At 35.7% G+C, this 72,089-nt stretch overlaps 4 protein-coding genes and 1 pseudogene across 4 annotated transcripts in view; 2 read left to right on the top strand and 3 right to left on the bottom strand.

Moving 5' to 3' along the window:
* Positions 1–6,900: 6,900 nt before the first annotated feature.
* Positions 6,901–7,839, bottom strand: LOC123238746 (olfactory receptor 51F1-like). Its single transcript, XM_044665950.1, has one exon. The coding sequence runs from the start codon at positions 7,837–7,839 to the stop codon at positions 6,901–6,903; it is 939 nt and encodes a 312-aa protein (XP_044521885.1).
* Positions 7,840–35,360: 27,521 nt separating this feature from the next.
* On the top strand, positions 35,361–39,065 carry LOC123238745 (olfactory receptor 51F1-like). The gene is made up of 2 exons (XM_044665949.1): positions 35,361–36,264; positions 39,025–39,065. Exons 1-2 carry the CDS (start codon positions 35,361–35,363, stop codon positions 39,063–39,065), a joined length of 945 nt encoding a protein of 314 aa, XP_044521884.1.
* A 6,303-nt stretch (positions 39,066–45,368) lies between these two features.
* Positions 45,369–46,313, bottom strand: LOC123238744 (olfactory receptor 51F1-like). Its single transcript, XM_044665948.1, has one exon. It carries the CDS (start codon positions 46,311–46,313, stop codon positions 45,369–45,371), a length of 945 nt encoding a protein of 314 aa, XP_044521883.1.
* Positions 46,314–47,890: 1,577 nt separating this feature from the next.
* Positions 47,891–48,312, top strand: LOC123238742 (annotated as a pseudogene).
* A 23,047-nt stretch (positions 48,313–71,359) lies between these two features.
* Positions 71,360–72,089, bottom strand: part of LOC123241177 (olfactory receptor 51F2-like) — a 2,245-nt gene continuing 1,515 nt past the window's right edge. The window contains exon 2 of the mRNA XM_044668881.1: positions 71,360–71,447. Coding sequence (XP_044524816.1) covers positions 71,360–71,447 — 88 coding nt within the window. The remainder of the gene's footprint in view (positions 71,448–72,089) is intronic.

Raw genomic sequence — 72,089 nt, 5'->3', positions numbered from 1 at the left:
TTAAGAATTGTTCTACCCCAAAGGACAGAGCTGTTTGCTTTGAGAGGCACAGCTAATTTCTTTAGGAAAGCAGTAAGTCAACCAATTAAAAAATAATTCTTAAGTACTTTACATGTTAGTTCCAAGGGGATATGGAAGAGAACTTAGTGAAGAGAGAGTGGACTTTGAGTGCTAGAACTTTTGATTTATCATTTTGCCACACATCCACACATATGTATATGTACTTTACTAATATTCTATTCTCAGCCTACTTTTTTAATGTATTGTCTGTGTATCCGTGGGTAAATGCAACACAGACTTATGAGGAAAATATTATTAGTAATTACTATTCTTAAATTCCACATTAGTAAATGTGTTTACTAAAAGGCCATTAATCTACTGTTCAGGTGTTCATGGAAAGGAAACAAGTAGCAGTGCAGTAATTTAAAATGTGAGATACATAGTCACCAAGAAAATATACATAGACCTCAATATGGCAGTCACCTTCTGGGGACTTGCCCTTCAAGTGTGGGTGCAATTCAGCGGAACAACATTGAGGAAATGTTATACCATTTTCCTCTATTAAATTTCCTCTCTTCTCCATTTTCCTCTATCCTCTATTCTCATGAATTTGCTTTTTCTCATAAACTAGTAAATCTAAATGAGGTTTAGTCCCTTAAAGTCCAACCACCTAATATAATATTTAGAAGCAAATTCAATTTGTTAATACACAATCGGGGTCAGAAGAACCTTTATTTAAAAATCCAATCAAGCAGACATGATCATTTTAAGAACAAGCTACATTGTGCCTAGTGAAAAGTAATGTTTTTAAGGTAATACATGACATCGCATATTTAAATGAATTTTTTTAAAACCCTTACCTTCCGTCTTGGAGTCAATTGACTCCAAGGCAGAAGAGTGGTAAGGGTAGGCAGTGGGGGTCAAGTGAATTGCCCAGGGTCACACAGCTGGGAAGTGTCTGAGGTCAGATTTGAACCTAGGACCTCCCGTCTCTAGGCTTGGCTTTCAATCCACTGAGCTACCCAGCTGCCACCTAAATGAATTTTTCCAGAACTCATCTTCCTTTATTTCTTTGAAGTTTGACATCTCCATTGTAGACATTCTCTCTTCCTCTGGTTTTTGTGATTCTGTACCATTCTCTTTCTTTCTCCTATCTTTCTTTTGACCATTACTTTTCTGCCTTTGTTACTCATACATGCTCTACAATATTTTGGTCTGGTATAGCATAGTGAAAAGAAAATCACAGGAACCTAGAGCCACAGATTTATAGTTAAGAGAGAGATTGGAATCCAGCAGATCTAACTCCCTTGTTTTACAGTTGCAGAAACTGAGACCTGAAAAGTTTACTTGTCCTGGGTCATGCCAGCCTGATAACTTATCTAATGTTTCTTAAGTATTTAGTGTGCAAACTGTTTTTTTAAACCCTTTTGTTTTAGAATTGATAATAAAAATCGATTCCAAGGCAAAAGAGTGGTAAGGGATAGACTACTGGATTTAAGTAACTTATCCAGGGTCATAGAGCTGGGAAATGTTTGTCGAGTTTGGTTTTGAATCCATGTCCTCTGATGCCATATATACTGTTCTTCCCAGTGTATTCACTGTTTTGGGTACTCTATTCTGTCTCCATTGACAATATTAAAATCTCTCATAAGTGCAATGATTATTGATCAATTCGTGAATTGATCAATAACCTAATCTGATGACTCCCAATCTGCATATCCAATATTCATCTCTTGCCTGATCTCCAGTCTCATACCACTTATTGCCAACTAGTCCTGAGATTCTGCTATGTTTCTCAAACTTAATAATTAAAAAAGAAAATTAATTTCTTAAGAAAAAGTCTCTATTATTTACTCTCTGTGTAACCTATAGTAATTATTTAACTTTTCAGACTCAATTGCTTTTAAAAAAAATACAATGGAGGACTAGATTATCTCTAAGCTACTCCTTACTCTCTAAACAAGGAAGTACTAAGAACTGAAAATTGACTGCTGGGCCTCAAGGTAGGAAGACCTGAATTTAAATCTAGGCTTAGATGCTTACTAGTTTTACGACCATAGTTAAGTTACCTAACTTGCCTGATTCATTTTCCTCATCTGTAAAATTTAAAACAAAATAACACTTGGTGCTCATGATTGCTATGATATTAAAATTAGATAATATTTGTAAAAAGAATTATAAACTAGAAACTTAAAGTGATATGTAAGTATTAATTATTATTTTTATGATCCACTGGCCAAATAAAACCAAAAAAAAAAAATAAAATAAAAATATAAAGACATACCAGAAAACTAAAAGATCAGAAAAGGAAATGGGTGTGGTTACATAGAAAGAGTGTTGAACTACTTTGGTTTTCTAAAGACATTTAAAGAACTAAGAGAAAAACCATCAGAATGTTGGGATAATCTATCTAGGATAATTTAGGGAAAGATATTTTTAAGGATCACTAAGCCTAAGAAGGCATGGTAAGGTTGTATTCAAGTCCCATGGAGAGTGAGCACAGGCATGATATCATGGAATTATCATAGTATCAATCTAAACCAAATAGCTTCCCTTATGTCTGCAGTTCTTAACCTGGGGTTTGTGAAGTATTTTGCTAACTACATTTAAAAATAATTAGTTTCTTTTGTAATTTTATGCATCTAGTACATTCTGAGAAGGGATCTGTAGACTTTACCAAAGTGCCCAAGGGATCCAGGACACAAAAAAAGGTTAAGAATCTGACTTAATCAAAGAGAGCTAAACAGCAACAATGACAACAAAACAGGCAGGAGTGCCTTAAGAAGTCTTAAATTCAAGTCCAGCCTCAGACACTTAACCAGCTTATGACCCTGAGGATGTTTTTTTAGATGTGAGGTGCTTTAGTTTCCTCATCTGTAAAATTGGTTTGAAAATAGCACCTGACTCATAGAGTTGTTATAAGAATCAAATTTGTTAATGATTATAAATTAGTTTGCAACCCTTAATATGTTACGTAAAGGCTATTTTTTAAAAGCTATGTATTTCCCCCCCACTTCTGTTATTCTTCCCTTTCTCCAACAACCTACCTACCTAAACAGTAATTAACAAACTTCTCTGAACTTTCAGAGTAGGTGCTTTAAATTCATCATCCCCACCAATCTATATTAGATGGCAGAAAGCATATGGATTTGAGTGTGCTGTCACAGTTGTGGGGCTGGAATATTATTAGATCACTCCATTGCATTAGATATAATCACATCTATGGCAATCTTTATTCAAAAGAGAATGAAATTGGAAATGTAGCAAGATATTATTACAGAGATGATGTATTCAGCTATTTTTTAAAACATAAATTGCTTCAAATCATTAACTTCCATGATTGTTGGATATCACGATTTATTGTGGTATTATGTGGGCCAGAGCATCTTGATAGGGGTCTTAAGTCAGAGATGGAGGTGGGCAATAACGAAGGGTCAAAAGGATTACATTTAGTGCCAGCAGGCTTCTAAAAGTCTTGATTTATTCCATCATGATTCTCCTCCAACAGGCTTCAGGTTTCTCCCTCAGGCTTCTGCTGCTTGCTAAGCCAGAAGCAATGTATATTTATCTCTTCTACCAAGCTAGCTCATTATGGGAATCAAATGATCAATAAAAAATAATTTTGACTAGAGCCTGGCATCTGGAGCCAGGGAGGGAATTGCTCTCTTCCTTCGTATCATTATCTTCAAGGTTGTATTTCTTCTCTGCAACTACACCCTTTTACTGACCTCTTCAGGAGGAGAGGAGAGAGAGTTTGAGGAGATTTAGCCCCTTGGTCCTTCACAGTTCCCCACAGAGGGAAAGGATAGGGTATCTTTGGACTAGCAAGGATGATACATTTTTGACTCTTTTCTCTCTACCCAACTCAATATACTCTATACATATGCATTCACTCTCAGAACAGTTACATTCTTTTCAAGGCAAGTCCCAAATACCCAAATATAGTTCATTTACTATATAAACTACTCAGAAAATATCATAGTTCTGATTCCCTACTCTCACTTAAATACTCCTAAATATTAATATTACATTTATTCTCCTCTTATGTGCTTTGGTACTGACAGTTTCTATATTTGTTTGAGTACCAACGGACAGTTGGCACATTTTTTGATCTTCCTAAATTCTTATTTTCTACAGAAATTCAGATATTTCCTTTTCTTTTACAGTAATACCTAAATAAGAAGATAATATTATATGATGAAGAAAACCTCTCTGTTCTAATTCACTGGAAAATTTAAACATGTTGGATGTTCATTAAAAACATTTATAAATAGAAAATTTTTCAAATTGATTTCTGAATATTGTATGGATATAACCTTTAGAAGTTATATAATCCAATCCTCCGTTTTTGAATTAAAATTTTTCTGATCCTGATAACTGAGGCCTGTGTTATTAAGCAAGGTGAATTCTCTGTTTTTTGTGTGTGTGTGTGTGTGTGTGTGTGTGTGTGTGTGTGTGTGTGTGCGCACGTGTTTAGGAGCCAGGGATTGAGGATAATAAAGAACAATTCTAGATGCTGACATTTCTACAAGCTAATCAAAAAGGGCATTTGAAACATGTAGCCGATCTAGTGTCCATAAAAAAGGAAGGGAGATCTTATCCTACTATACTCTGGAAAATACTATGGGCATTGTGTAACATCAAGTTATTGTTAATGTTGAGGCAATCAGGAACATTTCATGGGATTTTCTCTTTAGCCTTTGTATATCCAACTTTATCTCTTCTAGTGTAATGATATTATAAGATGTCCTACCCTAAATGATCAGCTACAAATAGAAAATTAGGGAAACCATCTATGAACTAAAATGATAGGTGATCAGAACAAGGAGAAAAATGCATACAAAAATATTATTAATGAAAGAAAAACACAGAGATAGTAGAACTCTGATCAATGTTTTAAGTAATCATAACTTCAGTGAACTTTTAGGTGAAGCATGCCTATTTCACCCTTCCAAATATTTGGTTGACTAAAGGTAAGACATAAGGCATATTTGTTGTCAGATATGGCTAATATGTTGATTTGTTTCATAGAGCTCTATTTGTTGGAGGGGATCATACGTTCAGTCAGGGCTTTACTGATTGTGAAGTGAAAGTTATGAAACTAAAGGAACATCAAAATATTTTTATATAAGAAAATTGAATTAATAATAAACATGTTATTTAAGTAGAAATGAATAAATGTTTTTCATACTATTCTATTGATCTCCTGGTGCATTATATCTGAAGCTACATTACATTTTTTAACCCTTAACTTCTGTGTATTGGCTCCTAGGTGGAAGAGTGGTAAGGGTGGGCAATGGGGGTCAAGTGACTTGCCCAGGGTCACACAGCTGGGAAGTATCTGAGGCCAGATTTGAACCTAGGACTTCCTGTCTCTAGGTCTGACTCTCAATCCACTGAGCTAGGCAGCTGCCCCTACATTACATTTTAATTCATAAATAAGTCTTAAAAAATAGATTTTAGTATCTAACCTGGAGGTAGTAGAAATGGAGTAGATGAGAAAGAAGGAAGAGAGAATTGAAAGTGAACAAAGTCAGTGTGAAAAGAGAATTCAGGATATGAGAGTTTGGTTGTGACAGATTTCTGAATTAAAGGATGCAAACATTGCAAGACTAGAAAGAGCTAGGCTTTTTGGTGTCTGAAGTCAGGCTTGAGTAACCAGGGGAGATTGGAAGTCAGTGAGTGGTGAAAACCAAAAGATTAAGGAAAAATCACTTGGACAGGGTCTAAGAAGAGGAATTGGCCTCCACATTTGTATTGAATGAGTCACTGAAATTTAAGTTGCACAATTATCTCCAAGTCCATTTATTGGATTCCTTCTCTAAGCAAAGTCCCTATCCTTTGGGAGCTTCTTATCTGATATGAGGGAAGAGTCTTGATTTGGATGGCAGAGGCAGAGCTCTGACCTTTCGCATGTAACACATCTAAGTGGTGAGAGAATAGATCAATGAAGAATCTGTCTTTATATAAAACATCAACAAGATTTATAAATAGTCAAAACTTATAACTGTTCTGAACTGATGTACAAAATTGCTAAATGACATGCTGGGTGCAAATAAATTGCTGATCCCAGGCAGATTCTGTATCACATTTCTTTGAAAATTAAGATCATTATTCTTGAAATCAATGCTTAATAATGATTTCACCTAGCCATATCTTGTAATGCTTTGATACTTAAACGAAAATACAAAACCAAGTTCAGTTGTCTCAGTAATTTTTAAAATATTTGACTAATAAAAAAAAAACTTTAACATAATTTTTAAAAAGGAGTCTTGAATACAACTAGGAAGTCCCATTATTTTTAGCCTACTAATATTAGAAGACAATTTCTGTTTTATAAAGATGCCTCTTAAATAGGCAGGAACTGTAATATTTATCTTCTAAACACCACAACTTTAAATCAAATTGAAATAGAACAGTATGACAATATTTATTAAAAAGTTTATGAAGTTATGGACCATTATCCTTTCTATTTATGGGAAAAATCCTCAGAGTGAGTTCAAATACCACTGCTCTCCACTGCTCTCCCTGCCAAAACTTTTCTTTTTTTAAACCCTTACCTTTCTGTCTTAAAATTGATACAAATTATAGGTTCCATGACAGAAAAGTGGAAATGGCTAAGCAATTGGGGTTAAGAGACTTGCTCAGGGTCACATAGCTAAGAAGAATTTGAGACCAGATTTGAACCTATGACCTCTAGTCTCCAGTTCTGGTCCTCTATCCACTGAATCACCTACCTATCTCTGTCATCATTTTTCAAAGGAGCATGACTTCTAAGACTATCTGGAGACCTTTTAAAAATTATTTTTAGAACCATCCATATATTGAACAAATTTCTTCACTAAAGGGACATGACAAGTGCCATTTTAATCTTCCCTCATTCCAGACTCACACTGGAGTCTACTTTGAAAGGAATAATTTGCCCATTGCCTTGCGAAGTTGGGTTGTTTTCACACTGTATATAATGGGATTAAGCACAGGTGGAAGCATCAGGTAGATGTTGGCCATCATTGTATGTACAATCTTGGGAGCGGTCTGACCATAGCGATGCGTTAGGGATAGGCTAATCATGGGGATATAAAAGATGGCAACAGCCCCTATGTGAGACCCACAGGTGCTGAAAGCCTTGTTCTGCTCTTTGGGAGATGCTATGCTGAGGATAGAGCGAATGATCAGGATGTAGGAGAGAACAATGCATGGTGTATCAATTCCTGTGCTCAGGATGAGAGCTGCTAACCCACATATACTATTGATTTTGGTATTTGAGCTGGACAACTTAATCACATCAGGGTGGTAACAGTAGGAGTGAGAAAGGCCATTAGGACCACAGAATGACAGCTTCTTAAATAATAAAAGCAAGGGCAACATTAGAACTATCATACGGATGACCATTGCCACACCTAATTGTGTAATCCTGGTATTTGTGAGGATGGTGGTATATCTCAAAGGGTCACAGATAGCCACAAATCGATCAAAGGCCATTGCCACCAGAACCCCAGACTCCATGAAAGTGAACCCATGAAGGAAGAACATCTGGACAATACAGCCATCAATGCTAATATCTCTGGCATCAAACCAAAGTACACTTAGTGTTGTTGACATTGTGGAAATAGTCAAGCCCAAGTCAGTGGCTGACAGCATAGAAAGGAAAAAGTACATTGGCTCATGGAGACTCTGTTCTGTGATAATGACAAACAGGATCATGCTATTTCCCAATAGGGCAATGGTATAGAGAGAGCAGAAAGGAATGGAGATCCAGGCATGTGCCTCTTCCATTCCTGGAATGCCTGTCAGATGAAAGGTTGAAAATGGAGATGTCAGATTGCTGGATGTTTCCATCATGATCTATGGAATAGCATTTATATGTGTATAACCCAAATTCTTCAAAAATGATAGATGAGATTTTGGTCTCAAAATGCTTCTCCTAATTGAATATATGCCACAATCTCTAAAACTTTGTGATAATTTAATGTCTACTTCAATATTTTTAAGTGTTTGATGAAAGTAAATAAATTATTAATTGAATGAATGAGTGATAATTTAAAGGAACTTTTTGTGCCAGTAGCATGACTGCTGGGAGTGGTGTTTTTAGCAGAAGTGATGATCTATTGTGCACTTTCCATGTTCTCTTTTTAATATCCCTATGGAAATAGAGAAATATCTTCATTATTATAATATAATATGGTATAACATAATATAATATCACATAAAACAATAACAGTATAATTTATATAGAGCTCTAGAAATCTTATGTAATTTTATTTTCATAAAAAACCTGGAAGGAAGGAACTGTAGTTAAGGAAACAAATAAAATAGTGAAGGAAGACAGCTCTTAGCTATACTAGTGGTAACCATGATTGGGATAAGTACAGTGCTCAGAAAATGAAAAGGGACTGAAAGCCAAAGCAGAAAGATATGGCAACTCTGTGCTGCAAATGCATGTGGAAATAGTTGCCATTCATGGAGGGCTGGTGAAAAGTACCCAATTTTGTTTCAGAATTTTAGAGAAGAGAGAAGTTGGGTCTGAATGGAGCAGGTCTCCTTTACATGTATGATGTCCAGAGCAGGCCAGGATGCTAAAAAACAGATCTCTTTTAGCATCAAACTATATGGGAAGCACTGAAAACTTATAGTTCACAAGATTAAGTTGTGAAAACAGCCAAGAGAGAGACAAGCTTAACTAGTCAGTCATCTTTCCTTCAACCCAGAGGTGAGCAAAGTCCAACCCCAACATAAAGTCTAAATTCAAGAGGTATGTCTGGTTCAATATGAGAAAAAACGTAGGCATGATTTAATATGTCAAAAACAAAAACAATAAAATCATATGCTTGCATCAATATATGCATAAAATGAACAAAATGCAACACTCATTCTTATTTTTAAAAGACTAGACAACAGGAATAAATGGAATAATTTCTTAAAATAATAAGTAATATTGATTGGAAGAATAGTAAATAAAAGAAGAAAGTGCGGTGAGAGCAGAAGAAACAAATTGAGAAAAGGACTTCTGGACAAATATCCCCAAGGTTGATGTCAAAGGAATGACATTCCAGCAAAGTAAGCAGAGAAAGAATAGTTAAGAGTGAGAGGAGAAGAAAGAAAACAGAACACTTTATAGTTGAGAATAGAGAGCATTTGCAAATATGCCCTTGGAACTATTTAAAATAGAAGAGATTGGATCTGGATCTTCAGAAAATTTTTGTGTCCTCTAAAGAATGCTGGTTTTTATGCACAGGTGCTACCCACTCCAAGAATGGTCTGAGACAGAAAAGACAAATATTGGTAACTCCCTAATAAGAGGTATTGAGGCATCTTTAAGATAACCAAACACCAAGAAGAGAAAGGTATTCTGGCTTTGTGAAATCATAAAGTCACGATCTTAAGCTGTGGAATTAACTTCAGCAATTATTCAACTTTTATATCTACCTACAGATGAATTCTATATTACTCAAAACAAGTCAATATTCAAGTGCTGTTTCAGATCTCCCTTAATAGGAAACATATTAAGAACCTTTCTATTTAGGAATTGAAGTGCCATTTAAAATTTGTCTGGAAACACTTTATTTTTTTGCACCACGTCAAAAATATAGGATTGAGGGGCTAAGCAGAGATATAGTGCAACTAATTAAAGCTGTTCAAAGTATATTTTTCTAGTCTTCCAAATCTAACAACAACAACAACAAAACTTAAACCTGCAAAGAGAAGAGAAAGACAAAAGTATTCATATATATCTACAAGGTTAGGTAAATAACATATAGGGGACTTAACAGAAAATGTTAAAAATAATACTATGAAAGAAAATTGGTCTATTTAAAGTGTGAAATAAAATAATAGTTATACATATTCATATAACCCATCTGCTAGGGGTTTGCCTTTTATTTTCTTCTGTGGCATACCTCTTAATGATTTTACCATTTATATGTAAAAGACATCTGGTATTTTATAAGATACAAAGGAAGATGAGCCCTAGACTTTGCTCATCTTGATCTCAACATCTTCCTGAGGCTGAAATAAATATACCCATGAAACATGAAACAGTACAAGCAGCATAAGACCATATGTAACAGGTAATACTTTCTAAAATATTAAGAGCAATAATTTATAAATAGATAGTACATATTGTCAAAGACAATGCTTATTCCTTACTAGGATCAAGTAGAAGGAAGATACTCAGTTGCCACTAGTGGAGAAAGGACCTATCTTCAATCCTGGGGTCATGAATGTAAGGTTTTTATGTTGAGACAGGGCTTAATGAAGGCACTCTCACTGAGATGTGATTGTCCCTAGAGCAATGACCAGTGTAAGAGAGATATAATATCCAACTATCTCTGGGGATGATTTTCTTTATAGCATACAAAGCAAAATACAAGAATGTATGACAGTTCTAAATAAATAGTGGCCCAGTATGACTTAAAGCCAGAATAAGAAAAAAAATAACCAACCTTTCACAACACGTATGGATAAATAATGTCCTATGGACTTATCTTTAATATCATCTCTATACTATCTTTGGATCTTTCCTTAGGGAGTGGGACCTGAACAACCATGGGTCTCTTAAAGCTCAAAATGATCATCTAAAAATCTTACCTTGGACAGGGACTTAAAATCAGCTTTTCCACCTCTGGTTATTAAGTTCTTTATCAGTAGGTCTTACTTGTAACCAGAGATGCTATGAGTCTTAAATGAGATAACAAATGCAAGGCACTTTTAAAGACTTAAATTTTCTAAATGATGATGATGATGATGATGATGATTAATTAGTTAATATTCCTTGAAGGTGATTTTAAGTTGCTGTCCAGGATAAGATCATAGTCATCAATATTAGCAAAAATAGTATAGTCTGAAGGAAAGCAGTTAATCACAAGGCACTATTTGCCTTGATTTCTGAACATACAAACCAGAGGAATGAAAAGGATATTACTTTGACAGAATGATAGCCACCTCAACAACAACAGTGGGTGTAACATCAATAGTATGATAATTCTTCTGTTTGTTGAGTTTGATAAAAGGCACTGATAAATAGGAAAAGACCAAAGGTCATAAATTCCAGAACTATAAATTCATTACTATCACAACATAAAGGAAAAAGAAATATGTGGACAATGAATCCATTCCCAGCTCCAAAGCCAAAGAGGTGATGCAGTGGATAGAGTGATGGACTTTGAATCAAGAATACATGAGTTCAAATCCAGGTTTAAATACTTAATAACTATGTAAACCTGGGTAGTCATTTAATCTCCATTTGACTCCATTCCTCAAATGTAAAATTTGGATAATTATAGCATCTAGTGTAATATGTTGTTGTGAGAATTAAAAGAAATAATACATGTAAAAATATGCTTAACATAGTACTGACCCATGGTAGGTCTATGGTTATTCCCGTCTCTCCCTCTGAGTACATCTCTCTTTGTGCCCCTTTCTATGTCTCTTTTTTCTTTAGTACAGGAAATTTCTGGGTAAAGACTGACACTAGCTTTATAGCATGTACCTTTAGAGAGTTTGTTGGAGATACTGAAGAATTATGAATTATTTGTATATGTCAGAGGCAGGACTTGGACTCAGGTCTTACTCACTCTGACACCAACTCTCTGTGTAATATGCACTGGTGATTCTCATGCTAGAGAAAGAAACTTGTTTAGGAGAAGATATGAGGACACCATGGAGGCATCCTCCTTTTGGAGGCAGTGATACATTGTCCACATAAGCATGAGTTTAGAATGTAAGTTAGGTATCAATTGAGCAGTTACACTAATGGGTGTTCTGTGAACAATTAAGTTTATTCTCAGAATGACCCATCTGATTGACTCGGGGAGAATCTTTTATCCTTCGTCAACTGTGTCATGAGTGTGATGTTAGTGGAAATGCATTGATACAGAGAAAGTAAATGATTACTACAGAACCTGAAGGGATTTGTTCTTGATATTTAATGAAACTCCAATGTGTTAGTCATAGAGCTCACATATTCTTTTAGATTCCAAATAGTCTCTTTGGTAGATGCTAGCACCAAAGAACCATTATTGAAGATATTATCTATTTCTAAAAAATGAGGAATAGAAGGATTCATGTTAGAGACAATTGCGACTAGGAATGCAGTGGCTATATAGTACATGGGTGACATGAGCCTGACTCAAATAATGAAACTCTATATGATAACATGATATCATTGCAACTGCTGTTGTGTGAACAATGGCCTATGTGCACTATCTCTGCTACTTATAAGACTAGTCATTCTGGAAGTTAAGGGCAGAGGTTTTGAATGATGGGAATTAGTGGAAGCTAAAAAAATTGGTCTTCTGGTGTCTCAGGTGAGAAGCAATATCAGGTAGTATATAAAACACCAATCATGAAGTTAGGATGGTTATCTTTTTTTGTTTGTTTGTTTGCTTGTTTTTCTTACCCACTCCTCCCCCTCTTGACTAGCCATGTCATTCTGAGTAAGTCATTTAAGCTCTATAAACTTCAGTTTCCTTTTCTATAAAACAATGGTCATGATCATAAAACTGAGATCACAAGTCTATTGTGCTCAAATAAGATGATGTAAATTAAATATTTTGACGATATTAAGGCAGTTTATGAAGATCAACTGGCCAGCCAACAAGCATTTTATAAGATATTTAATAAGTGCAAGACACTGAACTAAATGCCAAGAATACAAATACAAACAAAAAGGAAGATAGTCACTATCTTCTAATCTAGAAGTTTATCTTCCAAAGAGGGAAGTTGACATAAAGGCAGCTAAGTTACACAGTGAATGGAATAGCATGCCTGAAGTTAGGATGACTCATCTTCCTGAATTCAAATATGGTCTAATATACTTATTTGATATGTGATCTTGGGCAAGTCACTTAACCTTGTTTACTTTAGATCTTCATCTGTAAAATGAACTGGTGAAGGATATGACAAACTATTTCAGTGTCTTTGTTAAGAAAACTCACATGGGGTCATGAAAAGTTGGACAGGACTGAAAATGGCATAGCACCACTACTGATAACAATAACATCATCATGGTAAAGGAAGCTGAAAGGGGCAGGGAGAGAATCATAATGTCAAAATAGAATTCTATATAGATACGACCAGCTACAGCAAGTTAAGCAATCCAAACCTCTGACTGCCAAATCCTGGTTAAGAATTGTTCTACCCAAAAGGACAGGGCTATTTGCTTTGAGAGGCACAGCTAATTTCTTTAGGAAAGCAGTAAGTCAACCAATTAAAAAATAATTCTTAAATACTTTACATGTTAGTTCTAAAGGGATATGGAAGAGGACTTAGTGAAGAGAGAGTGGACTGTGAGTGCTAGAACTTTTGATTCATCATTTTGCCACACACACACATATGTTATTTACTATTATTCTATTCTGAGTCTACTCTTTTAATGTATTCTCTTTGGATCTGTGGTTAAATTTATGAGGAAAATATTTTTCATAATTACTATTCTTGATATTCCACATTAGTAAATGCCTTTGCTAAAAGGCCATTAATCTACTGTTTAGTTGTTCATGGAAAGGAAACAAGTAGCAGTACAGTAATTTAAAATGTGAGATACATAGTCACCAAGAAAATATACATAGACCTCAATATGGCAGTCACCTTCTGGGGACTTGCCCTTCAAGTGTGAGTGCGATTCAGCAGAACAACATTGAGGAAATGTTATACCATTTTCCTCTATTAAATTTCCTCTCTTCTCCATTTTCCTCTATCCTCTATTCTCATGAGTTTGCTTATTCTCATAAACTAGCAAATCTAAATGAGGTTTAGTTCCTTAAAGTCCAACCACCTAACATAATATTTAGAAGCAAATTCAATTTGTTAATACACAATTGGGGTCAGAAGAACCTTTATTTTAAAATCCAATCAAGCAGACATGATCATTTTAAGAACAAGCTACATTGTGCCTAGTAAAAAGTAATGTTTATAAGGTAACACATGATATTGTATATCTGCATGAATTTTTTCAGAACTCATCCTCCTTTACTTCTTTCAAGTTTGGTATTGTTTACATGTCCTCCATCCTAGACATTCTCTTTTCTCTGGGTTTTTGTGATTCTCTACCATTCTTTTTCTTTCTCCTTTCTTTCTTTTGACCATTACTTTTCTGGTTTTGTTACTCATACACATTCTACAATATTTTGATCACCTATAGCATGGTGAAAAGAAAATCATAGAAACCTAGAACTACAGGCTTACAGTTAAGAGAGTAATTGGAAGTCATCAAGTCTAACTCTCTTGTTTTACAGTTCCAGAAACTGAGACCTGAAAATTTAACTTGTTTAGGATCATACCATCCTGATAACTTACCTAATGTTTCTCAAGTATTTAGTGTATAAACTAATTTTTAAACCATTTTGTTTTAGAATTGATGCTAAGTATCAATTTCAAGGCAGAAGAGTGGTAAGGGACAGACTGTTAGATTTAAGTAACTTATCCAGGGTCACACAGATGGGAAATGTCTGTAGTGTTTGGTTTTGAATCCATGTCCTCTGATGCTATATACATTGTTCTTCCCACTATACTATATTTGTCGCTGTGTCTAGTACTCTATTCTGTCTCCACTGACAAACCTATTGATTTAATGATTATACCTAATCAGATGACTCCAAATTCTGCACATCCAATAGTAATCTCTTGCCTGGTCTCCAGTCTCACACCAGTAATTGCCAAGTAGTCCTGAGAGTCCCCTAGGCATCTCGAACTCAATTAATAATAAAAAGATAACTGAATTTGGAAGAAAAAGCTCTTATTTCTACTATCTGTGTAACCTGTGCAAATATTTAACTTTTCATAGACTCAATTGCTTTATTTTAAAAAATAGAATAGTCAACTAGATTATCTCTAAGGTAGTTTTTACTCTCTAAACTAGGTAGTTCTGTGAATTGAGAATTTACTACTGTACCTGGAGGCAGGAAGATATGAATTTAAATCCAGCCTTAGATGCTTACTAGCTTTATGACCAGAGGCAAGTTGCCTAACCTCCCTGATTCATTTTCCTCATCTGCAAAAGAAGAAAATTAATAACACTTGGCTCTCATCAATTGCTATGATGTTAAAATTAGATAATATTTATAAAGAAAATTATAAGCTAGACAACAAAGTTATACGTAAATAATAATTATTGTTTATTATAATCCATTGACCAAATAAAATCTAACCTATAAATACAAACCAGAAACCTAAAAGATCAGAAAAGGAAATGGGCTGTTTACATAGAAAGAGTAATGAACTACTTTTGTTTCCTAAAGGCATTGTAAGGACAAGGAGAAAAGCCATCTGAATTTCAAGATAATCTGTGGAGGATAATTTAGGGAAAGACATGTTTAAGGATCCATAAGGCTAAGAAGGCATGATCAGTTCGTATTCAGCACCCATGGATAGAGTACCATAAGGCATAAAATTACAGAATTACCTCAGTGTCAGTCTACACCAAAGTGCTTCCATTATGTCTGCAGTTTTTAACTTGGGGTTTGTGAAATATTTTGATAACTACATTTAGAAATAATTGGTTTCTTCTGTAATTTTACATATTGGGTAAATTTCAAACATTATTCTTAGAAGGGATCTCTAGACTTCACCAAACTGCCCAAGAGGTCCAGGACACAAAAAAGGGTTAAGAACTCTGACTTAATCAGAGATAGCTAAGCAACAACAATAACAACAAAACAGATAGGCAGAGCAGGAATAGGAGTTAAGAAGTCTTAAGTTCAAGTCCAACATCAGACATTTAACCAGCTTTTGATCCTGAGCATGCTGCTTAGGTGCTATATGCTTTAGTTTCCTCATCTGTAAAATGAGTTTAAAAATAGCACCCGGCTCAAAGAGTTGTTATGAAAATCAAATTAGATAATATTTATAAATTAGTTTGCAAAACTTAATATGTTATATAAATGCTGGCAATTATTTTTAAAGCTACTTATTTTCCTTGAATTTCTCTTGTTCTTTCTTTTCTCTCCTCAGCTTGCCTATCCAAACAGTAATTAATCAACCTTTCTGAACTTCCAGGGTAGGTCCTTTAAAATAATCATCTCCACCAATCTATATAAGATGACAAAGAGTATATGGATATTAGAGTACTGTCACAGTAATGTGGTTGGTGTATTATATATCCCATTCCATAGGTATAATCACATCCATAGCAATCTTCATTCAAAAGAAAATGAAAAAGAAAACTTTGTAAGTTATTATTACAGAGATGATGTATTCAGCTACCTCTGATCTTATAATGTTTTTCATAAATTTCTTCAGACTGGTTTCTTCCATGATTGTGGGAAAGGATAATTTGCTTTGTTCTAGCAAGAATAATATGTTCTCAACTCCCTCCTCCCTATGCAGCTCACTATACTCTATAGATATACATTCATTCCGAGAACAGTCACATTCTTTTGAAGACAAATTCCAAACACCCCGCTTATAGCTCCCAAATGAGTTCCTCACTCATCCACTATGTAAACTCATACTCAGAAAATATCATGGTTCTCATTCTCTAACCTCACTTAAATACTCCTAAATATTAATATTACATTTACTCACTTCTTATTTGCTATGGTGCTCACAGATTCTACATCAGTTTCATAGAGTACCAGTGGACAGTTGGCACATTTTTTGATGTTCCTAAATTCTCTATCTCCCCAGAATTTCAGATACTTCCTTTTCCTTTTCAGGCACACCTAAATTAGAGAAAATTGAAAGAGAATGTTATATGATGAGGAAAACCTCTCTTTTCTAATTCATTGGCAAAATAAATCATGTTGGATGTTCATTACACACATTAACAAATAAAAATTGTTTCAAGAAATAATTGATTTCTGAATATTGCATGGATATAACCTTTAGACATTATATAATCCAAATCTTCAGTTTTTGAATTATATTTTTTCTGATCCTGATAACTGAGGCCTATGCTATTAAGCAAGGTGCATTCTCCGCTCTATTTTTTGTTTTGTTTTGTTTTGTTGTGTGTATGTGTGTTTAGGTGCCTGGGAATGAGAATAATCAAGAATAACTCTAGTTGCTGATATTTCTATAAGCTAATCAAAAAGATCCTTTGAGGCCTGGAATCAATCTGGTATCCATAACAAAGGGGAGATGTTGGCCCATTGTATGCTGGAAAGTACTATGGGCATTATGATACATCAAATTATTGTTTATATTGAGGCAATTAGGAACATTTCATGGTATTTTTCTCTTTGGCCTTTGTATATCTAGCTTTATCTCTTCTAGTGTAATGATATTGTAAGATGTCCCACCCTAAAGGATCAGCTACAAATAGAAAACTAGGGAAAGATCTATGAACTAATGTGATAGGTGATCAGATCAAGGAGAAAAATCCACATAAAGATCATAATAATGAAAGAAAACAACACAGATGTTAGAATTCTGATCAATGTTATAAATAATCATAACTTCAGTGAACTTTTTGGTGAAGCATGCCTATCTCACCCTTCCAGGTATTTGTTGGAGTAACGGTAAGACATAAGGCTTATTAGTTGTCAGACATGGCTAATGTGTTGATTTGTTTCATGTAACTCTATTTCTTTGAGGTGGTCATATGTTCAGTCAGGGCTTTACTAATTGGGAAGTGACAGTTATGAAACTAAAGAAACATCAATAATATTTTTTCATATGAGAAAATTGAATTCATGACAAAGGGGTTATTTAAACCAGGAATGGATAAATTTCATTTTCATACTATTCTATTGACCTCATGGGGAATTATTTCTGAAGCTATATTACATTTTAATATGTAAATAAGTCTTAGAAAATACATTTTAGTATCTAACCTGGAGGTAGTAGAAATGGAGTAGATGAGAAAGAAGGAAGTTAGAATTGAAAGCAAGCAAAAACAAATTCTCAAAAGAGAATTCAGGGTATTAGAGTTTGTGACAGATTTGTGAACTCAAAGATGCAAACAGATTGCAAGACTAGAAAGAGCTAGGCTTTTTGGTGTCTCAAGTTGAGCTTGAGTAATGTGAGATTCATATTGAGTAATGTGAGATTCATATGCAGAGAGGGATTCTAGCTGCAGAGAGGGGTTCAGGCTTTGGCTCAGAATTCCAGAGGGTGCCTTGAGAATTCTGAGAGAGGGGGCATTAAAGGCAGTTGGAGCCCTGGGATGGAGGAGTAGGCAGGTCACTCTGCTTGCTGGGTCTTGGGTCCTGGGTTGCTCTTGGGGCTTGAGGCTTGAATCTGAGCAAAGCCATTTTAGTTCCAAACTGCCAATGTGCTTTGCCTTGGTTTGACTTTCAACAGTATCACAGTTTACCTATGTTTTGTTATTTAGATTTAGGAGATTATTTATAGGCTTAGAGAGCAGATCAACTATTTAAATTATCTTTCCCCTTTGGTGGGAGGGGCTTCTTGGACATATCAGTTTGAGGGCTTCCCAGACCTTATCAATCCTTATTCCATCTCCTTTCCTTCCCATTACTTCCTATTATTAAACTGTTTATCAATTGGGAGCAGTGCCTAGTTACATATTTGGGATATACTCACAACCTCCTCAAGCTGAGTCCCTCCTGATTTGTAGCCCAGAAGTAAAAACCTATCCTCTGTGCCTGTGAGCTTCAAAGACACCAAGCTTCTCCTATTCTCTCCTATTCTGTCCTGTGGGGAAATAATTTAGAGAAAGTTATCATCTTTAGGAGTTTAGTCTTTCCTAACCTACTGTCTGGGCCCAGAAGATATCTAGTCAGATTGCCCACCATATCCATATTGTACCTGACTTCCTAACTGCCTAGTGGGAGGGGGGGAAGTGAAGGAGCACTTTGACAAGATCCTGCCCCTCCCTTCAGTCAAGCCTGTGTGTGTGTGTCCCTCCATAGACCAAAGAATCAGAGAAATTTGATTGCTACAGACCCTTGACATCTTACAGCTTTCCAAATACAACAGTTTGGCCAGCCAGCCTAGGATTTGTTTCTGAACCTGAGTAGGAAGCTTTTATCATGGCTAGCTTTGTTAATAGAGCAACTGTTACTCTAGGGTGCTCTGTAGTACTGTTATATGCGTTATGGAGGGCATGTTCAACTCTGTGGCTGGTGACTATCCCTCAGCTCTTCATGGAGATAATTAGAGTTTATGATTCCTGTCAGTGGCTGACTATACCCCTGGGTGAAGCTCTGGCATATGTTCCATTAGGGATGGCCATGACAGTGACATTTTATGGGTCTCTAATGATATTAAGAAAGATTTTATCTTTTACTTTTGAGAAGGCAGAAGTGATAAACCTGGCTCTAGAACAACTGCTTGACCAAATGAAGACTCTTAATTGAAATTAACAAACAAATTAGGAAAGGCAAAGAGCTAGATGCAAGAACCATCATGCAGCTAGAGATCATAAAGGGTACAGTTTTACCAAAGAAGGAGGGAGACAGTAAACAGAAGGCCACGGAAAATAACACCACTGAATAACAAGCTGCAGGGGCTGAAGCAGCTCCTGTCACTATCCTATCCATTATAGACAGGACTGTGATGCAACTGGACTCAGGCATAATACATGTAAAGGGCTACAAATCATTTACAGGGGGTGATTTAAAAATTTTAAAGAGGAGGTTTCCCCAATTCTACACCAACCCCCACGAATCAATAAAAGAATATAAAAGGGCTGTCAGGTTGTATAATCCCACTTTTGAAGATGTAGAATTTCTATTATCTGAGCTTTATACTCCTAGTGAGAAGGCAAAATTTTTATCGCTGAGACAAAGAGCAACCCCAACCTAGCCTCTTGGCCTGAATAGCTTCAAGATCTCGAACTCTCCTCCCATGCCAACATGGCATACCTTAAACATTGTAGAGAAGATTTGGCCGAGACGATGAGACTCCATGCAAGGAGCTCCAATGCATGGGGATCCTTTGAGAAGCTTAGGTAAAGGGAAGAAGAACACCCAAGCCTATATTTAGACAGGCTCTTAGAGGCGGGAGAAACCATCTTAGGCTTTAGGGACATGACTGCAGAAGATAATATCCAGCTTGTCAGGCATCAGTTTGTTAAAGGTAGTGCAACTCATCCAATCTCATTTCAATTTGCATTGTCCATAATGGGAGACCATGTCCATTGAGGAACTGAGAAAAACTGCGGCCTATGTACATGAGTCCAGGGATACTGAGCCTCAACAATCTAAGGCCTCAGAGAAGGATAAGGAAATTGCTGAGTTAAAAAGGCAGCTGAAAGAGGCACAGAAGGCCAAAGAGATAGAGTATATAAAGAACATGGCTCTGATGTCCCGCAATCAGAGGAGCCAAAGTAGGCCTAGGCAATCCTCCTACAATAGTAACAACAACAATTTTGTCAAATGGTGTTTCCTTTGTCAGAAATTCGGGCATATTGTTCGGTACTATAGATATAAGTCACAAATAAATTTCGGGAAGAAGAATAATAACAACAAGAATAGGAGGAACATCTATTATAACTCTAGGTACAACAGTAATAAGAGTAACAACAGGGACAATAACACCAGATAGAGTGACAAAGCAAAAGCCAGATGTTGTGATCATACCTGTGTTAGCTTTAGTAATTCCCCTAGATAATCTAAAATGGAGGAATATGTGTCCCAAGGAGGAAAGCCACGTACCAACTTATGAATTGAGGAAGCAGCATTAGTTGTTGCAGCGACAGATAAAGGCAATGGCATTGATAAGACAGAGGACAGTGGGAAAGAAAAACTGGAAGGAAAAGTCATAAATTATTGGTTGGTGGATGTAACACAGAGTTACAAAGAAATGACTGAGGAGGAGTTGCAGATGGAGGATGATATAATAGAAATAAAAGAGAGAATTTATGTGAAGGGAAACAGTGATTTGGGGAATAATGAAAGGAAACCATGCACATCTACACAAAACCTTGATTCAAGCTTAAAGGAAGTAGCATTCATTAATTCTCACTGTATTGGAAAAGAAACATCATTATGTAGTAAGACTGTGGATCATTTAAATCAATCAGTAGTACAGCAACCCCAAACAACAAGGGCAATGATTTTAGACAGGTGTTCTTATGGGGATCTCATAGAAATAGACAGTGTCAACCAGGGAGATGAGCTCCTGCAGACCATTGAGAAGGAAAGTGAAAAATTCTCAGACACTGGCACAATCTTTTCTCTATCACCAGCTAGGGAAGCTGAAAGGGAAAGTGGAAAGTCTAGTTGCTACAATACTAAAGGGACTTTACAGCTGGATCCTGATGCTAGGGAATTTTTACCAAGCCTAACTCAGGGATGGTTGCATGAAGATGTTGCACACTTTCAAGCCTGTGATACTCCAAAGAGAGCTGCCTTTGGAGTAAATTCTGAGATGCTGCATTTAAATGAATTCAATTCCATAAATGTCAGTACCCAAGAGAGAAACAGAATAACACCAATAGGAACAGAGAAAGAATCTACAACATTGACTTTGTTTCCTATGCAAAGTACACCTACAGTTAAGTTTCCTGTTACTAACATAGAGTCTAGGGGTAAGATACAAGGAAAAGGCATAGACTCACAGGATTGGGATGTGGTCATAAACCAACAACACATTCCCAATTCTGAAGAATTTCCTTTAATGCAAAGAATTACCTCTCCTGAATCTAACTTTGCACAAACCAAACAAAGCATGTTTAGTGAAGAGCAGGATACTCTACCTTACTCATGGTCTGAGACAACTGAGATACAACTTGGCATTGATAGGCCCATGAACGATAAAGAGATGCAAACTAAGGCACAGGAAATCCAAAAAGCCACATTTAGAGGAGACTTTAGAGGAGATTAAGTTGTGAAAACAACAATGTGACAGAAAAGCAGATCTAGTCAGTCATCTTCCTTCAGCCCAGAGGTGAGGATAACCCAACCCCAACATAAAGTCCAAATTCAAGAGGTATGTCTGGTTCAATAGAGGAAAAAAAGCATAATTTAATATATCAATAATAAAATAATAAAATAATACCCTTGCATCAAAAGATGCATAAAATTTTTGACAAATGCAATACTCATTTTTTAAAGACTAGATAACAGGAATAAATGGATTAACTTCTTAAAATGATAAATAGTATTTTTTGGAAACATAGTAAATAAAAGAAGAGAGGGTAGTGAGAGGAGAAGAGACAGTTGATAAAAAGGACTTCTTACAGAACAAATATCCGAAGGTTATTGTAAAAGGAATGGCATTCCAGCAAAGCAAGCAGAGAAAGAATGGTTAGAGTCAGAAGAGGAGAAGAAGAAAAACAAAATGTTTTATAGTTGAAAGTAGAGAGTATCGAATATGAACCTTGGAATTATTTTAATAAATAAGACATTGGATCTGGATCCTCAGAAAAATTTTTGTGTGCTCTAAAGAATGTTGGATTTTATACACAGGTGCTAGCCACACCAAGAATGATCTGAGACAAAAAAGACAAATATTGGTAACTTCCTAATAAGAGGTACTGAGGCATCTTTCAGTTAACCAACACCAAGAAAAGAAAGGCATTCCAACTTTGTTTAATCACAAACTCATAATCTTAAAATGTGGAATTGACTTCAGCAATTATTTAACTTCATATCTACCTAAACACAGATAAATTCTATATTATTCAAAACATGTCAATATTCAAGCACTGTTTCAGATCTCCCTTAAAGGAAAACATAATAAGAGCTTTTCTATTTAAGAATTGAAGTGCTATTTAAAATTATTCCAAAAGCACTTCCCCCCCACCTTGTACCATGTCAAAAAAATAGGACTGAGGGGCTAAGCAGAGATATAGTGCAACCAATTGAAGCTTTTCAAAGTATATTTTTTTAGTCTTCCAAATCTAACAACAACAAAAAAGCTTAAACCTGAAAAGAGAAGAGAAATACAAAAGTATTTACATATATCTACCAGATTAGATAAATAACATATAGGGGACTTAACAGAAAATATTAAAATAATATTATGAAAGAAAATTGGTCTATTTTAAGTGTGAAATAAAATAATAATTATACATATAATTATATTATATGTATACATATATACTCATATAACCCATCTGCTATGGGTTTATCCTTATTTTCCTCTGTGGCATGCTTCTTTTTTTTTAATTAAACTAAATTTATAAATGTTTATTCTTTTTTAGAAATATTTTCCATGGTTACATGATTCATGTTCTTACTTTCCCCTTCCCCCTCAAACACCCCCCCATAGCTGACGAGTATTTCCACTGGTTTTAACATATGTCATCAATCAAGACCTATTTCCATATTATTGATAGTTGCATTGATGTGGTCGTTTCAAGTTTACATTCCCAATCATGTCTGCAATAACCCATGTGTTCAAGCAGTTGTTTTTATTCTGGGTTTCCACTCCTGTAGTTCTTCCTCTGAATGTGGGTAGCATTATTTTCCATAAATCCCTCAGAATTGTCCTGGGTCATTGCATTGTTACTAGTATAGAAGTCAATTACATTCGATTTTACCACAGTGTATCAGTCTCTGTGTATAAAGTTCTCCTAGTTCTTTTCCTTTCACTCTGCATAAATTCCTGGAGGTCATTCTAGTTCACATGGAATTCCTCCAGTTCATTATTCCTTTCAGCACAGTAGTATTCCGTTACCAGCATATACCACAATTTGTTCAGCTATTACCCAATTGAAGGGCATATCCTCGTTTTCCAGTTTTTTGTCACCACAAAAAGCGCGGCTATAAATATTTTTGTACAAGTCTTTTTATCTGTGATCTCTTTGGGATACAAACCCAGCAGTGGTATATGTGGGAAGCCAACAAGAGAATAGATAAAAATCTGAGACCCCTCTTTTGACACCTCTTATGATCCATACCTTTTCTTATTGGAAAAACATTATAGACTTATTAGAAAGCTTTGAGTCCATAACCAGACCAGAAGCTACTGAGTTAACAATTTCTCTCCTTGAAAATTTCTCTCCTTGATAATTAAGAAGTCTAAACCCTAAAAAATATATTACTTAGATAAGGACTGGAGCCAGACAATTTAGTCCAGACTATCTGACCAGGTGCAGATCTGTAAATCAAGGCAGAATGCAATTAGTAAACATCTCCATGAAATTTATTTCTGTTCCCAGAAGTAAACCCCTACTAATTGGTGGTTGGAATTTGGCCCTTGTCCTTGCACCTATATCTCTACTTTTTAGACTTTAATGGATGGTGTATGATTTGTAACCCCTTCACAGCTGTTACTCTTTCTTTGTGTTCTTTGTTTGAAACCAGTATAAAATAAAGTCCAAATCCCATAGTGTTAGAGCAACATGGGCTAACCACTAGTCTGGTTGTTCTCATTTTTCCTTTTCCTGTCTTAACCATCCTATGCCACCAACGCCACTCAGGAACCAAAAAACATATAGGGGGCTGGCTCTCTATAGGTATAGCAGGATCAAAGGGTAGCCTGTCTTTTAGCTCTTTGGGCATAGTTTCAAATTGCCATCCAGAATGGTTGGATCATTCACAACTCCACCAGCAATACATTAATGTCCCAATTTTGCCATATCCCCTCCAACATTCATTATTCTCCCCTTCTATCATTTTAGCCAATCTGCTAGGTGTGAGGTGATACCTCAGAGTTGTTTTGATTTGCATTTCTCTAATTATTAGAGATTTAGAACACTTTCTCATGTGCTTATTGATAGTTTTGATTTCTCCACGTGAAAATTGCCTATTCACATCACTTGCCGATTTATCAATTGGAGAATGGCTTGATTTTTTATACAATTGATTTAGCTCCTTGTATATTTGAGTAATTAGACCCCTGTCAGAGTTTTTTATTTTAAAATTTTTCCCAGTTTATTGTTTCCCTTCTGATTTTGGTTGCATTGTTTTTGCTTGTATAAACCCTTTTTAATTTAATATAGTCAAAATTATTTATTTTACATTTTGTAATTTTTTCTAACTCTTGCCTGGTTTTAAAATCTTTCCTTTCCCAGAGATCTGACAAGTGTACTATTATGTGTTCACTTAATTTACTTTTAGTTTCCTTCTTTATATTCAAGTCATTCACCCATTCTGAATTTATCTTGGTGTAGGGTGTGAGATGTTGATCTAAACCTAATCTCTCCCATATTGTTTTCCAATTTTTCGAGCAGTTTTTGTCAAATAGTGAATTTTTGTCCCAAAAGTTGGGCTCTTTGGGTTTATCATACACTGTCCTGCTGATGTCATTTACCCAAAGTCTATTCCACTGATCCTCCTCTCTGTCTCTTAGCCAGTGCCATATTGTTTTGATGACTGCTGCTTTATAGTATAGTTTAATATCTGGTACTGCGAGGCCCCCTTCCTTCACATTTTTTTTTCATTATTTCCCTTGATATTCTTGATCTTTTGTTCTTCCAAATGAACTTTGTTATAGTTTTTTCTAATTCAGTAAAAATGATAAGTAGATAGTTTTTTGAAGTCTTTAGACATTTTTGTTTCTTAAACCAGAAACACATTTTTTACCAGATGCCATTTTTTTCAGGTGACTATTTTTTTATTTTTTAGAATATTTTTCAATGGTTACATGATTCATGTTCTTTCCCTCACCCCCAAACCACCCTCCCTGTAGCTGATGCACAATTCCACTGGGTTTTACATGTATCATTGATCAAGATCTGTTTCCATATTATTGATAGTTTCACTGGAGTGGTCATTTAGAGTCTATATCCCCAATCATATATCTCCATCAACCCATGTGTTCAAGCAATTGTTTTTCTTCTGTGTTTCTACTCCAACAGCATCAGATGCAATTTTGAAGACACCAACTCTCAAAGTTTGGGTTAATCCAGTTTGGAGTTCTTTTTTTTCAGTTTTTCATAGAATTTCTCTACTTATTTATCTTCTGTATAGTATAGTATAGTATAGTATAGTATAGTATAGTATAGTATAGTATAGTTATTGTGATGTTCAATTTACTTCTCATAGACACTGCAAGGAAAGATGCCCAAGTGTCTGATTAAAAATCATATTAATTGTTGCCTTTGCTTCCAGCAGCAATGTATTATTTGATCATCAACAAAGATTACACATTAATATAACATATTAAGTTAATATTTGAAAGTACCTGAAATGGCATGGTTTTTAGTGGCTTTTGACATTTCATTCTTCACTCAATCACTTTGCTACATTTACTGGAAAATAGGAATAGGTCTTCACAGCACTAAAGGTCCTTAGTGTCCTCATGGTAAAAATATTTATGACCTAGATGCTGCCTTTCTCGTAATAAGCCCCTTTGTACTCTATTCTTTCATTGGGGTATCCAAATCACCATGGCATCTTGATGGTGTGGAGTATATATATATCAGTGGAGTATAAGCTTTAGCAGATTGTTCCTTATTGAAAGAGCTAGAGGTTGTTACAGCTAGTAACTTGAGTGTACTGCTTGAGAATCAGTTTTCTTAAGTATAAAGCAGCTTATTACCAGACTTGGCTAACATAGATTGTTCACTTGGTTCTTCAAAGGAGAATTATGCTCATACCTGCCTTGTTGATTTCCATGGACTTTTCTTTTTTCCATATTATGTGTTGATAAAATTTTTTATAATGATCTTCTGATATTTTGCAGTCTGGGTCCTCTTCTTTCCCTCTCCCTAAGATGTTAGGGAATATGATATATGTTAAATATGTGTAATCATATGAAACATATTTCCATGTTCATCATGTTTTGAAAACAGATTCATATCACTTACTGTTATAAATAATCTGGAAGCTTATTGCCAATTTTGTAAGCATTTATTAGTTAAGAGAGAGAAATATAGAAAAAAAAAAGGTTTTTAGCTTTTCAAACTTTAGGTAAAGATCCAATCCTCCATTGCAGCTATCCTTCAAGATACTAAAAGTCAGAGAAGGCCCAGTGAGATGAGAGAGCAGAATCAGTCAAGAGAGCCAGTTGGTTCAAGAGACCCATCCTGAAACACAGAGAGCTCTCTTCTTCTCACAAACCTATAGCTTCTCCCTTTGAACCGATATTGCTTTGATGCTCTGATGATGCGGGGCATCGTGAGACCTTCAGCTCTTATTTGCAAGATTAAAGATGGATCTTCAGCTCAGAATGATGGCCTAGATTTTCTTTATTCATATATAAGTTCGGTTTTGGACAAGTTGATTTTAAGATGTATGCACCAAATCCATTTCTAGATCTTTAAAAAGCAGTTTGAAATCTTAGAGTTTCATTTAAGGGAGAGATTAAGACTGCATCAATAGAATTGCAAATCATCTGTGAAAAGATGGTAATTGAATCCATGTGAGGTGATGATATTTTAAGTGAATTGGAATAAGAGGGAAATGAGAAGAGGATCCAGGATAGATCTTTGGAGTGCACCAAAATTTTCTGGACATGACCGAATGAAGATTCCCAAAGGTATGTCAATGAAGCAGTCAGAATGATAGGAGAAGAATCAGGAGAGAATAGCATCATGAAAAACAAGAGATGATAGTATACAGAAAAAGGCTATTAAATGTAAATGAAAATCTGTTCAGCATCAAACTTTATCAATAATATAGGAATAGGAGAGCAAAAAGAAAGGGAGACCAATTGTGAGTTTTGCCCAATGGTCCATTTTGTACCTCAAACTAGTTTCACTCAATACTTCCTGACTTGCTGATAACATCATCTCCTAAGAATTAAATTATCATTGCCATGCATCCAAACTTAAGATCTATATATTTAGATTTAACCTCTTTTTTGAGTTGCTATCACATATTTTCTCCAGCATGATATCAGAAACTGTCTTTTGGCTATCTTGCCTTAAAGGCAAAGATTGCTTTTTGCTTTTTGACATAATCCCATCATTTATCACATTGGATATCCCTTAGGTATCCCAAACTCAACATGTCCAAAACAGAACTCATTGTCTTCATACCTGAAGGAAATGAGACTGGGAAATCCTTCTGGGTAAAGCTCTGACTTTATTGTAAGCAAGAGAATCACACCCAGTATGGTTTGAGACTTCGTGTTGCAAAATATACACTCTTGTATAGTTTCAAGTCTGTCCTAATAGTAAATCCCCAGCCTGTATTTCTGGGAAATCCCCAACCTCCACAAAGGTGGCCAGACTTGCATGGCTAGCTACTGTCTGGGCAACCAGCCCTTCATGGCTAGCCAACCTTTTATATAATTCATTTCGATATTGTATGATGTATAATCACACTGTTATGATTAACATAGTAACAGATTTATGGTAACACTCATTTAAGATTATTATTCAGGTACTACCCTAGGGTTACATTCTTGATCTGTTAACATGCACAGACTCTTGTCTTGGACTATGTTTTTACTACAAATCACATAGTTACAGTTTATAACTCTAGTATGGTATTCTAAGTACAATAAAAGCATTGATTAAGGCATTGATTATTGATTTTTCCCATTATACAGTCCAACACTAATTCCTCCCCTAATCTTAATTTCTCTATTACTTCTAATCATACCACTATAGTCCAAAGACTTAAAACTTTGATATAATACTTTACTCTTCACTGGTACTCACCCCACATGTCCAATCCCTTGCCAAATTACATTGTTTCAACCTTCATAATATGCCTCATATAAACATTCTCTTGACTCAGAAAGTAATGTAAGTAGTTCAGGCTCTCAAAATTCTTACCTATATTACTGCAATAATCCTCCATATAGTCTCCTTGGCTCAAGTCTTTTCCATAGTAATGCATCCTTCATTCAGCTACCAATTTGATTTTCTTAAATTCAATGTCTGATTATTTCATGCCCCTGTTCAGTGAGTTCTAGTGATTATTTATTTATAGGATAAAATATTAAATTTATTTGACATTTAAAACCCTTTTTAACATGATGTTTTCCCAGCCTTCTTGCATTTTACTCTTTACCTTATGCTCTACAATCCAATTACACTGGCATAATTACAGTTCCTCCAGGATTTTACTGTATCTCTGGTCTACAAACGTTTATACAAGATGTCTCTCATACCTGAAATGTTCTTCCTCCTCACCTACACATCTTAGTTTCCCTGGTTTCCTTCAAGATTCAGTTCTTATCTTCTGTGGACACCTTCTTGTTGCTCCCAACTGTTAATGGTGGTAGTGCTGATTGTGTGTGTGTGTGTGTGTGTGTGTGTGTGTGTGTGTGTGTTTTCAATTACTCCTGGTTATTTACCTGCTATCTTCTCCATTATAATATATGATCATTGAAGACAAGGATTATATTTTGTATTTTTTTAAACCCTTACCTTCTGTCTTGGAGTCAATACTGTGCATTGGCTCCAACACAGAAGAGTGGAAAGGGCTAGGCAATGGGGGTTAAGTGACTTGTCCAGGGTCACACAGCTGGGAAGTGTCTGAGGTCAGATTTGAACTTAGGACCTCCCGTCTCTAAGTCTGGCTCTCAATCCACTGATCTTCCCAGCTGCCCCCTATATTTTATATTTCTTCATAATCCCAGCACTATCATAGTCTCTCATATGCAATTCCTGTTGCCTGCTTGACAATAAACAAGCAAGGAAGCAAGGAAGATATTTAATACTTATTGGAGGTCAATTAAAATGTGTCTCCATTCAAGACCAGAGAAATGATAAGGAATGTATTTCTCATCTTCTTCCCTTCCTTCCTTTCTCAGATGATAGCATCATAATGATTGACATAGTGACTTTTGACCCAGGATTGTTAAGTCCCAACATATAGGAATGGGGGGAAAGATAAAAGCCAAAAGATGGTTTGGGTTTTTGCTTTTCCTGCTACAGTGTATGAATCTTTGACCTATGATCTTTCTGACTCATTTGTTCTAGAAGCTGTTTTTGATATGACTGAGCACATAAACCCAAGATTTGCCCTCAAAGATGTTATAGCTAAATTGAATGAAATAATAATTATACACACAAAACAGAATGGAGATCCATATTTGATCAATTCCATTATATATATGCATATATATGTACATATATACATACATATATATATATATATATATCAGTGGCATGGATAAAAAAAGATATAGCAGATTTTTAAACTATGTGTGATGCAAAACAGGGAGAAGAAACAACCATTCAGTGACAGAAACAAGATACAAAAATATCTCAATAATTAGGTATTATGAACAAAAATTAACAAGATAAAATTTAATGGGGACGAGTAAATGATGCCAGTTCATCAATAAACAAATGTTTGCTAACTGCCTACTATGTGCAAAATTTTGTGACAGGCACCCATGTGATGGGATATATAGAGCAATAACACTGCATGGTCTCATTAGAAGCTATGGCAATGTATTCCCCACAATGTAATCCCCTACAACAAGGTGATGATAGCAAAGAGTCAAAACTGCATTACCACACATTATATACATTACAAGATAATAATAGGATATTAGAAGGGGCAGAATTCAAAGAACAGACCTCTTCAGAAAATATCCTTGCTAAAAGAGATGAAGCTTGAGCTAAATCTTGCAGATGAAGATTTATAGAACAACTTCCCCTAGATTTGAGGGGAAAGGGCTACATCTTGTAGTTCACCAAAAATGTTCAGAAAACATCAATTATGTAATTCGCCTTGGCTTATGTTTTAAAGTTCTTAAATATGGCATGCTAGTGACTTGAGGACAATAACTTATTTTTACTTTCTACATCAGCCAAGAAAATTTTCCCAAAAGGGAGCCAAAGATCAAATCTGTCTTGCATTGGACATTTCCCCAAGGACAATCATATTTATTAGATGGCTGCATCATTCAGTCCTACTTTTGTATAAAGGCTTAGGGACTCAGTGTTCAAAGCACACGTTCTTTCTGGTTGTGAGTAAAGTCAGTGATTTCTTCCTTCCACATGAGCCCGGTAAGATGGAGACTTTTTTTCTCTCTCTGTGATTCATTCTGACACTTGTTTATTTGGAAAGAACTGCTTTATTAAAAAGAAAACAGGGATAGAACCTGGACTTGTGATTTCATTAGCATAGTATATGGAATACTCAAGTGAAGAAGTTATTATTACCAATACCTATCAGTACCTTATATGCAACCTCTAGTCTTAGAGAGTTGGTAGTGAGGTTAAATGCCCAGGCTCATGGTTACTTAGGAAGTATGTTTCAGAGGTGAAATTTGAACCCAGGTTTTGTTGGATCCCCATCTGTCTCTTCATTCACAACTATCACTTAGCTGCTTCATTATCATATAAGCTCCTATTTTGCTTTCTCATTGCACATAAATATTTTCTTCCCATATGTGACCTGAGCTAGCAGAGAATAGGGATTAGATTTATTCCACAGTTTCTAACTTAGAAATAAGTAAATGGAATGGTCACTTAGTATATGTCTTTTGAATTAAATTGAATTAGAGGTCATGAAAGGGAAACAGGGGAATCATACAGGTAAATTAGGGATGAAGAAAATTCAAACAAGAGGAGAGAACAGGAGGGGGTCTATCTACAATTGTTAAGACTTCTGACTATTGGGAGATTGATAGGGAAACTGCTACTCTAGAAAGAGAGGACTTTGATTCTTTTTCTTTCTATAATTCTTTTGTTTTATAGTTGACTTAAAAAAAAACAATTTAACATCTCTTAACCTTCCCAATCTAAACCCTGTAAATGTATCCCTTCCGGAGGAGAGGAAGAGCCTGTAAAAGTAAGATCCTGGGAGACCTTGCTGGATAAAGATCTGGTTTTATTGTGAGCAGAGAAATCACAGATCTGCAGATTCTCCACTTGAATATGAGACACCAATTGTAAAACACACACTTTTTAAAATTTCTTGTCTGTCTTTATCCCCCTATAAAAGGTCTCCAAGAGGTCTCAGCAACCATTTCCGGACCTCCTGGTTTCTGTGACCTTTTCTGGACCCCCTTGTCTTTGAGACTATTTCCAGAACTTTCCAGGCCTCCTGGTCTTTGAGACTATTCCTAGAGATCCTGGTCTTCATGAACTTTGGATGACCTCCTGGTCCCTGTAACTTCTTACATGGTTTGGTTTGATATAAAGTACATTATAAAATAGATTCACGCACTTAAGATAAATTTACTAGCTTAATTATTATTATGATAACACTTAAAATCACTATAACAGTACACATACTTGAAATTAAATTTTATTCTCCTAGGCCCATGAAGTTGGCATAAGTGAGACTCAACATAATTTTGCATAACTACTTGCTTTAAGAAGGAAATATTTAGGTTTAAACCCCTGGGAATTAAGATTTTGGAAGGTAGAAGATTTAATTTTTTTCATTATACAATGAGAATCCTTTCAAGTTTTTTTTTGATTGTGGAACTAGATGATCAGAGATTTCTAGGTTTCACTGAATTCTTTCTGTTGCTTTCATTACATTATTCTTCCTCCTGTCCACATATGCAAGAGTTAATAGAACAATTTCAGGTACTTTGGTACACGTTAATAACTTCTTTACAAGAATAAAAGGATCTTCTCTTCTCAAGCTTTATCAAACCTGCTAGGATTTCTATTTCCTCTTAATCCATGTTCATTTCATTCCACTGAATTTTGCCTTTTTGTAGTCCATTACTAACTCAATCTCTCTCAAAAAGTCACCAGTAACCCACAATCATTAAATCCAATTACATTTTGATGTTTTGCTCCTTAACGTTTCATTCAAAAATATTTTTTTAAGCAAGCCATATATGCAATTTACTTGTAGATATAAATGGGAAAAGAAATGAAGTAGTTCTTGGCTTATGCTCTACTGAGGTCATGTCAGTGAGAGAATATATGCATTTGTATAAAGTAATTTGAGGACAGAAAAACACCAATAAAGAAGATATTAGGGGAGAATTCATAGATGAGGTAGTGCCTAAGGTGACCTTAAGAAGGAAGACAAGGAGTCACAGAGGAAAGAATGTAGTACATTTCAATCACAAGATATATTTTGTATGAATGTATGAAGGAAGTAGGTGACGACCTGTTGTGTTCATAGAACTTCATTAGTCTTTAGTCTTTAATTATTCAAATTAAGTTTGAATGTAGAATATATGAAGAAGAGTTTTGTAAAATAAGACTGAAAAGATATATCATAGAAGTACTAGAATAACAGACTTTGAGTTAATATCTTTTCTTAGGAGCATTAGGAAGTCTCTGATGGTTTTTGAGGTCATTTGAACAGAGGAAGGGCTGGAGATAGAGATACTTTTTAGGAGGTTATTACAATAGTTGAAGTTAGAGGAGATAAGAGTGAAATAAAGTGATAACTTTGAATGGAGAAATGGAAACAAGTATTAGAAGTAAGATAGAAGGAAATTTAAAGATTTGGAATATGATTAATGTGAAAGGTCAGGGAGAAGAAATATTTAAAGATAATACCAATTTTATGAATTTCAGTGACTGGAAAGACAGTAGCACCTCCAAATATGAAAAATTGAGAAGTGATGTCTTGAGAAAGGGAATGGAAAGCAATGAGCTGATTTCATAAAGATTTAATATGAGATGCTGTTAAGACTATCCAAATAGAATTGTCCAGTAGGTAATGATGTAGGACTAGCATTCAGAAGAGAATCAACATCAACTAGGTACATGAATATTTGGAAGTCATCTGCAGAAAAAATGATAATTAATTACTTAATGTTTCCTTCAGAATGTGCCTTTTCTTACTCTTTGCTATATTTTAAGGTGGGATGGGATGATTTCCATATTTCTACTATCATGTCTCTTGCCTTTTATTATATTACTTTATCCTTAGATAATTTTATTTGCTCACATCTCTAATTACTATTTATATACTCATATCAAAAATACCTCTATCTCTGGCCCCTCAATTCTCTTCTAACACCTAAATCCTCTCCAGATGATTCTCAGACATCTAAGCCTGGATGTCCACTAGTATCTAATACTTATATAATATAGCTAAGATCATCTTAACTGTCCCCATTCTGACAAAATGTTTCCTTCATCTATTTCTATCAAAGGCACTACTATCCCTGTAGTCTTCTGTGAACTAAATTTTGGTTCTCTTTGACTCTTCTTTCTTTCCCCTATTTTTTAAAATTGAGTCATTGATAATGTCCAGATTATCTCGGTCTGTCTTTGTCTCTTGCTCCCTCCCTCTCTCTTTGTCTCTCCCTATCCCTCCACCATACACACACCCACACACACACACACACCCACCCACCCACACACACACACACACACACACACACACACACACACACACTACACACACTTCCTCTACTTTATCTTTTCAAACATATCTTATAGAAAAAGCTTATCTTGGTTATGCAAAGATCTGTTGAAAGTATTATTCTGTTTAGAAAAAAAAAGAAATGCTGTATGTTTTCTTTTTGTCTACTGAGTGAATATTAAACTCCTTCACCTAGTATTAGAGGACTTCCAAAGTATGGAACTATCCTATATTTTCTACTTTTTCTCATATAACCCCAAGTCATGCATACTAAATTTTAGCCAAATCATGCCACTGTCAGACATTTACTATACTCTAAGCTTTTCTATCTCCATAATTTTCCACAGACTGTTCCTGGCTAAAAATCTTAATGTAGGTAACAGATGACCTCTTTCCATGGATTGCATACAACAGAAACAGAGATCACTAAAATGTACATAAAAATTCTATGGCCTATATACTGACTTAGAAAAACAGATGTTAACATTTTCTTGTTTTGTTATAATTTCATTAATTTTGTGAAATATTTCCCAGTCAGATTAGAATCTGGTTATGGCTGCACTTGAGAATTTAGTGGGTTACATGTGGTGTTGTATATATATATATATATATATATATATATATATATGTATATATATATATATGTGTGTGTGTGTGTGTATACACTATATATATATATATAAACCTTAACCCTTACCTTCTGTCTTTGAATCAATACTATCAGTTCCAAGGCAGAAGAGCTGAAAGGACTAGGTATCTGGGGTGCCCAGCAACCCAAGTAGGAAGTGCTTGAGGGCATATTTGAACCCAGGACTTCTCATCTCTCTATACATGGCTCTTTAAACACTGAGCCACCTGGCTGCCTATATACATGTATATGTACATACTTTAACTCTATCTATATACTTTTAATCTGAAAAGCAAATATGATTTTAAAGCCAATAAATATCTGTAATTTTCTAAAATGTCCTCATGACAATGTATCTTTTTTGTGTGTGCTCTTTTATGAAAGGTGGAGATAAATGGGTATGGATAATGCAATGAACTCTTTCACTTTTATTGTATTCTTCCATTATGTAATGTAATATAATTTCCATTAGACACACTAGTAATAGAGGGTCCAGAATTTTATATGTCAACATTTATTAATTCAATCAATCATTCACCCTTTCATCAAACATCAACCCAGAGAACCAGGAACTTAAGAATCTCACAATTTTAATAAGTGAGGCCATATGTTGGTTCATTTTGGGAAATAGTTTTGAAAGGAAAATCCATGTTTCATTTTCATATATAGTGAGAGAATTTCTCTTGTATTTCTGCAGAATCTGATTTGTATGAAAATAAATGCTAATTTCCAAGGCTACAATGGTGACTTTAAGCAACCTGACATCTCCATTTCCAACCTTCTACCTCATTGGCATCCCAGGACTTGAAGGATCCTATGTCTGGATCTCCATCCCTTTCTGTTGTCTCTATGCTATTGGTCTTTCAGGAAACAGCATGATCCTGTTTGTCATTTTCACAGAGCAGAGCCTGCATGAGCCCATGTATTATTTCCTTTCTATGCTATCAGCTACCGATTTAGGCTTGATTGTTTCCACAATGTCAACAACACTGATTGTTCTTTGGTTTGACTTGAGAGAAATCAGCTTAGATGGCTGCATTGTCCAAATGTTCTTCCTGCATGGGTTCACAGTTATAGAAACTGGTGTCTTGGTGGCCATGGCTTTTGATCGCTTTGTGGCTATCTGTGACCCTCTGAGATACAACACCATCCTCACCAATGCCAAGATCCTTCAGATTGGTCTGGTAATATTCATGCGCATGATAGTATTGTTGTTGCCCACACTTTGGCTGCTAAAACGCTTGTCATTTTGTAAAATGAATGTGCTCTCCCATTCCTACTGTTACCACCCTGATGTGCTCAAATTGGCATGTTCAAATACCAAACCCAATAGCTTCTGGGGCTTAACTGGACTTATCTTGACTACAGGGATAGATATACCATGTATCATCATCTCCTACATCCTGATCATCCGTTCTGTCCTTAGTATTGCATCATCCACAGAGCAGTACAAGGCTTTCAGCACATGTGTATCCCATATTGGAGCTGTTGCCATCTTTTATATCCCTCTGATTTCTCTGTCTCTGGTGCACCGCTTTGGCCAGTCATCTCCTAAGATTGTATTAACAATGATGGCCAATATCTACTTAATCCTTCCACCTGTGCTCAACCCTGTTATCTATAGTCTGAAAACTGCACAGCTTCGTGGAGCTTTGCTCAAATTGTTCCTTGCAAAGAGGACCCCTATGTTAGGTTGAGGTTATATAAGATAAAAATGATATATTGTAGTAGGTAGAATGGGTATATGTTTTTAGAGATGATTGGGGAATGAATTCTATTTCTTTATTTTTTCCTATTTCTTTATTTCTTTAATTTTTATTTTAAATATTTTCCCATAGTTACATATTTCATGTTCTTTCCCTCTCCCCCAAACCCTCCTAACCCCCTTTAGCCGACGCACAATTCCACTTGGTTTTACATGTATCATTGTTCAAGACCTAATTCCATATTATTGATAGTTGGACTAGAGTTATCGTTTAGTGTCTATGTCCCCAATAATGTCCCCATAAGCCCAAGTGTTCAAGCAGTTGTTTTTATTCTGTGTTTCTCCTCCCATAGTTCTTCCTCTCAGTGTGGCTAGTTTTTTTCTCATAAGTCCCTCAGCCTTGCTCTGGATCCTTGCATTGCTGTTAGTAGAGAAGTCTGTTATGTTGGATTGTACCACAGAGTATCAGCCTCTGTGGATAATGTTCTCCTGGATCTGCTCCTTTCACTCTGCATCAATTCCTGGAGGTCATTCCAGTTCACATGGAATTCCTCTAGTTCTTTCTTCCTTTGAGCACAATAGTATTCCATCACCAACAGATACCACAATTTGTTCAGCCATTCCCCAATTGAAGGTTATTCTCTCATTTTCCAATTTTTTGCCACCACAAAGAGCATGGCTATAAATATTTTTGTACAAGTCTTTTTCCTTATTATCTTTTTGTGGTATAAACCAAGCAGTTCTATGGTTGGATCAAAAGGCAGATAGTCTTTTAAAGCCCTTTGAGCATGGTTCCAAATTGCCAACCACAATGGTAGAATCAGTTCACAACTCCACCAGCAATGCATTAATGTCCCAACTATGCCACATCCTCTCCAACATTCATTTCTCTCCCCTGTTGTCATTTTAGCCAATCTGCTAGGTGTGAGGTGATACCTCAGAGTTGTTTTGATTTGTATTTCTCTAATTGTTAGAGATTTAGAACACTTTCTCATGTGCTTATTGATAGTTTTGATTTCTCCACGAGAAAATTGCCTATTCACGTCCCTTGCCCATTTATCAATTGGAGGATGGCTTGATTTTTTGTACAATTGATTTAGCTCCTTGTATATTTAAGTAATTAGACCTTTGTCTGATTTTTTTGTTATAAAGATTTTTCTCAATTTGTTGCTTCCCTTCTAATTTTGGTAGCATTGGTTTTGTCTGTAGAAAAACTTTTTAGTTTAATGTAGTCAAAATTATTTATTTTACATTTTGTGATTTTTTCTAACTCTTGCTTCGTTTTAAAATCTTTCCTTTCCCAGAGATCTGACAAGTATTTCTATTCTGTGCTCACCTAATTTACTTATAGTTTCCTTCTTTATATTCAAGTCATTCACCTATTCTGAGTTTATCTTGGTATAGGGTGTGAGATGTTGATCTAGGCCCAATCTCTCCCATATTGTTTTCCAATTTTCCCAGCCAGGAAAATCCAAGGCCAGATCTTGCCTCAGATAGTTTCTGGGTGATTCTAAACAAGATAAGATCTTTCTGTGCCTGTTTCCTCATCTTACAAAATAGTATAATAATAGTATCTACTCAGTGCTGTTGTAATGATCAAAGCAGATAATGCATTTAGATCATTTTGTCCTGAAACCTTAATGTGAACTCTTATAATTGTCATTTTCATTGTCATTATCATTATCCTCATTTTTACCATTACCATACTAAGATCTGTGTCACTGAGATGAAAACAGAGGTTAATTCAAATTAGATCATTCCTACTGAACAGCATATTTTAATTCAAACATGAAGGCTACCCACAGAGATCAAAGATTGAGGGCTGGAAGAGGCCATATTTTTTCTAACTCCAAGTTTACAGAGATGGAAAACAGACAAAAACTTTGGCTTAGCTGAGCTAGATGATTTACTTGATCTAGATCACAGAGGTACTGTGTGTCAGAGGTATCATACCTGTCCTCTGCTTCCAGAACCAGTCTTCACCACATTATATATTCTGAACAAAATAAAATGAAAAGTCCATCCAATGAAGCTGAACCCATTTTGCTACATCTGTTAAAAGGATGGCTCATTTTGTGCTGAATTTATTAATAAGGAAACTACTTTGGTTTACCAGAAATTAAAGTCAACCAGGATGACATCATTAATGGTGATGGAGGCGAGATAAAGATTTCCCCTTTCATCATTTTCTGGTTCCTTTCAACCAGAACTCAGTACCTCATCCAGTGGTGACCATCAAGATGAAGATAAGAGTTTCTTGATGCACTGGAAAAATGATAATTAGTTGTCTTTTGAAGAATATTCACAGGAATGCTTCTATAGCCAATGCATGGGATAGAACTCAGTGAGATCTATCCATATTTTCATCATGTCAGAATGGATTTGAGTTTCTTATAAAAGATATCAGCAACAGGAAGAATAGAATGCCAGACAGAGGTTTTTTCATTTGATTCTAGAGAAAACAGATAGACACTAGAATTTATTGAGTTGGAGTGTGTGTGTGTGTGTGTGTGTGTGTGTGTGTGTGTGTGTGTACACCCATGTGCACATGCATATAAAGTAGTCAGTTGTTCAATGTATGAAAATCATTTTGGTGATTGTATAGGGAAAGTTGAGGCAGACAGACATCCTAGTAGGCTTTTGAAATAATTTGACATAAGGTGATGAGAACCTTCACAGAGTGGTGAGTAGTGTCAGAGGAGAGAATATGAATAGGGTAAATAGCATGGAGAGCATATAGAAGAGATAGTGCAAAGATGAAATCAATAGGCAACAAATTGGGTAGGACCAGTGAGAAACAGTGAGGAATTGAGAATGATGCCTAGAGGGAGTTTGGTCCTCTCCTCTAGTAAAACAGGGAAAGTAGGAGATGCAGAGGGGCTAAGGAGAAAGAAAATGAGTTCTAGTTTTGACATGTGGAGTTTAGGAGATCTACTGGACATCCAGTTTGAAACTGAAGGCTATTGGAGATGTGAGATTAGAGGGCAACAGAGAGATTCAGGCAGGATAGGGAGATTTGAAAAATATCAGCATAGAGATGGTAATTAAATCCATGGAATCTCATGAAATCATCAAGTGAAGTAGTAGTATAAAAGGAGAAGATAAAGAACCCAGGACTGAACCCTTTGGGACACCAATAGTTAGAGTGGGTAGTTTGGATAAAGACTAAGCAAAGGAGTCATATGGAGTGGTTAGATGTATAGGAAGAAAAACAGGAGACAATGGAGTCCTGAAAACCTAGAAAGAAGTATCAAGGAGAAGAGGGTGATTAGTGTAATCCAAGACTTTGGAAAGATCAAAGAGAATGAGAATTAAGAAAAGACCATTGGATCTGGTACTCACATCTGAGTTTTTGGAAGAGATTCTACCTTCAGCCTATTCACAGTATGGGTAGAATACAAGCAATGTGCTAAAGTTCAGTACCTAATAATGATAACCTATATACCTTCTTATTACTTCTTAAAAGGAGGAACATAAGGCCCTCAGCTGTCAGTTCTGTTTGGAGAGGTTTCTAAAGATGGCTTCTACTGGAAAGTACAGGCTCCACAGAACCTGTAGATCACATTAGGCTGAGGAAAGTGGTCAGAGGTCTATGTGGGATAATAATAATAATGATGATGATGATAATGATGATGATGATGATGATGATGATGATAACAATAATACTGAAAACAATAACTAGCATTTATAGGTTAATAAAAATTTGTGAAGCACTTTCTTTTTTTAAATAAAAAAATTTTAAATATTTTCCATGTTTCCATACTTCATTTTCTTTCCCTCCCTTCTTCCCTTCCTCCTCCTAGATTCAATAAACACTTCCACTGGGTAATACAAATGTTATCACTTATTTCGTTTTTGCAATAAACCAATTTTTTAATACCCAAACCCCAAATCAAATATCCATATAAACAAATGAGTCATTTGTTTTTCTTCTGCATTTCTATTCCCACTGTTCTTTCTCTTGATGTGGATAGCGTTTATTCTCATAAGTCCCTTGGGACTGTCTTGTATTAGCAAAGTCCATTACATTGGATTGTTCCACAATGTTTCATTTTCTGTGTATAATGTTCTCTTGGCTCTACTCCTTTCACTCTGCATCAATTCCTGGAGGTCATTCCAGTTCATATAGAAACCTTCCAGTTCATCATTTCTTTGAGCACAATAGTATTCCATCACCATCATATACCACAATTTGTTCAGCCATTCCCCAATTGAGGGACACCTCCTCATTTTCCAATTTTTTTGCCAGTAAAAAGAGCTCAGCTATGAATATTTTTGTACAAACATTTTTCCTTTTTATCACTTTAGGGTACAAACCTAGTAGTGGTGTTTCTGGATCAAAGGCCATGCATTCTTTTAAAGCCCTTTGGGCATAATTCCAAATTGCTTTCCAGAACGGTTGGATAAATTGTGAACCACTTTCTAAACATTATTTCATTTTATCCTCAAAACTAAAGGAAATAAGTGCCATTATTATTCACATTTTGTAGATGAGAAAACTGAGATAAACAGTGGTTAAGTTTCTGAAGCTGCATTTGAACTCAAGTCTTCTTGACTTCAGTGCAACTGAAGCTATATCAACAGTGAGAAAAATCCCCAACTACTGAGCATAGATTTATTCATTCTGAGAAGGGAAAAGGCAACTTATAGATAGAGAAAAAACAAAGGATATAAAAAATAGTTTCAAAGGTCCCCAGGCAGCATTAAATAATGAAGAAGCCCTGATTTTGACTATGACCCTAGATACTCCTTAGATGTGTATTCCTGGGCAAGTCATTTAACTCTAACTCTTGTTCCTCAACTATAAAATGGTCATAAAAATACTCAAGGTGGTCATAAGGATCAAATAAAATGATTTATATGAAGCAGTTTATGAATATTAAGGAAAGGCCTGTATGAATGTGAGTTCATTCCTCCTATTTTTGTTGTCTGTCTCTTCCTCCTGATTCTCCTCTTTTTCCCTTTTCTCCAATTTTGACCAGTGAGATTGAAATCAAGACCTATGTGAAACAGACTAATCCTAGGGAAGGATTCGAGCCAGGCTATTTATCTCCCACACTCCTTTTTAAAGATACTTCTCCCAAATAAAAAAAAAAAGTTTGGGTTAAGAGGTCAATCTTGAAGTCTTCACAAAATATGCCTAAAAACACATGAAGAAAATTAGCTCTGTTTTTTTTTTGCTATGATTTTCATCAAGAAAGATACATTTATTCTGCGTATATTCAAAAGGAGTTGTTAACATTATTATTTTTTTTCTTCCAGAAGCTACAATCTGCTTTCCTGGCAATAGAAATGTATATATGGAGATGGGGATGAGTTCATCTCACTCCTTTGATCCAAACCTTTCTCTTTTAGGCTCTTTGGACCACAAACAACAATGTCAATGTGGTCGAAAGATATATAGAGTCTCCTGCTATACAAGACAGCGGATCCAGAGTGACAAATTTATTCTTCTCTCTCTTTTTACAAAGAATACTTGTAGCAAAAATCTCTATACCTTATTTGGCAGCCTGGCCTTTGTGAATTGAAGGAGAAGAGCTACCCATAATTGCTTTATGTTTATTTGAGTCTGATAATTCCTGTGGAAGTCATTGTCAGTTAAAGTCCACGTCATTTTTCAGGCTTCATGACACTATTTGGGGATTTCTTGGCAAAGATACTGGAATGGTTTGCCATTTCCTTCTCTATCTAGATGAAGAACTGAAGCAAAGAGGTTGAATTGACTTGCTAAGAGTCCCGTAGCTAGGAAGTGTCTGAGGCCCATTTTGAAATGAGGAAGAGAAATCTTCCTAATTGCAAACCTGCCCCTCTATCCACTGTTTCACCTAACATATTTAATCATATGTATTTTATTTTATGTATTTAAAGAACATAATTCTGAGCAGAAGACCATAAGCTTCACCAGATTGACAAAGTGATTAATCACACACACACACACACACACACACACACACATACACACACACACATGAAAGGATCTCCTTTTTAGGTGGTTAAAAATTACAGTTTATATGAAATTAAAGAGTTATATTCATTTGAGTCTAGATATTAGCAAAAAGTAACTATCCTAAAAATTGCTTTGGAAAAATCACTGACTTCTAGATAGTCTTGAACTTCCTGTGTCTAGGGAGTGATCCATAGGAGAAGAGATTAAGAGGAAATAGTATGTGAGGCTGCTGATTACCAGGGACATTGCCTTAAGCAAAACAAAGTCAGAGGAAAGTATGTACATACACATGTATTTTGTTTAATTTTTCTGATTTTTGAGAAATTGGGAAAAATCATTAGAGAATTGTATCTATAATTTCCCCCAGTTCCCTTCGTCAGGGTCAACAAGGAAGCCTGATTACCTCTTCCTCTGACTCATTGCTTATAGGAGATTCAGTTGAGTCAGATAAGTTTAGAAAGCCTCAGGCTGGGCCTGGGGTATCTATATATCATTTCAATCTCTATCATCTATAACTGATCTTAGCTCCTATGTTATCGAAGGCCTGTTTTGCTAAATAAAGAGAGCTGAACCTGTTCTTCTGCCCCAGCCCCAGCCCATTCCAGTTCTCTTCTTCCTATATACTGCAGGTAATGGAAAAGGAACAATTTGAGAGTCTGAGGGTTGGGAGCCAGGGAAGTAGCAGAGAGAGCTTAATAGGATAGGAGTGAATACAGGGTGTATCAGGGTGAATACAGTAAGATATGTGAAGGCATAGAAAGTGATAGAATGTGGAATGAAATAAATACTTGGCTAAAGAATATGCTTCACATTTAAGGAGCTCACTACAATTGAATCATTTTCAGAGCAGCATCCTCAGGAAAGCTGATTGTCTTTAAAATGGCATAAAGTTGGGAAAAACAAAGGGGAGGAGATGATCATAACAGTCCCTGGTTTCAAGACCAGTTCTGTTCTATATTTGTCCTTGTATTCCTAGCACCTTGTAAAGTGCCTGGTTACTAATAAATCTTTGTTGACTGATTAAATGAGTGAGTGATCCTTATAAGTGCCATAACCAGAATCCAGAAGTTTGAGAGGGATAAGTCATGATGTTCCTTTCAGGAAAGGGTATGTCACATACTTGACCATTTCCAAGAGACACTTTCGTGTAATCAAGGGAAAAGGACAATGAAGTCCTAATGAATCACAAGTTAAGTGTGAAACTAAGTGCTAGCACTGAATTTTGAAATGCTGACATGAGAAGGCTGCAGTATCAAAGAGTTTATACAAAGCACTGTTAGGTAAAGCCCCTTTTCCAGACTGATTTCTATATCAATGGGCCAATTTCTTTTTTTTTTAATTTTTATTTTTAGACATTTTTTCCATGGTTACATGATTCATGTTCTTACTCTCCTCTCTACCCACCCCACCTCCCCCACCCCCAGTAGCCAACGGGCATTTCCACTGGGTTTTACATGTGTCATCGATCAAGATCTATTTCCATATTGTTGATAGTTGTACGAGGGTGGTTGTTTAGAATCTACATCCCAAATCATATCCGCAACAACCCATGTGTTCAAGCAGTTGTTTTTCTTCTGTATTTCTGCTCCCACAGTTCTTCTCCAGATGTGGATATAGTGTTCTTTCTCATAAGTCCCTCAGAATTGTCCTGGATCATTGCATTGCTACTAGTATAGGAATAATAGGTCAATTTCTTATAGAAATTTGGTGAAAAGAGAGTTGACTAAAATCAATCCATGCTTGAATTAAGCTGTATTTGACTAGGCCATACAACTCATGTCTAATATGTCATTTAGTACTCTGGGGGTAAGAATAAACATAAAGAAATTGTCTTTTATGCCTGCATTTATTTGTTACTTTGTAGGATCAAAGATTTCAATCTCTAAGAGACTTTTATCCTTTTTATATCTTATTTTACTGATGAGGACATTGAATCCAAAGGAAATACCTTGCCCAGGGCACATGGTTAGTAAATATAAGAGCTGGGATTGGAATGTGATGACCCCCCTATCTTTTCTAACTAAGAAATCCCTAGAATAAATTTGTTTTCCTTTTTGGATTAGTAAATCTTTGAAGATGGGAAGTATGTTCATATAATTATATTGAGATTTCCTTTCTGATCGGGATTCTAACAATACTAAGATCTTAATAAATGCCCCGGTGTTGTCTATAACCCTCATGAAATCTCATAGAATCATGAGTTTCTTCATGCAGTTCCTAGGGCATGATGGCAACCAGTCCAAAGGAGTGTAGCCATGTGAGAAATGAAGAGGTGGCTAACCTTACAGTCTTCTCTATATGGAAGCTTAGGGAAGAGTTCTTTATTTTGTCTTCCATCCCTCCAAAAACATTTTGAAAGTATTGAAGTCAGTATGATTCAATTAGATATAAACCTCATGATTGGATACACTATCATGGGGAGCGTAGGTTATTTCCCCGTCTTCCCACTCTGTTTTATAACATATAACTTGAGCTCATGCTATATTCTCTTTGGGATAATGCCATAGTCCTTCCCTGAGAGCCCTACCAAAGAGACCAATGAAGCAAAAATTTCTTCCAATTGGTTTACGCTTTTAATCATTCTGTTTCATGATCACACAAACATAACCGTACAACACAATTAATATTTATTAAATTCCTATTGATGCATAATACTATACTAGGATGGAGGAGGGGTATACAGAGATATTTATAAAATGTGATAAAATTCCTGACTGTAAAAGATTTATATTCTAGTAGGGAGATAAAATACTAAAACAGTTACAAAAATAATTCAAAATACACAAATATTTAACCACAGACATTACATTGGTTAAAATTTAACAAATAACTCTGCCTGAGAAAAGGGTCTTTAATACACTTTTAAATTCAAGATACATTATTATTTTTTCATCACTTTCTTAAGGGTAGGCAATTTCAAAATCAGTTTCTGATTTTTGGTATTTGCTGATTTTCAAGGTATAAATACGCCAAATTTTGTTTTTTTTTCTGTTATTTTGTATTTGATAAACACCAGTTAACATGAATATTTTCCTATGAAGAAGAGGGTTATACATGAAATTATAAATCCACCCTGAGCACCTCCTCTGGCCATGGTTATACCCTTGACTTATTAGTTTGAAAGAGCTTGAGAATGACCCTATAGATTTGCTTGGTCTTCACACTGTATATGATTGGATTAAGTACAGGGGGGAAAAGAAAGTGGATATTTGACAGCAGTACATGAATGTATGGAGGGGCATTGTGACCAAACCTGTGCATAAGAGCCAGAATAATCCAAGGGATATAGAAGATAGCAACAGCGCCTATGTGGGAGATGCAGGTGCTAAAGGCCTTATGCCTCTCCTCAGGGGATGCAATGCTGAGTAGGGACTTGATTATCAGCACATAGGAGAGGATGATGCACGGAATGTCTATGCCTGAAGTCAAGATGAGGGCAAGGAGGCCAACAATGCTGTTGATCTTGGTGCTTGTACAGGACTGTTTAATCACATCTGGGTGGTAGCAATAGGAATGTGAGAGGATATTGGTACCACAGAATGAAAGCCTCTTGAGGAGTAGGAGGAGGGGCATCAGATTGATTAACATTCTTATAAAAATGCCTAGAGCAGCTTTAACAATTCTGGAGTTGGTTAAAATGGTGGCATATCTCAGAGGTTCACAGATGGCAATAAAGCGATCAAAGGCCATGGCGAGAAGCACAGAGGACTCCATGAGAGTGAAGCCGTGGAGGAAGAACAGCTGTACAATGCAGCCATCAAGGCTGATCTCCCTGTTATTGAACCAGAGAACCCCAAGTGTGGTTGGCAAGGAAGAAACTGTGATGCCCAGATCAGTGGCTGACAGCATGGAGAGAAAATAGTACATGGGTTCATGGAGGCTCTCCTCAGTGATGACCACATACATGATCATGACATTCCCCAAGAGGGCCACAGAACAGAGGCATAAGTAAGGGATAGAGAACCATATATGAAAGACTTCAAGCCCAGGAATACCTGTCAGGAGGAAGATAGGGGAGGTGATATTACTCAGAGACGGCATGATGACTGAAGACTCCACATTCACAGTCAGCAAGCTCTCATCCTGCAGTGATGAAAAATAAAAAAAATAAATTATACTCTACTTTCTGTGAATCCATTCCTCTCCCTGGGAAGTTTCAGTGATTCTCTATTGTCTCTAGGATAAAATGCAATTTAAAGTTCTCCCACTATCTTTCTCCAACATAGCCTTTCAAACCGATTTTATTTCTTCTCATGCACTCTATAATTCTGCCCAAGTAACCTAGGCCACCATGCCATATAACGTGTACATTTGTGTAGCAGTTCCAGTGTGGGGAAGAAGTGTTAAAAATCTGATTTCAAATCCTGTCTCAAACTTAATAGCTGTATGACATTAGCTAAGTCACTGTACCTATACCTTTCTAGGCTTTAGTTTTGTCATCTGCAAAAGAAGAAGTATGAATTTGATGACCTCCAAGGTCCCTTTCATCTTTAAATCCATGATCCTTTTTGTCTTTCCTTATACATAATACTTCAACTTTCATTTCTTGACATTTGCACAGGCTGTACTTGCTCATTCTCCTTCCTTCTGTCACATAGAATCCATAACTTCCTTCAAAACATAGAGAAGTTGCTCCCTACTACCAAGTATTTTCCATGATCTCACTAATTAGTACATCCAAGTATTTACCTGGAATATTTTTTTTGTATTTACATACCTCTGTATTGTTTTCTGTGAGCAAAATGTGCAGTCTATGAAGATACTCCTGTTTTTGTTTTTCCCTCTGAATTTCCAGCAGTGACGGTGCCTGTCTCTTAGAAAAAAGCAGTCAGGCAACAAAAGGCCATTAAGTATTTACTGTGATCAAATGAGATAAAATGAACTGCAGACTTTAAAGCATTATATATAGGATAGATAATATTGTTAGACACATAGATGGGGAAAAGCACTGGTTAGTTAGAATGATGAATTTGGAGTCAGGAAGATGAGTTCAAATTCATCCTGAGACATTTAATGGGTTCAGGGTCATGGCAAGTACATAGTCATATCACTTAACCTGTCAGAACTCAATTTTCTCATTTGTAAGTGGGTATTATAAGAGCACCTAAATCCTAGGGATGTTTTGAGAATAAAATGAGAAGACATTTGTAAAGTGTTTTGTAAACCTTAAAGAGAATTGTATCAGTGTTAATTATGGTTGCTGAAGTCTATATTTTACAAATGTTATAATTAATGCCTGAGATAAATAAAATATAATCATAACCATCAAAAATATTTTTGAATAAAAGTATTGAATTAAATAAAGAATTATTGACAAAGTATCTACATGACAATGGCACTTTCCTTCTGAATCATTAAGGTCCTTTGAAATCTTCAGTTAAGCTACCAGGATCCAGGTTTAGAAGAAATTACCTAACTTTTCTATTATTTCTACCTCTGATCTTCTCTTGCTCCAATCCATGCTTCATACAGTTGCCAAAGTGATTTTCCTTATGGTAGATCTGATCATGTCAGTTTGCAAAATGTCCTATTTCTTCTAGAATAAAATATAAACTCCTTTGTTTGTCTTTTAAAACTTTTATAATCCTTCTTATGCTGCTTGAGGAGGTGGACACATAATGAGTCTCAGAACCAGGAAGTTCATGACAAAACATCTTCTTCAAAGTAAACAGATACTTATATGTGTCTTTCATCTTGGGAAGGCCACAGTGCCTAAGACTGAAATTTGCAAAAAAAACAAAAAACAAAAACAAAAAAAAAAAAACTGGCCAGATTTACAAGACAACCGCAGATGTTATTTTCGACTTTGAATTCAGAACGTGTTTTGGTGGTGGTAAAAGTACAGGCTTTGGCATGATTTATGATGCCCTTAACTATGCATAGAAAAATGAACCAAAGCACAGATTTGAAAGGCACAACTTGTGTAAGAAGAGAGACATCAAGAAAGCAGTGAAAGAATGCAAAAAAAAAAAAAAATAGAGCGAAGAAAGTCAGGGGTAATGGAAAGGCAAATGTCCTTGCTGGCAAAATGAAGGAATGAAAGGTACTGGGGCTAATGCTTATCCATAGGTATAATATAGATTTTTATTAGAATCCAGATAAACTAGGTAAAAATTTTAAAAAAATAAGTCCTTTACAACCTGATCTCAAACTGTTTTCCTAGTTTCATTATATTTATGTATAATGAGATCATAGAAGTAAGGAATGTTCTTGTGCCTTTCTTTCAGTGAAAAGCACAGTGCCTGACACCTTTTATTTATTTATTTTTTGTACCAGTAAGTCCTGCCAAACTTAAAACTCTGTTCTTTGCACATAGCACTAACTACATTTTTTCCCTTAGTACTGGCTATCCTCTATACCAGGACTGTTCCCCCTCTTTATTTGGGCCTCATAGAAATGTCTTACTCTTCATTCATGACTGAACTCAATCATTACTTCCTATATAAAGCATTTTTTCACTCTTTGCAGCTGTTAATGGCCTGTCTGTTTTTTTATTTATCTACCTCATGTTTATTTTTATTTACGATATCTAGGTAGCATAGGGGCTAGAGCACTAGGCTTGGAATCAGAAAAATTTATCTTTCTGAGTGCAAATCTGGCTAAGAATACTTGATGGCTGTGTGACCCTGAGCAAATCACATAAACCCTCAGGTTCATCAGCTGTAAAGTGAACTGGAGAAGGAAATGACACACCATGGCAGTATCTATTCCAAAAAAACGCCAAATGTAGTCATAAAGAATCTAAAACAACTGAGTAACAAAATTTATTTATATTTATTCCTTATGCAATTATCCTGCCCATACTTATATAATTGCATATTCTCCCTCCTGTTAGAATCCAAGCTCCTTTAGAGCATGGTTTGTTAATTTTTTTCTTTTTATCTCCAACATTAATCACAGTAGTTGACACATAATGGGCTCTTAATAAATACTAGATTCATTACATCACTTATCTGGGTCCCATAATATTTGTGACATGGATAGTTCTACTTCCATTTAATGTCCATTACCCACCATGTGATATAACTGAATAGAAGAATTGCTAAAGTCTTGCTACATGTATTTCCTAGAAAGGAGATACTAAGATTAAGAAAAAGAAAGTCAAATGTACAGTCCAAGGCTACAGGGGACATCTGGATCAAAGTCAACATCAAAGTTATTATCTCTTATCTTTCAGACAGAATTCTTTCCTACAGGCCACATAATATCTGAGAGTCCATAACACTAAACATCTGGATGAATAATAAAACATTTAGGCAAGAAAGCTAGGATAGGGATAGGAATAGAGACAGGATCTATATTTTTATTGGTATAGGGAATTCCCAAATGAGGAAACAAGTAAAATACAGTGATTTTTACAAATTGCTTGATATAATTTGGAATTCTGTCTGTATTAGCCTTCCCAAATATTGTTTTACTGTTATGGGAAGACAATTCGGATTTTCAACCCTCAGAGGATCTTATAACCCCATGTTTTCAATTCAAGTAATTGAAAGACTTGAATATTACTCATTTAATAGGCTGCTCTTCATTGTACACAGAAAGTGAAACATTGTGGAACTATCCAATGTAATGTACTACTAGTAGCAATGTAATAATCTAGGACACCCTTGAAGGACTTATGTGAAAGAATGCTATCCACATTGAGAGAAAAAATCTATGGGAGTGGAAATGCGAAAGAAAAACATATGACTTATCACTTATCACATGTATATATGGGCATGTGACTTGGGGTTTACGCTTTAAAAGATTGCTCTATAGCAATTAGGTATCAAATGATAACATTTGTACAACCCAGTGGAATTGCTTGTCAGCTCTGGGAGGGGGCAAAGAAGAGGGGAAGGAAAGAAAATGAATCATGTAAGCATGGAAAAGTATTTTAAAAATTAAAAAAATAGACTATTTTTCTAAATTCTCTTTTCCTTCGGAAAAATCTTGACCCCAATTGATTTCAGATTTGGTGGCCAATTTCAATCTCCAAGAAGGAAAGGTCAAGCTCTTTAAAGGCTGTCCAGCAAATGTTCCCATTTCTGATAACATAAACTTGTCCCTCAGGTGTCATATAGACTTAGAAAACAGCAAATTAATATCATCTCTGTTGTATTTTTATTTATTTTGTTAAACATTTCCAAATTGCATTTTAGTTTTATACTCAGCAGCATTCAGGGTTTCATCTTCTTCTGTTCTAGAAGATCATAAGGACCTTATCACTAAGACATGGATGGTGGGGAAGATAAGGAGACTTGAGAAGATGGAAAAGCTTTCCTTGTTCCTAGGTGAAGAGCTGCTCTGTAACTGTTCCTCTATGGTTCTAATAGCTACTAGAATTGGCAAGCCACGGATGTCTACCTGGGTACTACCATTCATCCCTGATGTCACATTTGACACCTATATTTCACTTCTAATCCATGATTTTCACAATACATAAAATTAAATTTATGATCCTGGTACAAACTCCATTTATTCTACATTAGTTGAGACTGAGCAGATCAAAGGAAAAGAATAAACTCTGTATCAACTTTAGGAGCTACTTAGGGACTATACAGGATCATTTGGCGAGGGAAACCTTTTTCTTTTTAAATTAAATTCTTAACATTTTCTCCTCCATTACCCCAGATTGAGGAAATAGGCCCTCTTGCCTTACCTACATTTCTTCTCTCTTCATCTAGTTTGTTGAAGGGATTGAGTTTTTCTCCAAATGTCTTTTTCTGTGTTGTCTCAAGGACAAGAGTATTTCTTCCAGTGAGAAGCTTTATAGAGAACCAGCAAGGGGCCTAGCAAAGCCTTTGGGAGATATCAGGGAAAGAGGTAGCGATATCATGACACTGAAGAGGGAAAGTGGGAATATCTCTGTTTTTCCTTTTCTTCCTCTCCTCAAGCTCTTCCTCACCATTACTATTTAATCTCCTGGTCAGAGCACCATATCTATGGATGTGCCAACAAGAAGATAGGGTAAATCATGTATACATAATGTCCCTTATCCATCACTATTTCCATTTTTAAAAAATTTTACATTTTACATTGGACTCAAATGCTTTTAGCTACAATCTAGCCTCATTGCTTTTTTTCCCTTTTGTCTTCTTTTGTTTTCTCTTCTCCCTCTCAATTGTGGGCTTACCAATGAACAATGAAGATAATGGAAATAGAAATGGAAAATAAAATGAAAGTTGAATTGTTCAACTTGTTTTTCTCCCAAGGAAAAATATTTTTTTTCTCAAAAGGTTAGAATATATTTAATAGAAAATTAAATGCCAGTGATAAGTAGAAAGTGTATTCATTTAATATAAATTTATTCCATTTGAAAACCCTTCCTTGGTTGATATCAGCCCTACCCTTTGATTGGTCAGATATGCATACTATGGGAGGAAGCCAGTGGTTCTTTATGGTTACCTGACATCCTGATGTGGCATCCTCGCAAATGGAAGGGGACTACTAGAGTCCTTGCACATGCTGGTGGCATGGCAAAAGGTCAGGCTCAGACATGGACTGAGGATAAGCCTGTCTAATCAGAGAGTCTCAGGAGGAGTGGCCTCATGAAGTACAATGGACCTTGATAGTAGTATTATCCTTAGTCTAGTCATTAGAGAAGGGAACAAAAGTAGAAAAACTAATATAGCTTAATGCTGAGAAGAAAATAGTACCAAATGAGGGCAGCATTCTTTTAGCAGAATAAACTAAATTAGATTTCCCTATAAACTCCCTAATCACACAATCACAAAAAGATAAGAATAAAAATGAAAGCAAAACTGAATACAAAGGGGGCAGCTGGGTAGCTCAGTGGAGTGAGAGTCAGGCCTAGAGACAGGAGGTCCTAGGTCCAAACCCAGCCTCAGCCACTTCCCAGCTGTGTGACCCTGGGCAAGTCACTTGACCCCCCATTGCCCACCCTTACCAATCTTCCACCTATGAGACAATACACCAAAGTACAAGGGTTTAAAAAAATTCTAAAAAAAAACTGAATACAAAGACAAAGATGTAATCAGTACAATGAAAATGATAGGATGTAATTAATCCTTGGCAGTAGAGGGTCCCAGTTTTACATGAGAGTAATGAACCCACAAGCCTTTTTCTCCAATTTTGGTGACAGTTGGCATAGATAGCAGTGCTTGGAAGAGGCCTTCCCAGGCAGACTTAGTCCCTTCAGTTTGCAGAAATTTCTTTATATATATCTTGTCTCTTGGGTGTAGATCATAGAATGAGAAGTCCAAGGGTACTGCTACCCCCAATACATGATTTTGGGTTAAATAAGGATACAACCTTTCTCAAAAATATATTAGCAACAAAAGCTGCTGTAGCACAAGAATAAAGGAAAACTGTTATTAATCTAGTTAGTTGGTTCAGTATAACAAGATATATTTTACAATGTCTAGGCTAAATGGTTCTCCTTAAACTCAATATTTGCTAAATCTTGTGTCAAAATTTGGGAAAATAAAGTAGGACTTTCTATGTAACCTTGAGGTAGATGGCACCAAATATTATGCTACCCTTTTCATGTGAATGCAAATATCTTTTGGGAATTTTCATGGGTGGGTATTGAAAAAAAGGCAGAACACAGATCTATTACTGTGAAATATTTTGAGGTACTAGGAATAGAGGAAATAATAGTTGATGGACTTGGAACAATAGGATGCCTTTTGATAATGTGATTATTAATAGCCCATAAATCTTGGACAAGCTGATACACAGGTTTTCCATTTTCATCTAATTTTGGCTTTTTAATAGGCAAGATAGGTGTATTGTATTCTGATTTCTAGGGAATTATTCTTTTCTGTTTGATTAAGAAATTTATCACAGTGGTAATTCCTTTGATTGCTTCTTTTGATAACAATTATTGCGGTATAGATGGAGGTGGACCACCTCTCATACTAATTTGAACTGGAATTACTGATTTAAGCAAGCCTACATTGGTAGAAAATGTAGCCCAGAGAGATTCAGGTATATCTGTTGGTATTTTAAAGGTTGGAGTTTTATCTACCTCCTGATTATTTAAAAGAGTACTAGGAACAAATTTAGAGATTCTTCAGGTAGTTCTAATGTAATATCACCATCCTGAGTACATATTCTTGTGGCTCTTAATTTAAACAACAGATCTCCCCCTAATAAATTCATTGGGGAGTTAGGCATTAGCAGAAATGAATGTTCCATTCATAAAGGTCCCTCAGACACTATTCGTTGTGAAAGCTTTTGGACTTCCCAAGGAATTCCAGATACCCTGACAACACTAATAGAGCCAATAGAATTACATTTAAGATCAGGTGTACTCATTAGCACAGATCTTGATGCCCCAGTATCTAGAAGATGTATAATAACATATTCCCTACTTTCAGTGTTACATGTGGTTCATTGTTATCTAAGGGAGAATGGACTGGGATAACTGGTGAAATTATATCTTTATCTGGAAAATCAAATATTTCACTTTTTGTATTCACAATCATATTTCTCCTGGAAAACCTTCACAAAAGACCATGTGTACCCCTCTGTGATTCCTCTTGTTGAGGAGGATTTATATTTTGGCTAGTATGTGGGTGTGACCCATTACAAATATATTTAAACAAGTCATTTGCCTCAGTTTGGAGACTGTTTCTATCATTCCCATAAATTCCAAATTGCTATTTTGGAAATTGTTTCTGTTTTTATTAGTTCTAGAATAGTTGTTTTCCTAGAAGAGTTATTCCTATAGTTCCCACCATTATTTCTAAAATGGCTGAATATTTGATTCCAGCAGCTGCAATTTATCATCTGGTGTCCTCTTTTTCTTCACAAGTAACACATTCATCTCTGGTTTGTATATTCTCTTTGGGTCGTGTATTCTCTCACTGGAGCCATAGCTAACTCAAAATTTGCATTGCATTTTTCAAGCTTTTCCATTTTTCCCTTTAGTGCTTATATGTCCTTTCTTAATGCATCCACTAAAACATTATCATTGGCATCTTTCATTTCATGCCCATCATAAATATGAACTGCCACTCTCCTTAATTCATCAAGGTCCATATTCATCCAGTTAGGGCAACTGGTTTTGAAATAGTCTTCGACTACTTTACAACAGTTTTTTTTACAAACTGTCTTCTCAATTGTCTAATGTCTCTTTCTCTTGTTAAGTCAGGGTCTATGTATCTTCCTCCCAGTTCTATAAGTTTGTCCATAAACTGAGAAGGATTTTCTTCCGTCTCTTGCTTTAGCATTTCAAGTACCAGGTCAATCTGAACATGTTCTCATTGCATTCAGAACTGCCTCCCTAGCCTGACATAATCTCTCATAGTCCTTTTCATCATTAATGTCCTAATGAGGATCATTCCCAGGCCAGTGAACTGTACCCCACTCCTCATTGGTAAGCTCGATAACTTTATCCTTTTCCCTTTTAGTTAGTAACTCATCTAGAAGATATTCAAAATAAATCCAGGTTGAATCAAATTGTCTGCATATCTTCTCTAGTTTTTAAAATTTTTTTATATTTATCACAGCTATGGGATCCTCTTCAAAATAAGGAATGCTGAGCTTAAATCCTTTTATATCCTGAGGGGTGAATGGTTTGTGGTGCCTAATAGTTACAAACTCTCTCTTCTTTGGATTAAAAGTTGGTACTTCTCTTAAATGTGTTTGTATCTTCTTTCTTTTGGGTTTTATTTTTAGCAGCCTTGGAGGGAAACTTAGAAACAGTAGGAGAATTATTTTGAGTCATGTGAGATAGTTTCATTTTGTTGCATTATAGTTTCAGTCAATTGCGAGATACTGTCTTCAACTTTAGAGATAGTTTCAGTTTGGTGGGCAATAGTTTTAGTCAATTGAGAGATGCCATCTTCAACATATACAACTCTAGTCTCCATTAATCTCTTTCAGTTGTCTCCTTTTCTTAGTAAGAATTAAACTAAATACTTGATACAGATGGTACCCTTGAAAAAATGCAGAGAGCACAAATACTCCCATAAGTGGTACTAACCAGAGACAATCCAAAACTGTGAGATTTAAAATCTCAGTGAAGGTCCCAGGTATTGAGAGTTGTCTGAGGTAACTTGGCACTACCTCTTTCACTATCCATCCCATGATATCAAGCACCATGGTTACACTCCTAATCTTTTCCTAATATTGGAAATAACAGAAGATCAACAGATTAATCAAACTCCTAGCTGGCTCACCAGGTTGTGAAGGGTTAAATTTTGGGGGTAAGAGTTTGAACAAAAGTCAGGAGAGCAGCTTCTTAAACATAAAACACCTAGTTTATTATTAGGAAAGTACAGATAGGAAATAGAAAGAAGGAAAGTGAGAGCAATCTTATAATAGCTTATAACTATACATACGATTCCAATTCTAATTAAAATTTTCTAAAAAACCTTAAATCTATCTGCCTTTGAAGGCAGTGTCTTCTGCCAGGCCAGCCCAGGTCTACTTACCTACTCTGTCTATCTAATAAATTTACCCACTATCTATCTACTTATTTATCCAAGATAATCAATAATCAATAAGGCTGTTAAGGTCTTAAATCTGTTTCTCTGACTCTGTCAGTTATAACTGATAGTCCCAGAGAGAGTGAGTCACACAGAGGACCCAGAAACAAAAGCCTCTTTCAACTGCCAATTATAACTGACTAACTTTCAGCCACACCCTTCTAACTGTCACCAACTGACAGTTTTATACAGCTCTTACTCAGAAACCTTTTTGCTCCCTTGCCTCTTAAATAGAAAAAGGGAGAAATTAAGAAAAAACTCTCTTAGTATGTTAATGAAATCTTTTTGCAAATGTTCAAAAGTTGTGTAAGACAGGATTCCCACCAAAAGTGTTGACACTGAAAGTATGCTGATTATATGCCTGGAAAGTAGGACGAGAGGCAAACAAATGGGAGGTTCTATTGGTCCTACCTTGGGCCACCAAACTTTTTTTTTTAACATTTTTAAACCCTTAACTTCTGTGTATTGACTCCTTGGTGGAAGAGTGGTAAGGGTGGGCAAAGGGGGTCAAGTGACTTGCCCAGGGTCACATAGCTGGAAAGTGTCTGAGGCTAGATTTGAACCTAGGACCTCCCGTCTCTAGGCCTGACTCTCAATCCACTGAGCTACCCAGCTGTCCCCCACCAAACTCTTTTAATGGATTCCAGGATCCACTAAGTACCAAGTGGCCACTCCTATGAACAGATAAGTATATTTGAAGGTAGAAGCTTCTGAGAAGTAGGAGTTTTGTTTCTGATGGCATCCAAATACCATTAATATGCTTTGCTTTAAACAAGTGCTTCCACTTCTCCAAATCCTGTTACATTTTATTTTATTTTTTAATTTTAATTTTTATATATAAAAACCCTTTACCTTCCATCTTGGAATCAATACTATGTATTGGTTCCAAGGGAGAAGAGCAGTAAGGGCTAGGCAATGTGGGTTAAGTGACTTGCTCAGGGTAATACAGCTAGGAAGTGCCTGAGACCTGATTTGAATCCTGTCTCTACGCCTGGCTCTTAATCCACTGAGCTACCAAGTTGCTCCCCTGTTACATTTTAGAGAGAAAAATTTCAATCATTATTAGATGTCAGAGTTAAAATTAATTCAGGTCCTTCTAAGACAACAAGTTTAGCTACAGTGTCTACCTATTGATTTCCCCTAAAGATAGGGTCACTTCCTCCTTTATGGGCAGAAAAATGAATATTAGCCAAGGCTTTGGATAGTTGAAGAGCAGAGAGGAATTCTTCAATGATCTTTTCATTAGCAAATGTTTTACCAGTAGAAGCCAGAAAACCCCTCTGCATCAAGAGTATCCCAGTAGCAAGACAAACCACATAAGCATACCTGGAGTCTGTGTAAGTTGTTGCTTTCTTTCCCTCATCAATCATACAGCTTTTTTGAAGGGACAGCAATTCTGCTTTCTGAGAGCTAAAATTAGAAGATAATGAAGCTGCTCAGATAATATCATGGTCTGTTACTATTGCACTACCAATGTGACCTGTGCCATCCCTCATAAAAGAAGAAACATCAGTATATCGAATTAAATCATGATTTTCTACAGGTGTGTCACAGAGATCATTATGGGGTTTGGGGGCATGTCCACTAACTGAAGCAAAATTATATAATATTCCCCAGAGACTGGCAAATCAGGAAGCAATGTTAAAGGACTAAGAATTGTACAGAATTTAAAGGTTATATTTTTGTTCACTAAGGAAGTGATCTCAGATCTAGCAAGACTTTGATGTAAAAATGCCTGTGTTCTGTGTGAGAGCAGTAATAACTTAACATCATGGGAGCAGATTGAAATGAGTACCCAAAATTATGTCTGAGGCCTTTTCCACTAGGAGTGCTGTGGGAGCAACAGCCCAAGGCCAAGGTGGTGCTCCAGACATATCTGCATCTGGGAGTCCAGAACACTAAGTTATTGGATACTGTGTGGGTCCCAAGTTTTGAGTCAAGTCCCTCAAAACTACTCCTCTCTGTTTATGTGCATACAAAGTAAAAGGCTTTTTGTAGTCTGGAATTCCTAGAGCATGACAGACAGAATGTCTTGTTTTAATTCTGTGAGACCTGACAGATGTTGGAAATCTAAATGAAATAGTTCAGGTACTGAATTTTTAGTCAGAGCTACAAAGGAATTAGTAGTTTCCACATAATAGGAGATCCATTGTCTACAGAACCCCATTGCCTCCAAGATTACTTTCCACTGCCTCTCTTTTTAAACTTATACTCATTTTTTATTTAGAATATTTTTCCATGATTCCATGATTCATGATTTTCCCCACCCTTTTTCTCTCCCCCTTCCCAGAACTGGCAAGCAATTCCACTGGATTATACATGTATCGTTGTTCAAAACCCATTTCCATGTTATTTATATTTGCAATAGAATGATCTTTTAACATCAAAACCCCAATCATATCCCCAAAGAACCATGTGATTGATCATATGTTTTTCTTCTGCGTTTCTACTCCCACAGTTCTTTCTCTGGATGTGGATAGCGTTCTTTCTCATAAGTTCCTCTGAACTGTCCTGGGTCATTGCACTGCTGCTATTGGAAAAGTCTGTTACATTTGCTTGTGCCACGGCGTATCAATCTCTGTGTACAATGCTCTCCTGGTTCTGTTCCTTTTGCTCTGCATCTATTCCTGGATCTTCACTGCCTCTTAAAAAGAGGAGCAGAGAATTGCTGAATAGTTTCAATGTGCTTTGGGGAAATGGATTGTGCTCCAGTAGCTAAAATAAAGCCTAAATATTCTACTTTTTGAATGTACCACAAAACCTTTTATTTAGAAATCTCATGGTCTCTCTTGTGAGGCACTAAGAGGAGATGCCTGTTGTCTTCCTATTATGTCTCTGCTTTTGGTCCTGTAAAAAAGCATATCATCAACATATTAAACTAAAGTAAAATCCTTAAATATGATAGTCCTATTGTAAAATTTGAAAATAAAGTTGGATTTTCTACATACCCCGTATGGAGGAGGAAATGCATGCCTGGAGATGTAGAAGCCTTAGGATCCATCCCTTCCACCTATTCCCATCCCCCAGCCCTCTACCTTTCCCATCCTGTTTCATTTTATATGATTTCCTTTATTTTTATCATACATCCCTTTTACACACTGCCATTATAATTTGACTAGATAACAAAATACCATATATCATTTTAAAAAGTTACTCTCACATGACAAATAAAAATTTAGGAAAAGAGGTTCAGACTCCCAAGTATTTTCCAGACCATTAGGATTAAAAATTTCTGGAGACTGCATCTTAATTCAGAATTATTTATTAGATAGTAGAAATTGGAGTTGGAGATGAAAGCACATCATCACACCTAGCTAATGCAAGGGAATCTCCAAACTAAGAGACAAGAGGCCCTTCCCTCCAAACCCAAGAGCATTGTTGCTTCCTCAAACTCTAATTTTTAATCCCTGTGATGTCATTCCTTCTGGGTCAATCTGGATGGAAAGACTTGAGCTCACTATGTGGTAAAAGCCTGTCATGTAGGACACTAGGTGTCATGTAGGACCAGAGACAAGTATTTTATAAGATGCCAGGGAGCCATGAGGCCTCTAGAGTCCTCCTATAGTTTATACACCCAATCAAAGTGTTGAGCTGAGACCTGCAACCTAAATGGGTTTTCAAAATTTTCCTTTCTAAGAGGGAAGAGGGGTACAATCTATATTGAATTTGCACACTTCACTGTTGAGTTGATCTCCTAGAGGGATCAGAGAAATAGAGAAAGAACCTATATATTCTAAAATAGTTATCACAGCTCTCTGTAGTGACTAACAACTAGAAATAGAGAATATCCATCAATGGGTAATGGCTGAACAAGTTGTGGCATATGAATGTGATGGAATAAGAAAGGAGGAGGAGGCTAAGTTTGTTTTTAAAAAGATGGAAATAAATACCTTAACTTATGAAAAAGAAAATGAATAGACCTAAGAGAACATTATATACTGGAGGGTTTTAGGTATCAAGAATCATGAAGGCATTAAAGATGTATTTGAAAGCTGATGCTAATGAGAAAAGTGGAGTAAAGTGTTCATGGACCAGACTTATAGATATATTTCTAATATTTCATATGACTGATTAATGAATGTTTAAATTGGATGGGTCTTAAATTTTGTGGAACTTAGAAATCAAACCTTTACTGTGATCTGCAGTTTGAAAGCTAGCAGGCAGGTTCTGCAGGTCAGTTGTAATATCAAAGACTTGCATTTGCATAAGCTGGGGCCAATGTGTCCAGAAAGAAGATTTCACATGTGCTTCTTACCTAAGTGTATGGATATACTATTGTGGCTATCTGTTCCTTTTGCTTGTCAGTACTATGTTATAACATCTGATATGCCAACTGTTTGATGGACATCCTTCAACCCCCATTCCTACAATAAAATCAGTTCTACTCAGTCACACTTTCTCTTTGACCATCTGAGGAGGAGGAGCTGACCTGCTGACATGCTGAGACCTGTCCCTGTGTTCCTTCTCTCTCTCTCTCTCTCTGCTCCTTCATCTAGCCTATAAACTTAATCCATTACTTTCCAGCCTTCAGCTTCCCTCTGTAGGTGATTCAAAACCACACAAGAATTTTATGTGTAGGTTCCAGGTCTCAGCCCAACACTTCTATTGGCTTATATGGCACATTGTCAAGATATTGAACTTGGAGTTCATCAAAACCATCAGATCTTTTTCCATCAGACCATTTACTAACATTTTCCCAATCTTCTACTTATGGATCTTATTTTTTAACCTAAAAGCACCATTTTGGTACTTTTTTTAAAACCCTTAATTTCTGTGTATTGACTTATAGGTGGAAGAGTGGTAAGGGTAGGCAATGGGGGTCAAGTGACTTGCCCAGGGTCACACAGCTGGGAAGTGTCTGAGGCCGGATTTGAACCTAGGACCTCCTGTCTCTAGGCCTGGCTCTCAATCCACTGAGCTACCCAGCTGCCCCCATTTTGGTACTTTTTCTACTGTGTTTTATCTTATTTGACTCAGTATGACCAAATCTTTTTTTAAAAATTCTGATCTTGTCCAGTACTTATCTTTGCCTGCCTTGTTCCACCTACAGATTTGATTGGGATGAGTCTATACTTTTAACCTAGTCATTGGTTGAATTTATCCAAATAAATGAGGTTTACAAAGAAGAGAATGCAGAAAAAGAAGAGATATTTGAGAAAGGAATCATCTTCAGAATTTAGGAAAAGGATAAGGTACCTTCAAAGGAGTCAGAGGCATCAGATTTAGAGAGGTAGGAAGATAACAAGGAAAGTACAGTGTCATGGAGGTCAAGAGAAGACAGGGCACAAGACAGATATTCAACGATTCTTCAATAGAGAGTTTGATTCTGGGTCCTCCTTGGGTCTTTGTGTGTGCCAAAAAAATAAAGATATGTCTTTACATAAGTAGAGTTCAGTACTAATCAGTGACAGAAGAGACAAGTAGTGAATTTTTGCTATCGGATATTGAAAATTATGTATGCTAATTATAGAGAAAGATGGAGGTATTCTGTCATTAGGAAACCCCAAAATCTCCCATTGGAAGGCCTTTAAGAGACATCTATTCAAACATATCCCATAAGAGATCTAAAGATTTTCTGAAAATAAGATCTTTATTGTCATACATCTCACCCTAGAAAAATAGAAATGATGGACTTTTGGCAGAATACACAATATGCTGAAGGTTATTTAAAATACATCATCTTGAATCTTGAAAATTTGATTAGGAGGACTTTAAATTGAATAAAAGAATCAAAGATAAAATTGCCCTCATATCTCTTTCAAGTTGAACACAATATAGGGCAGCTGTTTTAAATGCTTTTTTTAAAGGCATTAGAAAAGAGCATCAATAAATTCAGTCAATAATATTTTTTAATTTAAATTTAATTTTATTTATTTTTGGCTCTGAATTCTCTCATTTCTTCTTTCTCCCATTATAATAATATGATATTAATTGTTAACACTTAAATTATTTTCCTATAACATTTATTTCCAGGGGTCACCATTAATATTAATTCACTAGACATATTCTAAGCAGTTATCTCGTAGAAGACTAAAGAAAAAGGGAACTGAATGTTGTTTTTGATCTTATTGTTATCCTTAAGGGGACATTTTATTTGAATCCATATGGAACAATAGTAAAGTAATGAAAACACCTTTTATGAGAAGAAATTTATTTCAGGACAACCAAAAGTCTGAGTGTACATTTATAAGGGAGAGGCTGACATAGCACAATCCCAATTTTGAGTAGCCTCATATAGAAGGAAAAAGTTGCTCTGTCATTACCAGATATCTATTCTGATTCTGGGAATCTAGAGACAAGGTAGGAAGGGTTTATGCTGAGGCAAGGCTTAAGACAAAGGATATCACAGGGAAGTCATTGTTTTGGGGCAGTCCTTTGGAAGTTATAACATCTGCCTGTCTCTGGGGAGATTTTTCTCATCTGATAGGTCAGAGCAGAATAATGTCACCAGGGCATTGGAGTATTAGGTTCAAATAAAGAGGACCCAAGTTATTAAAACCGAAATCAAAATCAATTAAGACAATAAATGTTTCCTCAGGCTTTAGGATGAGGAAGAATCTTTAAGCATGTCTTTCATATGATTTCACTAGCCTTCAACTTTTATCTAGGGGACAGATCTAGTTTGTTTTCATATATTTCAAACCTCTCATAAGTAATCCAAAATTTTGATCTTAGTCAGCTTTTCTGAGGCATTAAGTTCTTTGCTAGTGTGGCAGAACAATTACTGAGTTTGGGTGATTGAATTATTAACTTCCTAATCTTCTCCCCCATGCACCTTAAAATAAAAGAAATTACATTGGTAAGGGAAAAGGAGAAGATATCTGGATATTTCATCCATTTTAATTAACCCACTCATCTAAAGATGGATACTTATTATGCAATCTTTTGTTCACAGAGCTAATTTTGAATTATTTTGGAAGTAATTATTTGCAACCATAATGTTCTTTAAGGCTCAGAAAGTACTGTATAAATATAATCTCATTAGGCACTTAAAGCAACCTTGGGAAGTAGCTGCTCTTATTACTAACCCCATTTCACAGATGTGGAAAATGAGGTAAATAGATTACCTGATTTATCCAGAGTAACATAATTCAGTAAACATCTGTGACAGATACTTAGAACTTATGAAACTCCATCTCTAGAACTCTATCCAGTATATAAGTACTTAGTATGTGCAATACCCTTGTAAGAGGGAAAAAGGGGTTTTTTGTTTGGATATTAATATTTAAAGGTGTGGTTGCCAAGGATTGAATAAAAATAAATTCTAAAATTATTTTAGTAATTTATTTACAAAATATAAGACAGAGAGAGTGGAAGTAGAGAGATGAGAAGATAGTAGAGTAAGAAATCTAGCTTAAAAGACTACTATGTACTCAATCCCACGCTTTACTCTGGCAGGGCTCCAGAGGCCCAGCCAGAGAACCTAAAGTCAATTAACAAGGGGTTTAGCCACGAGGGCCTCTCCCAATCAAGGGAGCTTCCCGGAGGCTAGTACCTCCAGGGAGACTAAGTCAGTCAGCCTTCTTCACTTGACACGTGTAGTTCTAAGGGAAAGATTTAAGAACAGTCTCACCAAGTTCAAGGTCCTAGCCAGAGCTTCTTCAGGTCCAGTTCCAGGCCAAAGGGTGAGTCCAAGGTCCCAGCCAGAGCTCCTTCAGGTTGAAGAGACATGAACTCACTGAACTGTACTCTCTTTTAAAGGGGCTTCTTTTGCGTCACTTCCTGTGCCTTCCACTTAATTCACGTGTCCAATCATAATAGGTGCTTTTTTTAGGACTGCCCAGGAGGCAGTCAGTAAATTTTGATTCATCACTCACTCTAGCACAGGTGGGTTACAGACCTCCCAACTTGTGAATTAAGTGGAGATATTCTCACCTTTGGTGATTAGATTAAGGATGGGCAGGGCAGATTTAATTTCATTATCACACCCTGGCCTGAGTTCAAAGAATATGAATATAATTATCAGTGCTAATACAACAGAGAGCTGACAGAGATACTCCACTCAGGTCTTTGTTATCAAAGATACCTCTTCTGAGTGGTATAGAAAGGGTAATTTTAACCTTCCAAATGAGCCTGGTAAGATATATTTGTCCCTGATCAGCTCTATATATCTTGATTTTTACCATTCTCTTCTGGGCAAATATTCACATTGAAATAATCCCAATATTCACATTGAACAACACATATTGAATAACACACATTCACATTGAAATAACCCAATATGACTTAGTTTGGAGTTGTTTGTCTAATTCTTCCTAGAATTTATCTTTGTATTTGTTTTCTAGAGCACATGTTGACCCATAAGAAATATCTTTTTTTATTGGTGTTCTGATTAATTCTATACTCAAAGATGAAATAATTAAGTTTCTCCTGGAATAGTATGTTTCTTTCTTAGTGGACTAGTTCTAGTTAATGGGCAAAGACTTCACATGAGATCATCAATATTTAAATTAACATTCCATGACTGAGCCTTTCTGTACTGAGTGGACTGATCCTCAGATAGCACACTATCATCCATAATATAATTATTTTATCAGGGAAAATTTGCCAGTGATTTTAATTCATTGAAACTGGCTTCAAGAAGCTATTGTCCTTTATGCAATAGAATAAGAAGTCAGAATTGGACTTTTGTGGAGGGTGTAAATTGCAGTAAGAATAGGCTAATTCTCAGTTCTCCAGCTTCTAGTAAAGAATCTCAGAAACAGGGTACAGTATTCTGTCAGATAGCCCAGTTCATATTTGCAAACAGAATATTCATAGATGGAAAATTCTAAATATAAGGAATCTTAGACGTTTTCAAATTAAAACTTCTATTTGTTTTAATGCCACCCTCAGTTCTTGCTGGGAATTCTTTCCCTGGTGTCATGAATAAAATTCTAAGAAACAGATATGTAAATAAATTTATTGATTAGGCTATTAGTAATCAATAAAATAATGGTCAGTTAATGAAAGAGCCTAAGGCACTGTCATGAGCCAGTATAAATTTATATCTGTTTCCTTTACAGCAAATTACTAAGAACGCTCCCTCACAAAAAAAGCAGCTTTAATTAGCAAATGGTAATAAGGAAGTGAACTGCAAGCTCTCAGCCCTTCCTGAATTACTTCATTTGTTGTGGGGAGGATCAGGGGGTAGCAGTGGGGTAGGGGAAGTCATATAAGGATCAAGTCCTGGTCATGATGTTCTAGCTAGCTCTGGCAATCTGGGCAAGCAAAATAATTTTAGTTGGTTTCTCCTTCATGATCCAAGTTACCCCAAACTTTCATTAAGGAGATGAGGGCACTCAAGTCAATTTCAAAATCCAGGACTAACCCAAGCTAGTTTTAGTTTTCAGGGTAAAAAGAAAGAAGATCCAGACCTTGAATACAGGAATGTGATGACATTCTTGGCTAATGAGAGAGGCTTCTTTTCAGCTTGTTTAGGAAGTGAGGGTAAATTTAACCCAAAAAGGGAATATTAAAAATTAAAATTAAAAATAAAATTATATATCATTAAAATGAATTTTCCTCAACTAGGATGACTGAGAGGTTCTAAATTACAGCTTATATTTTATATGGAGAACTATCACAATTTGTTCATACATTCTCCAATTGATGGATGGCCCCTCAGTTTCCAATTCTTTGCCACTACAAAAAGATCTGCTAAAATATTTTGGTATGAATAAATTCTTTTCCCCCTCTCTCTGAACTCTTTGGGACATAGATCCAATACAGATATTTTTTGGGTCAAAGGGTATGCATAGTTTTGTGACCTTTTCAGCTTGGTTCCATCTTGCTTTCCTGAATGGTTGAATCAATTTACAGTTCTACAAACACTATATTAGTGTTCCAATTTTCCCATGTCCCTTCCAACATTTATCATTTTCCTTTTTGGTGATGTTAACCAGTCAGTGGCACCGCAGAGTTTTATAAATTTTCCTTTCTCTAATCAATAGTGACTTGGAGCATTTTTTCATATGACTATAGATCATTTAAATTTCTTCATCTAAGAACTACCTTTCATATCCTTTGACCATTTTTTTAAAATTGGCAAATGCTTTGTATTCTTATAAATTTAACTCAGTTCTCTATATATTTGAGGAATGAGGCTTTTGTCAGAGACACTTGCTATAAATTTTTTCTCCAAACTTCTTGTTTCCCTTTTAATCTTGGTTGCGTTGGTTTTATTTGTACAAAATCTTTTAAATTTAATATAATAAAAATTATACCATTTTATTTTTATATTTTTATAATATTTTCTCTGTCTTATTTGGTCATAAATTCTTTCCTTATTCATAAATCTGACAAACTTTTCCATATTCCTCTAATTCATTTATGGTGTCAGCCTTTATTTCAAAATCAGGAATCCATTTTGACTTTATCCTGGTGTATTGAGTAAAATGTTGGTCCACTCCTAGTCTCTGCCATAATGCTTCAAATATTTCCCAGCGAGTTCTTTTCCCAAAACCTTGGATCTTTGGGTTAATCAAACATTAAGTTGCTGTGAACATTAACTGCCATTTGATTAATTAATCTATTCCATTGATTTATCACTACTTCTTCCCCAGTACCATATTGTTTGATGTTACCACTTTATAGTATAATTCGAGATTGAGTATGGCCAATGGGCACCAACTTTAAATCACCTTCACCTTACTGGGATACTAATCTTTTCATCAGTATGAATAATTTGCAACCAGGGATATTAGGAGTCTTAAATGAACATGGATGGATGTAAAGCACTTTAAAGAGCTGTGGCTTTCAAAGGCTAGATCTGTTATGTAGTACCTGAGCCACAGGATATGACCTATCATTATCTCAAAGAAGCCTGACTACAGAGTTGCCCTCTGAGAATCATGGCATTGATAAACAGAGTCCAGCTAGATGATTGGCAGCTTGTTAGTCTAAAGTCCATTGCTACATTCTCCTAATTTTTAAGAATAGCTCTCTAGTTCATAATGAATATTTACATTAAATAAATTGCTAGAACTTTCATCATTTAATTGGTCTTATAATGTTATCCATAGAGTCATGGAATCAAGAAGACCTGAGTTAGAATTGAGGCTGATGATGTTTTGGCATTCATTTCCAGCTACTGAAATTTGAATTCAAATGGATTATCTTCAAATATATATATATATAAAATGAGAAAAATATATTCCAATTTTAACTGAGTTCATCATTTTTTCTCCTGGATGTATGTAGTGATTTTTTTATCATGAGTCATCTAGAAATTATTTTCATCATTGTATTAATCAGAGTAGTCCAGTCTTTCACAGTTTATCATCATTTCAACATTGATGTTACTGTGTACAATGACTTCCTAATTCTTCTCATTTTACTTTGTCATTTCATATACATTTTACCATTTTTTTCCTGAAACTACCCTTCATTATTTTTAATAACACAGTTGTTCTCCATTACAATTAGAGTTCACAACTTGCCCACCCATTCCCTAATTGATGATGATCCCCTCATTTTCCAGTTCTTTCCCAGTATAAAAAGAGTTGCTATGCACATTTTTATACATATAAGTCATTTTCATTTTTCTTTGATCTTCTTGGGGTACAGACCTAGTAGTGACATTGCTGAAATCAAAGGGAATGTATAGTTTCTAGCCCTTTGAGCATAGTTTCAAATTGTTTTCCAGAATGGTTGGCACATTCATACTCCACATGGTTGACACCAATTCACAGCTCCACTAACAGGTTTTAGTGTACCTATTTTCCCTCATGCCCTCCAGCATTTTCCATTTCTGATAGTTGTGAGGTAATATCACAGAGTTGTTTTAATTAGCATTTCTCTAATAAATAAAAGATTTTTCAAATGAATATAGATAGCTTTGATTTCTCCTGAAAACTTACTATTCTTATCCTCAGACAATTTATCAATTGTGGTTTTTTTCTAAATTTGACATAGTTCATAATATATTTGATAAATTAGACTTTTCCCAGAGAATCTTGCTATAATTTTTTACATTAATTCATTATCATCTATTTTAGCAACATATTGTTCCCCTGATTATGTTTTTAAATTGGACTAATTTTATTAATATTTATTGTCTAAATCTCCAATGGCTATTTAATACATATTTATAAATACATATATACATCTGTGTATGTGTTTATAAAATTCTGTATTTAATGAAAACCAAAATAATTTTTTAAATTTCCCTAAAAAATTAGATAATGAAAACTGATATCTGAATCCATAAATCTTTATGTACATCTTTTTAAAGTAAAGATTAATATATAAGAAATTCAACATTCTACTTTCATAGCTGTTTGAATTGTGTTTCCTAAATAACTTTCTTTTACTCTTTTATATGAATTAAAAGTATATCAGTGATCTTTTTTCCCTATTTCTTCAATAGGTAACAATATCACCAGCTCTCTTCCCCTCATCAATAAAGAAAGAAAAACACAATCCTTGTAACAAATTAATATAGATAAGAAAAATAAAACCATGAATTTCCAAATCCAAATATGTCTCTTGTTATAATGGAGAAACAATTTATTTAGCAAGGCATACAGTTGTAGAAACAAACAGAGTCAAATGCTCTTGGAGGCACAAAGACGTTGACAATTGGTTTCTTTATGGTTAATATACAATCTGGAGGGAGAGAAAAGGAGTAAAGTAGGAAAAAAAAGGGATAGATACATCTCATTTCATATTGATGGAGGGGATTGAGGGACACTGAGGTGAAAGGGAGATTAATAGGCTTGTGACATCCCTTATGTTAAGTGACAGTAGAAAAGGAGAAAGTCTGTGATTCCATAACTCTGGCTATCTAACATCTCCTCCAATCTCCACCCCAAAGGAAAAATCGAGGAAATACAAGCAAGTTTTCCATGTCTTTCTGTGTCATATAACATCTCCAAAATCAAGTGACTTTGAGACAATACTTTACAAAGTGGTGGATAAAAGGCAAAATGGAATTAATCATGCTATTTTCAATGGTATATTCACTTCTTTGATCCTGAGGTTCTCGGTTCCCAGGATTACTTATTGAAATGTTTTATTTATTAGACTGCTATTAGTATTTTACCTTAAAGGGCATTATAGGAAGAGAAAGAATAGAAGCAGTCATGATCTCATATACTCCCTCAGGAGACAAACCTTGCTAAACATAGTCTATAGGCAAACTTAGTTAAGCTATGGATCAAACCACTTAAAGGGCTCACCATGGACTTATTTTAAAGGGGAGATTTACATATCAGTAAGGTAATTAAAAAAACCCAACTTAGTAAAAATGTACACTTTGAGACAAAAAGTTGAAGTAATCCAATTTCAACCATCAATATTAAATAATATCAAAGCTCCCCATAAATTGGTAAGTCATTATAAATATTGACTTAATCAGCACATTTCATTTTGAGTCCCAGATGTTCCATAGCTGTCTGTTCCCTGAAATCACCTTCCCTTGGACAGTCTGGAATAGGTCTCATTCTCAGGGCAGTTCTGAATAGAGACTTCTCTTAAAAATCTTTTTCTTTAGGTTCAAGTCACTTGCAGAGATTCCTGGGTAATTCTGCTAAAAATCTACAAACAACAAGACTAATGCAGTTTAATACAATCTCTTAAATTTGCTTTTCCATCAACGGGAAAACCAACTCAAGCTTTATCGTTCTGATACTATTAATAACAAAGCTATAAGAAAAACAACAAATTAAAAACCCACTTTTTATCTTAAACTTCTGAGGATTTCAGTTTTTAAGTACCATTTACTATAAGTATCTTTATCTTAACCCTGCACACCATATATGCTCTATTTTCAGTAGAGTGAAAGAAGAATGTTAAAAACAATACATAAGAACCTAACTTGGGAAAATGAACCCTTCTGCCTCTTAAAATTATCAGATACTTCAAAATATGAAAATCATTTCACTTTCTTTACTATTATCATTGCAATTTTATGGGATCTTATTACTAATGCATATTCAAAACATTTGGACATATATACACACACAGATATGAGAAAACAATCAGATCTGTTGCTTTCTTAATATTTACTTCTCTGTTTCATTAGAAAATATATATCTTTGTCTTATTCCCATCTTTTGATGATATTATCCCCATGTTACCTTGAAAAAATAAGATACTTCAAACACCCAATCTTATAAGTGTGAAAGGGAATTTAAACTCCCTTTGTTTAACTTAATCAGGAACTTGGGCTTTTCCTCCCTTTGTTTTAATTTAATTTACCAGGGGCTTGGAGGTCCTTTTACTATAGAGATGTGTAAGGATAGACACACCCTCAGAGAAAGAAAGTTGAAACCAACTAGACTGAAGTGGATCCCACAGGCACTGCCCCCGGAGCAGTGCCAGGCAAGTTAAGGAACTATAATTGGTTCCTGTGAAGTGGGAGAGCTAGTGGATGGAGAAATTGCTTATAAAAGCCAGCCCAAGGACTCCTGGAGATTCTATCTTTGTTGGTGGCACTCTTGCTTGAGGGAGACTCTTGCTCAGGTGAGGCTTACTCCTGCATACATTCTTCCTGTATTGGTGGCACTCTGGCTGGAAATGCTCTCCTTGTGGGTTGGTGATATGCTTGGCTGAAGACACTCTCATGGGCTGTTAACATTGTGGGCTTCAAATACAGTGTTGACTGAAGGAGCTTTCTCTTGGGCTGGTGAGACCCTTGTTGAAGAGACTACCATGACTTCCACCTGGAGATTGGAACTTGGAAGCTGAGACTCTCCTGCTCTTAGGGCCAGAGATTGGAACTTTGTCTGGGGGGTGGGAAGAGGGGGCGACGGGCTGGGTTTTATTGGATCATACTTTGGGTGGTAGGCTAGACAACTCCCTATCTCCTTCCTACATTTCCCTCTTTACTGTCTTTACCTTGCTGTAATAAAGCTTCTAAAGCTACTAACAGTCTCATGACTTAATATTTGATTATTACAAATGGTGACCACAGGATTTTGTTATAACTATTACAATTTAACCACACCATTTTAAATTCTTACATAAGTAAATATGTAATTGTTAGGTAGTGCATGGAAATGTCAAAAACTCATTTATTTATTTGCTTCAGATATGAAATTGACTACAACTTCAATTTCAAATAGTAAATCCTTCATGATTTTATCCTATTGTGGTAACTCAGATGTGTCAGTATTAATCTTTTAAATAATATGTTTAATAATGTAGTGACAAACTTCCAGTATTTACTTGACTGGGTAATATAAATTTGCTATGAAAGAAAAAAGGAGAGGCATGGTTATAACTCATCAAAATGATTCATTCAAAGGCATAGATTGATCTGACACAAGTTCTAACAGGGGAAAACCCCCTTGGCTATTTGATTCCAGGCAAAAGTCATAGTTAAAATCCAGTCACATAGCAAAAGTTCTACATAATCCATAGATTATCAATGTCAGGATCAAAATTAAGCACATGAGAAATTTTCCTGTTCATAAAGGAAATAGCATAATGGGGAAACAGAATCAAGATGAACCTACTGTGTGAGTTTAACATAAAATTTGCTTACTTAATTCCATTTGAAAGCTGATTCTTAATACCAGTCCCACCCTTTGCCTGGCCACATGTGTATGGCTACATGAAGTTCTGAAGTTCTGTTGTGGAGTTGATGGAAGTCCCTGTGAAATAGGTAATAGGTACTGAGTTCAGAACTCATTCGTCAGACTGAGGTTTTGGCCTGTCGAATCAGTGAGTCCCAGGGGAAGTGGTGAAAATGAGTTCTATCAGGGAATAAGGAGGAAGTGCTAGCTCTCTCTCTTTCTGGACATGAACCCTTCTCTTTTCCTTCTCTGGAAAGAACCAGCTTATCTCACTGGCTCATCTTGAAGCCAGCTTCTTTGGGAACTCAGCCTGTGCAGTGAGAAAGTGGCTTTTTAATTAGGGCAGTCTGGTGATACTGGTGATCTCTCTCTCTCTCTCTCTGTCTCTCTCTCTGTCTCTCTCTCTGTCTCTCTCTCTGCCACTTTTACTAATACATAATTATAAATTAATTTATAGTCTTCAGAGAATTTTAATTATTACACTGTGTCAGCCTATGTCAAAGTCATCCCTTCAACTTTTTCCAGAGAGAGAACTATAAAAGTTCTGATATTACACTCCCTTTAGGCAGCACATGATATTTCCCTTGAACTGTGAACTATTGGCTTAATAATAATATAAACCAGTGATGGCAAACCTATGGCACACATGCCACCCCACCCAGTTTGTTACTAGAAAGGCAGGGGGATTTGGGTGGAGCTATTCCCCTCCACTCTCCACTGTGCCTTGATGATTTTTTTTTCACATCACCCACCCCTCTGCCCAGCAGTCCAGTGGGATCATTTCCCTCCCCTGTGTGGGATAAGGTGGGCATCTCAAAGAGAGCAGAGTTGGAGGGGTGCAGAGTATTTGGGCCACTCCCACTCTCTATGGGTGC

Source organism: Gracilinanus agilis, chromosome 3 (assembly GCF_016433145.1).
Source record: "Gracilinanus agilis isolate LMUSP501 chromosome 3, AgileGrace, whole genome shotgun sequence".
NCBI classification, from domain to species: Eukaryota; Metazoa; Chordata; class Mammalia; order Didelphimorphia; family Didelphidae; genus Gracilinanus; species Gracilinanus agilis.
This window is presented reverse-complemented; position numbering and strand designations above follow the sequence as displayed.

Bases quoted from the DNA above. Each gene is read 5' to 3' on its own strand.
- LOC123238746 (XM_044665950.1), bottom strand. From the start codon at position 7,839: ATGGAAACATCCAGCAATCTGACATCTCCATTTTCAACCTTTCATCTG.
- LOC123238744 (XM_044665948.1), bottom strand. From the start codon at position 46,313: ATGCCGTCTCTGAGTAATATCACCTCCCCTATCTTCCTCCTGACAGGT.
- LOC123238745 (XM_044665949.1), top strand. From the start codon at position 35,361: ATGGTGACTTTAAGCAACCTGACATCTCCATTTCCAACCTTCTACCTC. The intron at 36,265-39,024 runs GTGGAGCTTTGC...GTAGTGTCAGAG, and splicing joins TCTGAAAACTGCACAGCTTC to GAGAGAATATGAATAGGGTA.